We start from the raw sequence: 72089 nt of genomic DNA on the forward strand, positions 1-72089 counted from the left end.
TGGGGGACCTGTCCTCATCAATTCTACAGAAAATGAATGAATTTCAGACAATTATAATCAATAAGAACACAGCAACTGTCTCTTCCTCACCGTGTTCTTGCTTATATAATGGATTAGCTGTTATAACTAACTCATGACAATCAACATTAGCAGAATCAGATAAGGAAATACCATTTTTCAACCTCTTCCTCCTCTTTCCAGCAACAGAGGGGCAAGCAGTTGAAAGGGGTGAGTGTATGCAGAGATGCAGCAGAAACTCTACATTCCTGCCCCTCCAGCGACAGGAGCTGTGCATTCAGCAGGACAGTGCTGGGAAGAACAGAGGGTCATTTTAATGGACTATGAGATTAACATATTGGCCAGATTGTTTTAATAGTTAAAAGTGACTGAAAAGTAGAGAATCATACTGAAACCCCAACAAAAGAGCTAATTGGAGAGAAAGGGGGAACTTGATGGAATAAATTAATGTAAGAACAGTTTCTGGAAAAATATCATCTATATATGTATTTCAATGGGATTCCTCAATCAAACCAATTACTTGTTTTATCTATCTATCATCTATCTATCTATTATCTATCTATCATCTATCTATCATCTATCTATCTATCTATCTATCTATCTATCTATCTATCTATCATCTATCTATCATCTATCTATTATCTATCTATCATCTATCTATCATCTATCTATCTATCTATCTATCTATCTATCTATCTATCTATCTATATCTATCTATCATCTATCTATCTATCATCTATTCAATGTTCTTCATAGTAGATTGTAAGCATCCTGAGATTAAAGAACAAGTCTGTTTTATTCACTAAACTATATCTAAAGCTCAGCCAAGACTGGTACTAGGTGAAGCCTGATATATATTTGCTACATAAATGCTATGAAATTCTACTCTGAATCTTTCCTGTCCCATCTATTGATTATTACAAATTATGAAAATGAGTAAATAATTTTGCTAACTTCACTGGAAACAACAGAAATAGAAACTAGAATGTATTGAACTCTGAGGTGCTGGGCACTGTGATAGGGCCTTTATGTGAACCGGCCCATCCGTATCCCACAGAACGCAGAGGCAGGTGTGAGTCTTACTTTACAGATGAGAGAAGTAGAGCTAAGAGAGGTAAGTCACAAGGGCAAAGTCAGCATTTAACCTCAAGTCCCTATGTTCTTAACCCCCTCTTTATATCTGGAGTATTCATCAATCACTTTCTCATTCTTTTTGTTTTAATGAGACTCATTACATTTTCTGTGGAAAACATTATGTTTATAGACTTTTGGATTATTTTAGATGAAAAAAAATTAAATATACTCCCCTTACTCTTAAAAGTAGAGTTGGAGTTCTGCTTCTGCCTCTGAAATGTTGATTACTGTGGTAATTGACTTTTATATTAATTACCTATTGCTGTGCAATAATATTACCACAAGCTCAGCAGGTTGAAATAAGACACTTATTACATCTCAGTTTCTGTGGGTCAGGCATCTGGGCACGGATTAGGTGGGCCTTCTGTTTTAGAGTTTTACAAAGTTGCAATTGGATATTGGCCAAGGCAGTTGTGTCATATGAAGTTTGCCCAGGGAAGTATCCATTTTCAAACTTACCTGAGTTTTGGAAAAGTCCAGTTCCTTGCATGCTGCTGACTTGAGTGCTTCAATTTCTTTCTGGCTTTTGGCCAGAGGCCATCCTCAGCTCCTTGACATGTGGTCCTCTCCAACTTTTAGCTCACAGTATAGCAACTTGTTTTGGCAAAGCCATCAAGGTTTCCTCGGGAGATGAGCATTACAATCTTATGTAACACAGTCACATACATGTGATCACATACAGCCTGTCAGCTTTGCTACATTCTGTTCATTAGAAGGAAGTCACAGGTGCTATCTACACTCATGGGCATGAACACCAGGATGTGGGAGTCACGGAGGCCACCCAAGAGTCCTACTGCCACACTGTCCCGCCATAGACAACTAGAAAATCAGACAAAATATAAGAAACAGCTCTTTCAGACAAGAGCTAGTGCAGGGAGTGTGATCCCTGGGACAAAGAAATGAGGTACACCCTGTGGTAGTCTTGGCCGACTGCCTGGAGGTAGTTGCCAGGACAGTGGATAGACAAGGTCATTCTACTCAGCTGAAGAGAAAGATGAGCATTCGTAGGGACCAAAGCTGCTAGGATTTGTGGGCAAAATACCAAAGAGGAGGGACTTACACAGAGCAAACTCTGAGGATCTATAGAGGAATTCCTTCAAGTCTTAGGCTGAATACTGGTTTGTGCAGGCACAAGGTACCTCTCCATAGGGCTGAAAAGCAGTCAGCCAAACAATTCCCAGAGCTCACAGAGGGCTGGGAAGAGTCTGTATTCCCTCTTGCAGGAGGGAGAGAGCTCATAATACACGGAAAATCAGACAGAGGCCTCAGCAGTGTCACACCTTAGTTGACTGAACTAAGCTGGTTGACTAAACTTGGCTCTTGACTAAACGCTGCTCCAGATTGCCCTACAAAGGCTTAAAAGCAAGCTTTGAAGTTTCCTAGGTAACCTGTGTGCCTACTTCCTTTGAAAGAATGCAGTGAAATTCAGTAAACGGCAACATAAAAGTCACAACATCTGGCGTCCAATGAAGAAAAACTCACAAAACGTGCAAAGACAAAAAACATGACCCACAAGCAGGGAAAAATCCATTTAATGAAAAAAGCCTAGAAATGATAAAATGAGAGTATTAGTGGACAAGGATGTTAAAGCAGCTATTATAATATGCTCTAATGTGCAGACTGTAGATGAAAACACGGATGTGATAAGGAGAGAAATCAAAGATATTAAGAAAGACCCAAGTGGAACTTCTGGAGATTAAAAAAATAACAATATTGGAAATGGAATACACACTTGATTGGATTAACAACACACTAGACAGTTCAGAAGAAAATAATAGGGATCCCGAGTACACAGCAATAGAAACTATGCAAAATGAAGCACACACAGAGAGAGAAAAATGGAAAAAAGTCTCAGGGCGTTGTGGGATAATATCAAATGCTCTAACATATGGGCAATTAAAATATGAGAAGGAGAAAGACTATCAAATAAGAAACAATGACTACACACTTTTCACACTTGATGAAAACAATGAGACCATAGATCCAAGAAACTCAATGAACCTCAACAGAAAAAAACATAAAAAACCACAAATAGCCCTAAACCTACTAAAGAAATTGAATTTATAGATGAAAACATTCCAATAGAGAACAGAAAACTCTGCATCTAAGAGGCTTCACTGGTGAAATATACCAAAATTTAAGGGCAAAAAAATATCAAGGTTTACCAATTCCTCCAGACAAATGAAGAGGAGGGGATACTTCCCAACTAATTTTCAGCGGCCTGAATTACCATGACACCACAACCAGAAAAAGTATTATGAGAAAAAAAAAAAAAGAAAAGAAAACTATAGCCCAATGTCCTTCATATACATGGATGTTAAAATTTTAACAAAATTTTAGTAAACTGAATCTAACAATATATAAGAAGGATAATCTATCGCATCCACGTGGGGTTTATTGCAGAAATTCAAAGTGGTTTTAACATTCAAAAATCAGTGGAATTCACCACATTTTCAGACCAAAAGACTAAAAGAGGAAACATATGAATGAAAAAACATATTTTCATTATATGTGGAAAATATAATTTCAATATATGCAAAGAAAGAATTTGACAAAACCCAATGTTTAGTCGCATAAAAATTCCTGGCAAACTAGGCATAGATGGAAACTTCCTCAGTTTGTTAAAGGATACTTATTAAAAGCTTGCCATGGACATTATACTGAATTATGACAAACTAAATGCCTTTCCCCTAAGATAGGGAAGAAAGCACTGATGTCTGTTCTATTCAACATTGTAACGGAGTCCCAGTCCACACACTATGGCAAGAAAAAAGAAAGTATGTAGGTTGGAAAGCACAATGTAAAATTTTAGTTATTCACAAATGACATCATCATCTCATGTAGAAATCTGAAGAAATGTATAAAAACCCCTAGAATTAATAAATGAGATTGATAAGATTGCAGAATACAAGGTCAGTATAAAAATGCATTTCTCTATGCTAACAACCAACAACTGAAAAATGAAATTTAAAATAGTGTAAAAATACTTTAAAATATCAACAAAATATGTGTAAGACTGTATACAGAAACAAAAAACACTGCAAAGACAAATGAAAGAAGACAAAATTAATGAAGAGATGTATCATGATCATGGAAAGGGAGATTCAGATGTCAATTCTGCCCAGTTGATTCATAAATTCAGTAGAATCACAATAGAAACACCATCAAGCTTTGTTGTAGAAATTGACAAACTGATATTTATTTATTTATTTATTTATTTATTTATTTATTTATTTATTTAGAGAGGAGGAGTGAGGAGGGGCAGAGGCAGAGGGAGAAAGAGAAGCCTTAAGCAGGCTCCATGCCCCACACAGGGTTGGATTCCACGACCCTGAGATCATGACCTGAGCCAAAGTCAAGAGTTGGACACTTAAATGACTTAGCCACCCTGGTGCCCCTACAAGCCGGTTTTAAAATGAGCACTGGGTATTATACACAGCTAATGAATCATTGAACATTACATCAAAAACTAATGATGCATTATACGTTGGCTAATTGAATTTAAATAAAAAAAAATACATGTAAAGGATCTAGGAAGAACTGAAACAATTTTGAAAGAATGAACCAAGTTGGAGGACTTAACAGTACTTGGTTTAAAAACAATAACCAAGCCAGTGTTGTACTGGCATGAAAATCACCGGACAAACCGGGAGGACAGAATGGAGTCCAGAAACAGAGCTTGGCTGAAAAGACTGTGTGAATTAATAAAGGCCAACTTCACTAAAATGGAGTTGGAAGGGCGGAGAGGGGAGGCCAGCAGAGGGAACCATATCACCTAATGTCAATGATAAGACATCCTGTCAGTTACAGACTCCAACAGAATAATCAACAGGAGCCAAGGAAACAATCAAAAAAACTAAGAGGCAGCCCACAGAATGGGAGAATATATTTGCAAATGATGCTACAGATAAAGGACTGGTATCCAATATCTACAAAGAACTTCTCAAACTCAATACGCGAGAAACAAATAAACAAATCATAAAATGGGCAGAAGATATGAACAGACACTTTTCCAATGAGGACATACAAATGGCCAACAGACACATGAAAAAATGTTCAAAATCATTAACCAACAGGGAAATTCAAATCAAAACCACACTAAGATACCACCTTACGCCAGTTAGAATGGCAAAAATTAACAAGGCAGGAAACAGCAATTGCTGGAGAGGATGTGGAGAAAGGGGATCCCTCCTACATTGTTGGTGGGAATGCAAGTTGGTACAGCCACTCTGGAAAACAGTGTGGAGGTTCCTTAAAAAGTTAAAAATTGAGCTACCCTATGACCCAGCCATTGCACTACTGGGTATTTACCCCAAAGATACAGACGTAGTGAAGAGAAGGGCCATATGCACCCCAATGTTCATAGCAGCATTGTCCACAATAGCTAAATCGTGGAAGGAGCCGAGATGCCCTTCAACAGATGACTGGATTAAGAAGCTGTGGTCCATATATACAATGGAATATTACTCAGCCATCAGAAAGAACGAGTTCTCAACATTTGCTGCAACATGGATGGCACTGGAGGAGATAATGCTAAGTGAAATAAGTCAAGCAGAGAAAGACAATTATCATATGATTTCTCTCATCTATGGAACATAAGAAGTAGGAAGATCAGTAGGGGAAGAAAGGGATAAAGAAAGGTGGGGTAGGGGCGCCTGGGTGGCACAGCGGTTAAGCGTCTGCCTTCGGCTCAGGGCGTGATCCCGGCATTATGGGATCGAGCCCCACATCAGGCTCCTCCACTATGAGCCTGCTTCTTCCTCTCCCACTCCCCCTGCTTGTGTTCCCTCTCTCGCTGGCTGTCTCTATCTCTGTCGAATAAATAAATAAAATCTTAAAAAAAAAAAAAGAAAGGTGGGGTAATCAGAAGGGGGGAATGAAGCATGAGAGACTATGGACTCTGGGAAAAAAACTGAGGGCTTCAGAGGGGAGGGGGGTGAGGTAATGGGATAGACTGGTGATGGGTAGTAAGGAGGGCACGTATTGCATGGTGCACTGGGTGTTATACGCAACTAATGAATCATCGAAATTTGCATCAGAAACCAGGGATGTACTGTATGGTGACTAACATAATATAATAAAAAAACATTTAAAAAAAAGGAATAATCAACAGGAAAGAATCACCAATTACAGGTCCCAACAGGAAAAGATGTACACTGACTCTCTTACCCCAGCAACTCAGCCAGTGAGAAACCATCATCACTCTGAACTCTTGCTTTTCTCTAAGGGATTTCCTTTCAGAACAACCCTCCCCAACTTCCTCCTTCTTCTCCATAAAATGTTCCTCTCCTTTGTTTGTTGGATTTGTCTGTGGTTTTGCTGTAGCTTCCATGACCTGAATTGCAATTCACTGCTATTCCTGAGTAAACTAATTTTTGCTGGTAAAATAACAGACTGTTTTATTGTGAAGGTTAACAAAATTAAACAAACGATGCCTACATTGGGAGATTAAAATAAAAGCAAGACACAAAGAAAATATCAGATGTGGTAGAGTGTGGTTTGTGTGGATTGTGAAGTGAGTCTGTGTTCTAAGGTCCTTGCTTTACTTGGGAGGTGAAGAAAGATACTCATTAACATTTGAGTTTTGTAAGTTAAGTATTCCTGGTGAAATATTTATCGTAACTCTTTTTTTGTTGTTGTTGAAGATTTTATTTATTTATTTGACAGAGAGAGAGAGAGAGCACAAGCAGAAGGAGCAGCAGGCAGAGGGAGAGGGGAAGCACAGGGAGCCCGATGTGCGACTCCATCCCAGGACCCCAGGATCATGACCTGAGCTGAAGGCAGACGCTTAACTGACTGAGCCACCCAGGTGCCCCTAGGGTAACTCTTTTTTTTTTTATAATAATTTTTTATTATGTTATGTTAGTCACCATACAGTACATCCTTAGTTTTTGATGTAGTGTTCCATGATTCATTGTTTGCGTATAACACCCAGTGCACCATGCAATACATGCCCTCCTTAATACCCATCACCGGCCTATCCCAATCCCCCAGCCCCCTCCCCTCTGAAGCCCTAAGTTTGTTTCCCAGAGTCCACAGTCTCTCATGGTTAATTCTTAAGAATGAAACCAAGCCATGGCCGTAGAGGTGAGAGGGAAGTAAGCTGAAACCCCACGTCTGCCACGCGTGAGTGTTGTGACTTAGTGTCTGCATGCCTATTGATGCCTATTTCATAGGTTGTTGGAAGAGTTCAGTGACAGCAGCTGAGAGGGAGGGTTCAGCTCAGAACCTGGCTCATGCTCGGTGCCCAGTACATGCTGATCCTCTGGCCAGTTTCCTAGTGTTAGCTGTGGCTGTCTTTGCGCCGGCCCAAGGCTGCTTTCTGAATCGCCAAGGTCCTTCCAGGATTCTTTGGTAGATGAAAGCAGAGCGCTGGTTCTCCCAGCCTTGCCAAATTTACTGTCCAGTGTGTGTGTGTGTGTGTGTGTGTGTGTGTGTGTGCACATTCCTGTCCCTCCAGGCATGACTGATGAATCTGGCAGGCACCAAACTGCACTCATTCCCCACAGAGCACACAGAAGAACCATTGATGGGTTCTAGTCCCAGTGCCTAACACTGTCTCCTACATAGAGTAGTGGCTTGATAAATACTGCTGCTTATGCTTATCTGTCAATCAGTCCTCTCTAAGAATTTTAGAGGATTTCAAAATAAGAGAAAGAAAATGAAGTGCACAAAGAAGTTGGATTTCTATTTAAATCGGTTTTAAAAAGGAAAAACTGACTTAGTCTTTAAATAGAGGCAGTGAAAGGTGCCTTGAGTTGCTTAGTAACCTCACGCCGTCCTATTTATACAGCACATGGCCTGGGAATCTGTGGTTCTGTGCAGTTTGTTTAGGATACAGAGAAGTCCCAGGGAGTCTGAGTTTACAAAGTGAAGAGTCTAATGCAAAAGATTGTTAAAAATCAATATACAATTAAAACCTTTTTCTTTAATATTTGTTTGGAAAAAATTTCATGTTTGCAAGATGTTGCAGAAACAAAACGCATGCAAAGAACTTTATAGATAGATTCACCTTTAGCTAATATTTTATCCCCTTTGCTTTATCATTATTTGCTTGTGCCTTTTCTCTCTGTGTCTCTCTTCACAAACAGATACACACACAAACATACACATTTATTTTTCTGAACCATTTGATGGTAAGTTACATACATGTCTCCTTGGCCATAAATATTAAAATGTGTATTTCCTAAAGGGGACTTTTTTTTTTCTTATAAAACCACAGTACAATTATCAACTCAGTAAACGTACATTTACTTTTATCTGATTTACTGTCTATATTCCAATATTTTTGGTTGATTTAATGTCTTTTATTGCAACTTTTCCCCTTCAGTACTGGATCTAGGTTAGGGCCAGGAATTGCTTTTCCTTGACATGTCAATGTGTAATTTTAAAAGAACAAACTATGGAGGGAACCAGATGACTATTTTTTAAAATTAAAAATTAAATCCATGATTATCCAAGATTTGGGGCATAGAATTCTGTCTAAAATTTGCTATCTTAGCATAAAAAGGGCTTAGAATACAAGAAAACAAGTTTGTAGGTGATGGAGAAACAGTGACAGAATTATTCCCTCTGGTGATTAGCACAGTCATTCCTAAAGGGCTTGATGAACTTTAAAAACAGGGTCTTAGACACTATCCTCCAAAACTCAGATTTAATAGATTTGGTCTCAGGCCCAGGAAACTGGGTTTCTGTTTTTTGCTTTTTGTTTTGTTGTTGTTGTCGTAGTTGTTTAGACTTGTGAGGTGATTACAACCTTCTAGTAGGGTCTGGAACACAAGGTGAGATATGCACGGCCACAGAGGGCAAGCCTGACTCTCTCTGTGGAGCGTGAAGACTACTGCTGAAAGCCAATCACTGGCTCTGAACAACTTCGATTCCACTCTTCAAAGTCCCCTTGAAGGGGGTCGTTGGAGCCAGCTCTGCACCAACACAGACAGACTATAGCCTGTTTGGCATAACCTTGGAGCAAGCAATGCCATCAACGCTAGCTGCTCACGGTTATTTTGCGCTTCAGAGGAGATGAAAGAAGCAAAATGCCCGGGTTGAACAGACACTCAACACATACTAGGTGACTTGGATTTTGAACACAGGACACTTAAAAGAAATACTGTGTGTACAGCATCTTGGATGGTGGCACATGGCCTCAGCGTTTGTCAACTCCTTGATATCACTCATGTCAACATCTTAGCACTTAATGAAACTGCTATGAAAGACAGGGCTCAGAAACGAAATATGTTAAGTTAGGAAAAAAATTTAAACTAAACTCATGATTATCTGATTCTAAAGCATATATGAAAATGCAAAGGCCCTAGAGCAGCCAAAATAATTTTGAAAAGGAAAACAAATGTGGAGACTGACAGTCCCTGAACTAAAGACTTCCTGTAGAATAACCATGTCAGGGTGGTCCGGGCATAAGAATAAACAGAAATCAAGGGGATTAGAAATCCCTATTCTTAGAGGTAGTACAGAAACAGACCCCAAATACAGGACAATTGCTTTGTCAAAGTACAAGGCAATCCAGTAGAGGAGGGATAGACTTTCAACAAATGTTACTGAAGAAATTGAATATCCATATGCAAAAAAACAAAAAACAAAAAACCCCCCTGAAAGTCCATCTATACCTTGTACCATATAAAAAGATGGACCCAAACTGGATCATATACCTAAATAATAAAACCTAAACCCAACACATTTCTAAACAAATGTTTAAAATCTGGTTTGCTTTTCACTTCATTTGCATTCCTAACAGTATTTCAGAGGTAGACTCAGAGCTTATGTCCCTGAATTCGTTCCCCCTGGAGCCCTAGAAGGTGGTAAATAAGAGAAAACAAAGGACGCTTGACATCCAGAATCTTGGCACAGGAAGGAGAGATGGCTGAGAAGCACTTTGATACGTATGGCCTCTGGATGTAGTCTTGGCCCCAAATAGTGTCATAAGCAATATTTTTTTCATCTTTTAATGCAGAGCATTGCAAAAGAAATTTGTTAATGTCATCATTAAATATTGAGGTCAATTCATCATTCTAAAATTCTGTGCTAATTTAACATAATCTAATTTGTTAAAAATTTCCCCATTTCTGGAAATACTGTTTTATCTTTCCCTTTTCAGCATATTTAAGCTTTAATATAAAAAAGCTTCTCTTGAACTCATGGTTCTGTCTCTCACATAGCTTTGTTATCTTTTTTTAACTTTTTAACAACATTTTATTTATTTTTTAAAATAATTTTTTATGTTATGTCAGTCACCATACAGTACATCTCAAGTTTTTGATGTAAAGTTCCATGATTCATTACTTGCGAACACACCCAGTGGACCCTCCTTAATACCGATCACCAACCTATCCTGATCCCCCACCCCCTTCCCCTCTGAAGCCCTCAGTTTGTTTCCCAGAGTCCATAGTCTCTCATGGTTCATTCCCCCTTCTTTTTACCCCCCCTTCCTTCTTCCCTTTCTTCCCCTACCGAATTCCTACTTCTTATGTTCCATAAATGATTGAAACCACTACCAAACTCATTCTATGAGGCCAGTATTACCTTGATCCCCAAACCAGGCAAAGACCCCATCAAAAAGAGGAATTACAGACCGATATCCCTGATGAAGATGGAAGCCAAAATTCTCAACAAGATCCTAGCTAATAGGATCCAACAGTACATCAAAAGGATTATCCATCATGACCAAGCGAGATTCATCCCTGGGATGCAAAGGTGGTTCACCATTCGCAAATCGATCAGTGTGATAGATCATATCAACAAGAAAAGAGTCAAGAACCACATGATCCTCTCAATTAATGCAGAAAAAGCATTTGACAAAATACAGCATTCTTTCCTGATTAAAACATTTCAGAGTGTAGGGATAGAGGGTACATTCCTCAATTTCATAAAAACCATCCATGAAAAGCCTACAGTGAATATCATTCTCAATGGGGAAAACCTGGACGCCTTTCCCTTAAGATCAGGAACACGACAAGGATGCCCACTCTTGCCATTATTATCCAACATGGCACTAGAAGTCCTTGCAACAGCAATCAGACAACAAAAAGGGATAAAATGTATCCAAATCGGCAAAGAAAAAGTTGAACTGTCTCTCTTCGCAGATGACATGATACTCTATATGGAAAACCCAAAAGACTCCACCCCCAAACTACTAGAACTTATAGAGCAATTCAGTAATATGGCGGGATACAAAATCAATGCTCAGAAATCAGTTGCATTTCTATACACGAACAATGAGATTGAAGAAAGAGAAATTAGGGAATCCATTCTATTTACAATAGCACCAAAAATCATACGTTATCTCTGAGTTACCTTAACCAGAGACGTAAAGGATCTATATTCTAGAAACTACAAATCACTCTTGAAAGACATTGAAGAAAACACAAAAGATGGAAAAATATTCCATGCTCATGGATCGGAAGAATAAACATAATTAAAATGTCCATGCTACCCAAAGCAATCTACACTTTCAATGCCATCCCGATCAAAATACCAAAAACATTTCTCACATAGCTTTGTTATCTTATTCCAACTGTAAGAGGAAATCTCATTTCTCCCTTGATTTGGAACACAATGAACACATTTACAGAGGTTGCATTAAATGGTGTTTTATTTTTCAGCAGAGTGGATTAAAGTAAGTAGTATCTCAATGGCTACTGGTATTTTCATGTGTATAGAATCCCACCTTGACATTATTTGTTGACCCTACAATTGTGATTAATGTTGTCTGTCACCAGATGTTTTTACTTTCACTATTATATATAAATATCTACTTATTTTTTTTACATTTTTCAGAGAAACAGCAGACACAATCCCCTCCAAGAGGGGATCTGTTAGGCCAATGAGCTTCCTTCCTTGTGGGGTGGGCTCACCCAGGGGCCCCGGTCAGTCAGTATCTGTTGAGTTGAGACATGGAGACCAATCTCAAGGGGGTGAATCTAGGCTTGTTAAGCTCAGGATATCTTTCCTGAGCAACTGCCCTATGTGTGTCCCACTCTAGACAATGGGTACCCTGTCTTTAAGTAGCTTATAGTTCAGTGAGATGAGAACTAGCATTAGGTGAAGCTTACCCATTTTGCTCAGTGCTAGAGGAGAGTGAAGCCAGGCCACCCCTCCACATTTCTCCTGTATCTTGATATGCTCTTGTGTGTAAAGAGAACTCTGGCAGTGTAACCCATCTGACCCAGATCCCTCACTCACTTTATCCAGGAGAGGCAGTGATTTAGCTAATGGTGAATTTGGGAGGAGAAACTTGGCCTGTGGATCTCAGATCCTTCCTCCCCATTTAAGCTACCTGTAGAAAATCCTGTCTCTGTTGGTGCCCACCACTGCCATGAATGTTCGGCGAGTCTGCCAAGATTTGCGGTTTGGCATTGCGAAACTTGCTTGTCGTGCCTTCCAATAGCAGCTGTATTAGTAATAAAGATGCCACTTAGTCTTTTTCTCAGTGGGTTCAGGATTGGGTGGAAAAAGGGGTATCATTGATCAGAGTCCTCAAAGATAATCTACAATAAGAACAGATAGAATGGAAGCACAGAGACGAGGGTCCCTAACCTAGCCTAGGGGGCCCAGGGAAGACCTTTCAAAGAAAGTGACCCCCGCCCCCTGGAACTGAATGTTGAAGGATGAGTTCATCAGCCAACTAGAGAGGACAGTGTGTGAAGACTGTTGTCTGAGAGAGCATTATTGGGTAGAGGCCTGGGGTCAAGAAGCAGCACTGTTTGTGTGAGGAACAAACAATGCAAGATTTCTAGAGTGAGGTGGAACAGGGAGGTATGTGAAATGATGTCGGAGAGGCAAACATGTGGAATGGGATTTGTTTTCCAATGCAACCACTGCTACCATTTGAGACTCATAGTCCCCCAAATCTCAATGGCTTCAATAACCGGATAGATATTGACAGTTGACAGTAAGATGTGTGAAACAGGCTTGGAGACTCTCACAAACATTTCCACTGTGGGTCAATAGGCCACGTGGCTTTCAACTATTGTGACTTCTGAGTTACATTCATGCTGCGGAGAAAGGTGAGGTAGCCAGCCTTTGGGATACTGGCACAGCAATATTGAGAGCTCATGAGAAACAATGGAAAAGTGGAGAACATCTAGTGATGTGTGAACAGCCCCTAAAAGTAGGTCATAGGAAAAGATATCAAAGAAACTGGGGTAAATTGGACCCATGCTGTGTTGTTAAGTGATAGATTTTTGGCTCTTTATAAAGAAAGAATTTTTCTATTAGAGTTATATAGAATAAAATGTAGCTGAGAATTAGAAATTCTAAAATTAGCTATAATGTAATGAGTCCTATGTTGCAGAAGGCATGTGCTAAGTGCTTTAAATGCTTCATTCATCTAAAGCTTAGAATAGCCCTATTGTGAGGATACGGTTGTTACCGTCCTTTCAGAGATGACAAATGGGACTGAGAGCAGTTAAGTGACTTACCCAAGCTAATGGGATTTGAACTCAGCTTTAATAACTACTTGGTTGAGACGAGGAAAATCAGGGATAAACACATCTCAAAGATGTTCTAAAGTCAAAACAAGCCTTAAATTTTACAAGATGAGCAACTTGAAAATACTATGATGCAGTGGAACCCTATGTTTTTTTAATAAAATGATTAAATAACTAATTCTTTTTTTCTCTCATTTTTAAATATTTATTTTGTTGTATTAGTCACCATACAGTACATCCCCAGTTCTTGATGCAATGTTCCATGATTCATTACTTGCATATAACACCCAGTGCACCATGCAGTATGTGCTCTCCTTAATACCCATCACCAGCCTATCCCAATCCTCCACCCCTCTCCCCTCTGAAGCCCTCAGTTTGTTTCCCAGAGTCCGCAGTGGAACCCTATTTAAAATTAATGGAATCTCAGTATTTATCACAGGCAGAAGTGGATTTGCTCTATTAAAGTGGAGATATATCAGTATCCCTTCTTCCCTGGATCACCCAAGCTGAACCTTCTGCAACTTCAAAATTTCTTGGGACTCAATGAAGCAGAGTTTGAAAAGCTTTGGGATGAGATGATTTTGAATGATCCTGTGGTCAGGGAATGAGAAGTGGTACAGTGGGGCTCAGGCATGAGAAAGCTGGAAGGCAGCTGCCTTGGTCAGAAACCAACGGCCCATGCTGGGGAAGGCTGCTGTTTTAAATTAAACTTTCAATTTTTAGGTAATTGTGATTTCATATGCAATTGTAAGAAATAATACAGAGAGATACTGTGTCTTTTTCACTCAGTTCTTCCCAAGGCCAACATCTTCCAAATTTAGAGTACAATATCAAAACCAGGAGACTGACATTGATCAAGAACATTTCCATCATGAAAGAGTCTCCTGTGTTGCCTTTTAATAGCCACACCCATTTTTATCCACGCCCTCCTTACCTGCTGGCAATAACGAATCCCTCCTCCATTCCTATTATTTTGCATTTAGAGAATGTTGTATAAATGGAATCATATAGTATGTACTCTGTCAAGCTTGGCTTTTTCCACTCAGCACGATTCTCCATACATCTAGTCAGTCAATCCCCAAACAGCAAGCTAACTCTGGATTTTATACATATTTCTTTGTTCCTTCTTACCCCAAACAAGGTTGACTCTGTGGCCCCAGCCAATTGAACTTTCCTATTTTCTTCTTTCTTGTTCTTTAATCAATTTTTTAAAAAAAGACGTATTAGCTTATTTTTAGAGAGAGCAAGTGAGAGAGAGAGTGTAAGTGAGGGGAGAGGGGCAGAAAGAGAGGGAGAGAGACTCTCAAGGAGACTCTGTCCTGAGCGCAGAGCCCACCATGGGGCTCAATCTCATGACCCCTGAGATTATGACCTGAGGCAAAACCAAGAGTTGGACACTTAACTGACTGAGCCACTCAGGCATCCCCCTTTTCCTTCATCTTTATCCTATAAAAGCTCTCTGCCTTCTGCCCCATTTTGCAGTTCTCCAAAAGGACACTGCTCACTTCATAAAGGGTTGCAGTTTTTTTGGTATCACCTCACTTGTCTTTGATAATTTTTTAAAGAATCATTTGATACAAAATAGTTTTTAATTTTAGTGAAGTCCAATTTATCTATTTTGTCATTTGTTGCTTGCACTTTTGGTATTATATCTAAAAAACCATTGCCAAATCCAAGGTCACGAAGATTTCTCCTAAGAGCGTCATGGTTTTAACTCTTATATTTATTATCATTGGTCCATTTTGAGTTGATTTTTATGTATGAGGTGACATAAATTCCCACTTTATTCTTTGGTGTGTGGATATCCAGTTATCTCAGCACCATTTGTGGAAGAAACTATTCTTTACTCACTGAATACTGTTTGCACACGTGTTGAAAATTAATTGATAATAGATGTATGGTCTTATTTTTGGACTCTCAATTCTATTCTATTGATCTATATGTTTATTCATGTGTCAGTTCCACACTGTCGTGATTATTATTATGATATAGTAAGTTTTGAAAATGGGAAGTGTGAGAACTCCAATGGTTATTCTTTTCTCATGATTCTTTTGGTTATTTGGGTTCCTTATAATCTTACATGAATTTTAAGATCAGCTTTACCATTTCTACAGAAAAGGTCATTGGGATTTTAATGGGGATTGCATTGGATCTACAGGTCTGCTTCGGGGAATATTGCCATTTTAACAATATTTATTCTTCCAATTCATGAAAATGGGCTGTCTTTCCATTTACTTATGTTTTCTTTCATTTCTTTCAGCAATGTAGTATAGTTTTCAGTGTGTTAGTCTTGCATCTTTGCAGCAGCCCCTGGCTGAGAGCTTATGCTAAGGATATATTGGGAAAACATGTTTGTGACCTTGCAGGCTTTAGCATAAACATCGGAGCACAGAGTCGGGAATGCCCGTCTCGCCCAGCGGCCAGGAATGCCCGGCTCGCTCAGGGTGGAACACCGCCCTCAGATAACAAGCAGCCAGGAACGCCTGGTCCGCTAAAGGGCAGAATGTTGCCCCAACCCAAACTTGATTGCTCTTGACAATAGCCTGCAGGGTCCATAGAAACATGTTTAAGAATAGGCCTCACTTGCTGAACGTTACATCATCTAATCCCGTGACTTTCCCCAGGATGTACTACTATTCACTAGGATGTAATATGGATCATCCCCTTGATTGTCTTTGATTGTTTATTGCCAATAAATATGCGAGGTTGCAGCTGTTCGGGGCAATTGCACTCTTGGCGGTGGCATGCTTTGCGGTTGTCCCCTGCACCCACTCTCTCTCAAGCTAACCTGTCTGGGCCTCGTCCTTCTCCCGAATCAACGCTGTGGCTCCACGGGCGGTGTTGCAGCAATCTTTTTGTTTAAATTTATTCCTAGTTATTTCCTTCTTTTTGATGATACTGTAAATGCAATTACTTTCTTAATTTTCTTTTTAGATTGTTCACTGCACATGTGTAGAAACACAACTTATTTTCATGTGTTAATCTTGTAGTCTGTAACTTTGCTGAATTCATTTATTAGCTCTAATAATTTTTTTTGTGGATTCTAAAGGATTTTTTATATATAGGATCATGTCAGCTGTGACTAGAGATGGTTTTACTTCTTTCTTCCCAGTCTGAATACCTTTTATTTCTTTTTCTTCCCTCATTGCTCTGGCTAGAACTTCTTTTTTTTTTTTTTTTTAAGATTTTTTATTTTTATTTATGTGACAGAGAGACAGCCGGCGAGAGGGAACACAAGCAGGGGGAGCGGGAGAGGAAGAAGCAGGCTCCCAGTGGAGGAGCCTCATGCGGGACTCGATTCCGGAACGCCGGGATCACGCCCTGAGCCTAAGGCAGCCGCCCAACGACTGCGCTACCCAGGCGCCCCCTGGCTAGAACTTCTATTACAATTTTGAATAGAAGTGGTGAAGGGGAACATCCTTGTCTTATCCCTGACCTTAGGAGGAAAGCTTTCAGTCTTTACCATTGAGTATGATGTTAACTATGGATTTGTTTTAAATGATCTTATCATGATAAAGAAATTATTTTCTATTCTTAGATTTCTGAGTGCTTTTATTAGGAAAGTCTAATTAAATGTCTTTTGTGTATCTATTGAGAAGATCATGTGTTTTTTTTCTCTTTCATTCCATTAATGTGGTGTATTACATTTATTGATTTTCATGTGTTGAACCACCCTTGAATTCTGGGGAGAAATCTCACTTAGTCATGTTCCTTTTAATATAATGATTCTTTTAATATAGTGTATATATGATCCTTTTAATATAGTGCCAGATTTAGTTTGCTAGTATTTTGTTGTGAATAATTACATCCATATTCATAAGGGGTATTGGTCTTTAATTTTCTTTTCTTATGGTATCTTTGCCTTTGATATAAAGGTAATCCTGGCCTCATAGGGTAAGTTAAGACACATTCCTTTCTATTCTATTTTTTTTAGAAGCGTTTGAGGGTTAGTGAGAATTATTCCTTAAAGGTTTTGCAGAATTTATAAGTGAATCCATCTGGTCCTATAATTTTTTGGGAAGTTTTTGACTGATTCAGCCTCTTTACTTGTTATAGGTTCGTTGAGAGCTTTTATTTCTTCTTGTGTCAGTTTCGGTAATTTATGTATTTCTGGAATTTGTTCCTTTCATGTAGGTTATCCCATTTGTTGGTGTACCATTATTCATACTATTCTTTATTAATCTTTTAAATATCTGTCTTGCTGGTAGTAGTGCCTTTAATTTCTGATGTTAGTAATTTGTATCTTCTCTTTTTTCTTAGTCAGTTTAGCTAAAGGGTTGTCAATTTTGTTGGTCCTTGCAAGGAACCAACTTTTGGTCTCATCAATTCTCTATTTCGTTTATTACTACCCTCATCTTAATATTTTCTTCTTTTTTCTGGCTCTGCTCTTAGTTTGCTCTGTTTTTCTAGTTGCCTTAATGTGTGAAGTTAGGTTATGGTCTCAGATCTTTCTTCTTTTTAATGTATATGTTTACAGCTATAATGTTCCCTCTGAGCACTGCTTTTGCTGCATCCCATAAATTTAGTGTTTATGTTGTGCTTTTATTTTCATTAATCTCTAAGTATTTTCTAATTTTCTTTGTGATTTCTTTGACTCATTGATTATTTAGGATTATGTTGTTAAATTTCTACGTATTTGTGAAATTTCTGGTATTTCTGCAGTTATTGATTTCCAGGTTGATTCTATTGTGGTTATAGAACATACTTTGTATGATTGCAATCTTTAAAAAATTATTGAGACTTGTTTTGTGGACTAACATATGGTTTATCCTGGAGATTGGTCCATGTGCCCTGGAAAAGAATGTTTATTCTGCTGATTTGGGGTAGACTGCTTTATAACTGTTACATCTCATTAGTTTATTGTGTTGTTCAAGTACTCAATATCCTTTTTGACCTTTTATTTAGATGTTCTTTACATATATTGACAGTGGGGTATTAAAGTCTTCAACTATTATTTTAGAACTATTTCTTCCATTAATTCTGGCAATGTTTGCTTCATGTATTTTGGGGCTAAACTATTTGAGGTATATATTTATAATTATCAATATATAATGTATTTTTTTACATTTTCTATTAAAAGTCTATTTTGTCTGATATAAGTACAGCTCCCCTAGCTCTCTTTTGCTTTCTGTTTGCATGGTAAAAAATAGTACTGGAACACATGGGTGGCTCAGTCAGTTACGTGTCTGACTTCAGCTCAGGTCATGATCTCGGGGTCCTGGGATGGATTCCTGCATTGGGCTCTGTGCTCAGCAGGGTGTCTGCTTCTTCCTCTCTCTCTGCCTGTCTCCCATTCATGCTCTCTCTCTCTCTCTAAAATAAGTCTTAAAAGCATAGTACTGCTTGCATGGAAAAGTTTTCCCTATCTTTAGACTTTCAACCTGTTTGCTTCTTTGGATCTAAGGTGAATCTCTTGTAGATGGCATATATTTGAATCATGGTTTTCATCCATTCTGCCAATGTCTGTCTTCTAACTGCAGAGTCTAAATCATTTATACTTAAAGGAATTATTGATAAGGAAGGACTTGATTCTGACATTTTTATATCTTTTATGTTCCTCAACTTCTTCATATAGCCTTTTGTGTTTGATTGATTTTTTTTATAGTATACCATTTTTGATTCCCTCATTTCCTTTTTTATATATTTTAAGTTTGTTTTTCAGTGTTTACTCTGGGGATTACAATTAATATCTTAAATTTATAGCAATGTAGTTTGCCTTGATACCAACTTATCTTCAATAGTAAAAAAAAAAAATCTGCTCCTCTACGGCTTCATCCACCTCCCCTTATGTTGTTATCACAAATTCTATCTTTATACATTGTATGCTAATTAACATACAGTTTATGATTATTCTTTCATGAATTTGTTTTTTAAAATCATAGGAAACAAAAAGAGGAACAAAGAGCCTCACATTTTGAAAATAACGCGTAGCTGGTCCTGGTTCAAGCTGTAGTCTTGGCTGACGGGGTTGTTCTCTGCATAGCGCTTGTCTGAATGCACCTACAGAGAGAATAAATGAACAGACTTCATGAACAGGGATGTCTTACTCAGCAATGTCAAGAGGAGAGTGGCTTCACCAGCTGACCGGACACTAGACTAACTTTTCAGTCTGCTGATAAGGATTCCGCACACTCCTAACTTCAGGGAGTGCTTGCTGCTAGGTTTTCCTTACTCCCTCCCAGTCCCGTGCAAGGAAAAAGAGAAATTTTGTTGTAGGTCATGGAAAAACTATTGAGTTACACTATAGTGTGAAGACAAAAGTGTGCTGGTCCAATATTATGGGTGTCTGAGTCCTGGACACTCAGCTTTCTAAATTGGTGAATTGGCATTTTGCTTATGCCCTACTCTCTGTTGAGCCAAGCATCCAAAAGGCTGATTGGCTTTCAGTGTTTTGGTAAAATCATGATCTGAAAAGTTGAGGAGCGGATCTTGGAACATTGGTACCCAAGAGAGGTGTACTTAAGAGAAGCCCATCTGCCTTAATAAGCATCACTTGAAACTGAGACATGTGTGACAAATTTTCACATTATATCCAGAACACTTATTTGCCAAGCATATTAAAATTCATTTGACATTCCAAGTGAAAACTAACCCAAGCATTGAGCTCTAAAAGTCATGTCATGCATATCCAAGTCCCAGAGGTATATTTAATAAGCATATGATTAATGTCTGGTGCAGATTTACTCAATTTAAGTTTTATTTAGAGGTGAAAACATGACATTGGGATAGAAATAAATCAAATGATTAAGAGCACAGTTTCTGTTATCACCACATAATCTGACAATAAATCAGTGGAATAGAATATTTATTTTAAAAAAAATGTTAGTAAGATTTTTGAGGTGAATTACATTAATTAAATTCAAGTCAACTAACAGTTATTAAAAAACTACTATGTGCAAGGCTGGTCTAAGCAGTTATTGTACATATGTGTGTGTATGTGTGTGTGTGGTGGGCAAATAAGAGAATGTATGAGAGATACCACTTTCTGTCTTCGAAGAGTTTATGATATAGGAAGAGAGATGAGTCATGCTTTAATCTAAGGCAAATGTAATGAATACTACAAGAAAAACTTTAAATGTTTCATGTGGGTGCCAGGAATGCTGTATTGCTTTGGTTTGGAGAAACTGGGAAAAGCATTATGGAGAAAATGATGAGATTTGAGGTCTGTAGCTTTTCCATGAGACTTTTTCTAAGACCTCAACTTGTTGTCACCTGGCTTCCTACTGCCCTCCTGTCAACGTAACTGCTGTCAGTTACTTTACTAATGACACCCTTGTTGCTAAATGGGATAGGTACTTGTCCATCACTATCTAAACAGAATTCATAGCACTTGTCATTCTTACCTACCCTGCTTTCTTTGAAGATGATCCATGTTCAGCTTTAACTCTGATCCCAGAAGGATGAGACCTTGCCCACCCACTTGGGAGCAAGAGCTAGTATTGTCACCCTACACAACCACTCTTGGGATCATCTAGCCAAAATGCAACTATTAAAAAATGGTGCCTTGAAAAGAATGCATCACTTAGAAATGGGCATTCCAGACAAGAGCAGGCCAAACTGTCTGGGTGGGGCACCATGGAACCCACAGAAGAGAATCCAGACCAGGACAGCACAGCAACAGATGAAAGGTCATCATCAGTTTGTGGTAAGGAGGAAGCAAACGGTGGTCTCAGCATCCACTTTCATCTGTATACAGCACCCTTCACATGGGCCATACCTTGGAAGTCATGACTGTTCTTTCCCACAACCCCTTTCAACCCCGTCATGAAACACAGGGGCAATCTGAGATGCTGGTGTTGGTGAAGCTTTTCTCATCAAAGTTCCAGAAACCCATGTAGGGGTTTCTGACATTCCCTGTCTTACATATATTTCCATGAAGAGTGAAGATGACATAAGAAACAGAACTTTGGTCAATACTGGGATGCTCTGAATTCAGATATATCGCAGAGTGAGGCAGAAAAATCAGCTGATTTGGAAATTAGTCAGTTTGTAGTGTAGACTGACACTCAGATATCAGGGCTGTGTATGGAATAAAGGTCTGAAAAGAGGAAAAGTTACAGATACTTTGTATGAAATTCATTCACTCGTTCCTTAACACAGTCATTAAATGTCTGCTAAATGTCAGACTTTGACAGACAATCGAATCACAATCTGAAGAGTGAACTCCATTGTTAGGTTTTGGTTTTGTTCACAGTGCTGAGAGAAGCATGGTATGAGGTACATCTCTGAACTAGGAGGTAGGCTATGTTTTGTGTGCTCTGGGGAGGGAATGAATTGTCTTGCAGATACCATGCATTAGACAGTTATGTTTTGAATGATAGGCTCTTGCTGTGTCATTAAAAGTACCTTGGGCAAATCATTTGACATTCCTGGGACTCACATTTCTCTTGTGCAACGAGAATCTCTGATTCAGATTTAGATTGCTGAAAGTTAAGCTCTGTGAGGACTGGAAAAGGAGCAGGGTGAAGGTCTGCACCAATTCGGCCTCTTGAGGGCACAAATTCTGCATTTTTAAAAGAACTTGACTCCGTTCTGTTTTGAGACCTTCTACTGATGACAGAAAGTTGAATTTGGGTCAAATCAGTTAATTGATGCTTTTCTGGTCAGTTCAGAGTTTCCTCTTCTCTTTCTCCTGGAGTTGCTGTTGCTTGGACATCTCTTCCTATCTGTGATGCCATCTGCTGAAATGAGCCTGCAGTTTCCTGTCTCTGCCCAGCATCCCACACCATCACTCTGCGTCCCCTTTGTCTTGTTAAGAAGGCCACCTCGGCAGCCTCCCTTGCTAAGTCCCTGTGATAGAGTCTCATTTTGTGCTCATTTTTTCCTTCATTTGCTTGACACACAGCATGCTTCAAAAATTATTTGTTGAATAAGTGAACTTTCCCTCTAGAGGGTCAGAGAGGGGTTTGTGAGAAGCTTGGGTGCTTTCCTGTCACTCTGGGGCTGTAGCTGGAAGGATAGGGACCCCTCTGACGTCAGCTGTTCCATTCCCCTCTGATTCTTCTTTCCCACCTCGAGGAGACTTCACAACTGTCTCTTCATCTGTGCTGTGCACATCTGTTGTTTATATACACATCTATTGAAGGCAATCCAACCCATTTAGTAAAGACGTAGAATGTGTGTATCTAAGTCAGAGATTCTCAGTGTTTTGTGGTTTCATAGATCCCTTTAAGAATATGGTGAATTTCGGGATCCTTTTCCCAGAAAAGTGCAAAAAAGACACACACTCACAATCTTACCCACTATTTTGGGGGTTTTTATGGACTTTTGAAACTGAGCATTTCCATGTCCTTGATGGTAGCCGCTGGGCTTGATAATGCATCAGGCAGAAATTTTGTTACCCAAATCTCCCAAATCTCCTGAGCATTAGAACAGAAAGTAATAAGATAGACTTCTAGATGCCTTCATTTCGATGATAAAGAAACCGAGGCCCAAAGCAATAGATGACTGTCCCCGGGCATCAGCGAGGTGCAGGTGAAGGATGCTGTGTTCCAGCTCCTGTCACGAGTCCTGTGTGCTAATGGTGCTGTTGGGGCGGCATAGCAGTCTCCAGGCAGGGATGGCGCAGTCTCCCGCCAGACAGATGGGGCTTGCCTGCTTGAAACTAGGTCACTTGGACTGGTTACTTAAGTTATTGGTTACACTCTCTTATGAGAGAAATAAGACTAGAGCTAAGTAACTAACTAACTAATTTCCTCTCCTTCTACCCCTTCCCTTCCTTTCCTTTCCTCTCCTCTCGCCTTGTCTTTCTTCTTTCTTTCTCTCTTTTTCTTTCTTTCTTTCTTTCTTTCTTTCTTTCTTTCTTTCTTTCTTTCTTTCTTTCTTTCTTTCTTTCTTTCTCTTTCTCTTTTTTTCCTACTTTATCTTTCTCTTTTCCTTGCTTGCTCTTTTGTTTTCTTGATTTCTTTCTCTCATTCTGTTTCTTTTTTTTCTCTTTCTTTGCTTCTCTCCTTCCATCTCTTGCTTTCTTGTTTTCCTTTTCTCTTTCTTTCCTTTGTCCAGTTTTCCATAAGTAGATTATAATTCTTGTTTGGGTCATGTCTCACCACTGCAGGTCAGATTATCTGAGAGTAGTCACTGAGACAGAATTTGGGGTGAAAGGTATTTATTATGGAGCCACAGCTATGAAAGGAAGGGAGGGGGCCACTGCGGCAGTGGAGGAAGGTGGGACATGATGTAGGACCCTCACAGCCCTGCCTTCCCACCAGGGCAGCTAGAGCCAGCAGAGCCCAAATGCCTAGGCCCTTATACCTCTGCGTCACCCTGTGGGTCCTGGGGAGGACTGTGACACTGGCTCTTTGTGGCTAAGCCAGGCCCTGGCAGAGAGAATTGGATGCCATCTACTCACCCTACTCCCCAAAACTGCGCTGCATGCTATCCCTGGAGGAAAACCGGGTAGTTCATCTAGGTCTGCCACAGACCACCCTGTGCCAGTCAGATCCATGTTCCCATGTGTGTGTGGGGAACAGAATTCCCATGGGTCTCTCTTGCTGAGGGGAAACCACAGAGGTACATTAGTCAGAGAGATGAGAGCCTCTGCGGCTGCATTTGGCCTTGGAGCACAGTTGATAGTGATTAACTTCTTTCTCCATTACTAGTCCTAGATGCTCCCTACACTTAGGGGCCACCCTTGCTGCCTCAGTTGTGTGCCTGATTATATGACCCAGACATTCCTCCCCATGGGAACCGGGTCCTTGTCAGGTTGGGGATGTTTTTCCTGGCCATTTGTAGTCACAGCTAGGCAAGAGAACTCAGAACATCTCTGTGGGAAAAGCCTGGGTCCCTTCATGCCCCAGGATCAGCCACTGCCCCCAGTGGACAAGCATATATTTCCAGAAGTTGGTGAAGTTCCCTATATCTGCCACTGAGAATAATGTGAGGTGGGGGGTCTGAAGGGTTTTGGTGTCAGAATATCCAGAATATTTGTGGACAAGTCAAGGCCCACAGACCCATCAGCGTCAGAAACCTCACCTGTCCAGTTCTGTTCAGAAAATGACAACAGGAATGGAGTGGAGTGCTCCTGGGAAGGTGCTGGATTCTCCTGTGGTCAGGGTCAGTGCGGGACTGGGCCTGGTCTCCATGGGGTGACAATGTCATGTGCTAACTCCAGCAAGGAGTCTCTGTCTTGGGTTAAGGGACTCTAGCACCCCCAAAACGGCTGCAGTCCTGGAGAGGTGTGCTTCAGTAGCCTCAGAAACCATCCCTAATTCCTGCCTCAGGACACAGTAATTTATTCGAGAGAAGAATAGATGGTTGATGTCACCTCGGGAAAGATGCTGGAGAGGGTTGAAAAAAAGGCAGCTAGACTTTACATGTCTGAATGCAGGTGGCAGTGGGGGCCCCTGAGAAGGGGTGGCAGGTCTGTCTGCTGTTGGCATGAGAGTAACCGATGATGCTCAGGAGAGATGATGCCGTTCAGGACTCAGTGTGATTAAAACAATATTATAAGACACAGGCTGAAGAGCATGCTTCAGCCTTCTCAGGAATGGTTAGGAAGTACAGGCCCAGTGGAGGAAGGCAGAGAAGGCAGGAGAACAGGGAATTGACTCTGCCCGCTGTGGTGGGGTGGGGGTGATTAGTGACCCAATCTAGTAGTATGTTTCCAGATCTTTAAAAATGCTTACACCCTTTCATTGTCACTCCATTTATGGGAGTCCCTTTTAAGGAAATCGTAAGTGATGCTTACAGAGATTCATCATAGCTGTTCATGGAATAACTATCCTAATAGATTGAAAAAAATCCAAATAATTAATAGGAAAATTAATACATCATTTAAGAGACATCTGTATGCTAGGATACTACACAGCCACTGGAAATTTGTTGAAGAATTCTTAATGATATAAGGCAACTTTTGATGACATTTTAGGCAAAAAAAAGAATAAAAATATACATTGTAATTTCAATGATGTGAATTTATATATGCCTATATACATGTATTTATAGGAAAAACAAGTCCAGATTTCGCACTGTATTTGAAATTGAAACTGCTATTATTACAATTTAATTTTACTTATAGAACTGATGTTAGGGAGAAAGAAGCATTACAAATTATTTTTCATACCTCAAAGAAAATCTATACATTTTATTCTGTTATTTGGGCCAATTAAAACAAGGCCAATAATGTCAAAGTTGAATTATCTACCACATGTTTGATAAGTAACTGTAAGTGTTGACAATACCCGTACAATAAATAAACACAATTTCTCACAAGTACAACAGGTGTTATCATCTCAAGACCAAAGGTTTTATAATAATTAACCATTTTGGCTAGGCTATAAGCTCACAGGAGTATTTATTGTAAGTCAGTCACTCCGTTTTTTGGTGAAAAGTACAAATAAACGTGACTTCAAAGAATCATCACCTGTCTTGGTGAATCTGATAATTATCAGCCTGTTCTGTCTCCAGTTCTCTCTTCTTTCTTATTTTTTTGAAAAAAAATTTTTGTAATAATTTTTTATTATGTTATGTTAGTCACCATACAGTATACCTTAGTTTATGAGGTAGTGTTCCATGATTCATTATTTGCGTATAACACCCAGTGCACCATGCAATATGTGCCCTCCTTAATACCCATCACTGGCCTATCCCAGTGCCCCAGCTCCCTCCCCTCTGAAGCTCTCAGTTTGTTTCCCAGAGTCCACAGTCTCTCATGGTTCATTCCCCCTTCTGTTTACCCCCCCCTTCATTCTTCCCTTCCTTCTACCGATCTTCCTGCTATATCTTATGTTCCATAAATGAGTGAAACCATATGATAATTGTCTTTCTCTGCTTGACTTATTTCACTTAGCATAATCTCCTCCAGTCCCGTCCATGTTGCTGCAAATGATGGGTGATCATTCTTTCTGATGGCTGAGTAACATTCCATTGTATATACGGACCACAGCTTCTTAATCCAGTCATCTGTTGAAGGGCATCTCGGCTCCTTCCACAATTTAGCTATTGTGGACAATGCTGCTATGAACATTGGGGTGCATATGGCCCTTCTCTTCACTACGTCTGTATCTTTGGGGTAAATACCCAGTAGTGAAATTGCTGGATCATAGGGTAGCTCAATTTTTAACTTTTTAAGGGAACTCCACCATGTTTTCCAAAGTGACTGTACCAACTTGCATTCCCACCAACAATGTAAGAGGGATTCCCTTTCTCCACATCCTCTCCAACACTTGTTGTTTCTTGCCTTGTCAATTTTTGCCATTCTAAGTTGTGTAAGGTGGTATCTCAATGTGGTTTTGATTTGAATTTCCCTGATGAAATTTTTTCATGTGTCTGTTAGCCATTTGTATGTCTTCATTGGAAAAGTGTCTGTTCATATCTTCTGCCAATTTTTTGATTTGATTATTTGTTTCTTGTGTATTGAGTTTGAGAAGTTCTTTTTTACATATTGGATACCAGACTTTTATCTGTAGTGTCATTTGCAAATACCTTCTCCCATTCTGTGGGCTGCCTCTTAGTTTTTTTGACTGTTTACATGGCTGTGCAGAAGCTTTTTATCTTGATGAAGTCCCACAAGTTCATTTTTTCTCTTGTTTCCTTTGCTTTTGGAGATGTGTCATGAAAAAAGTTTCTGTGGCTGATGTCACAGAGGTTGCAGCCTATGTTCTCGTCAAGGATTTTGATGGATTCCTGTCTCACATCGAGGTCTTTCATCCATTTGGAGTTTATCTTTGTGTATGGTGTGAGAGAGTGGTCAAGTTTCATTCTTTTGCATATAGCTGTCCAATTTTCCCAGCACCATTTATTGAAGAGACTGTCTTTTTTCCACTGGATGTTTTTTCCTGCTTTGTCGAAGATTAGTTGCCCACGGAGCCGAGGGTCCATTTCTGGGTTCTCTATTCTGTTCCATTGGTCTATGTGTCTGTTTTTGTGCCAGTACCATGCTGTCTTTGTGATCACAGCTTTGTAGTACAGCTTGAAATCCGGCATTGTGATGCCCCCAGCTTTGTTTTTCCTTTTCAACAGTTCCTTGGCGATTCGGGGCCTTTTCTGGTTCCACACAAATTTAAGGGCTGTTTGTTCCAGCTCTTTGAAAAATGTCATTGGTATTTTGATTGGGATGGCATTGAAAGTGTAGATTGCTCTGGGTAGCATAGACATTTTAACTATGTTTATTCTTCCGATCCACAAGCATGCAATATTTTTCCATCTTTTTGTGTCTTCTTCAATGTCTTTCATGAGTGATCTGTAGTTTCTAGAATATAGTTCCTTTACGTCTCTGGTTAAGTTAATTCCAAGGTAACGTATGGTTTTTGGTGCTATTGTAAATGGAATGGATTCCCTAATTTCTCTTTCTTCAGTCTCATTGTCTGTGTATAGAAATGCAACTGATTTCTGAGCATTGATTTTGTATCCTGCATATTATTGAATTGCTCTATAAGTTCTAGTAGTTTGGGAGTGGAGTCTTTTGGGTTTTCCATTTAGAGTATCACGTCATCTGCGAAGAGAGACAGTTCAACTTCCTCTGCCGATTTGGATACCTTTTATCCCTTTTTGTTGTCTGATTGCTGTTGCAAGGACTTCTAGTGCCATGTTGAATAATAATGGCAAGAATGGGCATCCTTGTCGTGTTCCTGATCTTAAGGGAATGGTTTCCAGCTTTTCCCCATTGAGAATGATATTTGCTGTAGGCTTTTCATGGATGGTTTTAATGAAATTGAGGAATGTACCCTCTATGCCTACACTCTGAAGGGTTTTAATCAGGAAAGGATGCTGTATTTTGTCAAATGCTTTATCTGCATCAATTGAGAGGATCATATGGTTGTTGACTCTTTTCTTGTTGATATGATCTATCACACTGATCGATTTGCGAATGTTGAACCACCCTTGCATCCCAGGGATGAATCTCGCTTGGTCATGATGGATAATCATTTAATGTACTGTCGGATCCTATTAGCTAGGATCTTGTTGAGAATTTTGGCGTCCATTTTGGCGTCTGTAATTCTCCTTTTTGATAAGGTCTTTGCCTGGTTTGGAGATCAAGGTAATACTGGCCTCATAGAATGAGTTTGGTAGCTTTCCTTCTGTTTCTATTTTTTGAAACAGCTTCAGGAGAATAGGTATTTTTTCTTCTTTGAATGTTTGGTAGAATTCCCCGGGGAATCCGTCAGGCCCTGGACTCTTGTTTTTGGGGAGGTTTCTGATCACTGCTTCAATCTCTTCATAATTAATTGGTCTATTTAAATAATCAATTTCTTCCTGATTCAGTCTTGGTAGTTTATAGGTTTCCAAGAAGTCATCCATTTCTTCCAAGATGCTTAATTTATTGGCATAAAGCTGTTGATACAAGTTTCTAATGATCCTTCCTATTTCATTGGTGTTGGTCATGATCTCTCCCCTTTCATTCATAATTTTATTAATTTGGGTCATTTCTCTATTCTTTTGAATAAGTCTGGCCAGTGGCTGATCGATCATATTTATTCTTTCAAAGAACTAGCTTCTAGTTCTGTTGATCTGCTCTACTGTGCTCCTGGTTTCTAATTCATTGATCTCTGCTCTAATCTTGATCACCTGCCTTCTTGTGCATGGGTTAGGCCTGTTCTTCTGTTCCAGCTCCAGTTTCGTGAGGTAAGCATATAAAAACCGCATTTTAGATTTTTCTATTCTTTTGAGTGAGGCTTGGATGGTTATGTATTTTCCCCTTAGGACTGCCTTTGCAGTGTCCCATAGGTTTTGGACTGATGTGTTTTCATTTTCATTGGTCTCCAAAAATTGTTTAATCTCTTTCTTAATTCCCTGGTTTACCCAATCTTTCTTGAGCAGGCTGGTTCTTAGTTTCCAAGTGTTTGAGTTTCTTCCAAATTTTTCCTTGTGATTTAGTTCCAGTTTCAAAGCATTGTGGTCTGAGAATATGCAGGGAATAATCTCAGTCTTTTGGTATCAGTTGAGACCTGTTTTGTGACTCAGTATATGGTCTATTCTGGAGAAAGTTCCATGTGCAATCGAAAAGAATGAATATTTTGTTGTTCTGGGTGTAGTGTTCTGTATATATCTATGAGGTCCATGTGGTCTAGTATGTCATTCAAAGCACTTGTTTCTTTGTTGATTTTCTGCTTAGGTGATCTGTCTATTGCTGAGAGCAGAGTGTTGAGGTCCCCTACTATTAATGTATTATTATCTATATGTCTCTTTATTCTGGTTAAGAGTTGGGTTTTGTATCTCTCTGCTCCCCTATTGGGGGCATAGCTATTTATAATTGTCATATCCACTTGTTGGATACATCCTTTAAGAATAATATAGTGTCCTTCTGTATCTCTAACTACAGTCTTTAGTTTAAAATTTAATCTGTCTGATATGAGAATTGCTACCCCAGCTTTCTTTTGAGGTCCATTGGCATGAAAAATGGTTTTCCATTCCTTCACTTTCAGTCTGGATGTATCTTTAGGTTCAAGATGAGTCTCTTGTAGACAGCAAATGGATGGGTCATGTCTTTTTATCCAATCTGCCACCCTGTGGCATTTTATGGGGACATTTAGGCCATTCACATTGAGAGTGATTATTGAGAGATATGTTTTAATGATGTCATGTTGCCTGTGAAGTCTTTGTTTCTATAGATTGTAAATTTCTGTTCTGTATTACTCTTGGGGACTTTTTACTTTTATAGAACCCCCCCTTAATATCTCATGTAGGTCTGGCTTGGTGGTGGTCACAAATTCCTTCAGTTTCTGCCAATCTTGGAAGGTCCTTATCTCTCCATCAATTCTGAATGACATCCTAGCTGGATAAATGATCCTTGGCTGCATGTTCTTCTCAGATAGAGCTTTGAAAATACCCTGCCAACCCTTCCTGGCCTGCCAGGTCTCTGTAGACAGGTCTGACGTTTTTCTGATATTGTCCCCTCTGTACTTAAAAATTTTCTTCCCCCTGGCTGCTTTCAATACTGTATCCTTGGATCTAAGATTTGCAAATTACACTATTATGTGATGTGGTGTAGGTCTTTTGTCATTGATCTTGGGAGGTGTCCTCTCTGCTTTTTGGACACTAATGGTTGTTTCCTTTGCCAGATTAGGGAAGTTCTCAGCTACAATTTGTTCTAATATCTCTCTAGACCTCTCTCTTTTTCCACCCCTTTGGGGATGCTGATGATTCTGACATTGGAACATTTCATTGAGTCAGTAATCTCCCATAATCTACATTCTTGAGATTGGATATTTTTGAGCCAAGTTTCCATTTTAACTTCCTCTTCTACCATCCCATCTTCCAATTCACTAATTCGTTCTTTGCCTCATTTACCCTGGCCGTCAGAGCGTCTAGTTTAGACTGCATTTGATTCATCGCATTTCTAATTTCTTCCAGATTTGCTCTCATTTCTGACCTTAGAGATTCTATATTCTCATTAATATTTTTGTTAATATTTTTTTTGAGTCTATACATCATCTTGACCATTGTTACTCTGAACTCAATTTCTGACAATATGGTTATATCCATATCCATCAGTTCTGTGGCAGAGGCCACAGACTCTATATCTTTTCTTTGTTGTGGGGGATTTCTCCTCCTCGTCATTCTGATGAGGAGAGGTTGCGGGGATGCCCAGAGCCCAAATTATTGACCAGGACCCAGGTCAATAGTAGTGTGCACTTGTTTTATAGGGACCTTAGGGATGTGGGCTTCTTGATTTTTCAGCCTGCCTTCTGCAGGAGGGGCCTGCTGCGCTGATACTTAGGCAACCCTGTTTGTGTAGAGTTGCCCCATCCCCTGTGAGAAGGGATGGGGATGGGCACAATGTGAACTGGTATTTCCGTACTTTTGTTCTCTGGCAGCTTGCCCTGGCGGTTTTCTGTGACTCTTCTGAGAGTCAGAGCAGCAGTGGGCGTATCCTAGCCTCTGTCTCAGAACAGAGAGATCACAGTCCGCTCTCCACTGAGCTCTCCTGGCCACTTTAACTCTGTTTCTGTTGGTGCTGCTAAAAACCCTGCAGCGTCTGGGGTTGTGTGCCCCACAGCCACTCTCCCCAGCCCTCGCTTCCAGGGCCAGCATGTCTCTGTCCTTTGTGCTTCTAACACCACCAGCTGCCCCCCGTTCCCACTTGCATTCCCGAGCTCCCTGTTTCAGTGTTGCTCACATGCACTCTGGAGCACTGGTTTTCCGTCTGGTCGCATGTACGCTCCCGAGCTCCCGGTTTCAGTCTGGTTCCAGTGAGCACTCCGGAGCTCCGGTTTTCAGTCTGGTCACGCGCGCATCCCCAGGCTCATGGTCTCAGTCTGCTTTCTCGTTGGTGCCAGTCTGGGAGTCCAGCCGGTCCCCAGTGCAGGTGGCTACTGCTTCCCAGGCCTGAGCGTGGTGGTTCTCTTCCCCTTCCGTTTATCTTCTGATATCTGTGCGTGTATTCATGGCTCCCCGCTTTGTACCTCAATACTTAGCGCTGGAGATGTTCGTTTGTAGAGATCCAGATGCGCCTCAGGCTGATTTCGTGAGTGTTCAGGATGGTCTGGTAGATAACCAGCTCGATTCAGGGGACCAGCTGAAAAAGGGGTCTCTTACGTCTCCACCATCTTTTTCCCCTCCTTTCTCTCTTCTCTTTAAAACATGCCGAAATGCCAGGTCAGTGCATCCTCAAGGTTATAGATGTCCACCTTAATTATTTTTGGAACTTGCAGCCTTTGGTTTGTTAAAAGATAAACTGAGGCATATTAAACATATTAAGAATTTATTTGAGCAAAAATCCATTGGAATCAGGCAGCACCAAATCAAAAGTGGTTAGGAGGGCTCCACCAGCAGTTGCTGCGGACGGACTTTTACAGAGAAGGAGCAAAGCAAAGAAAGGAAATTATTGGCTAGCTATAGCTGAAAGCCAAGCTGGCTGCTTATGATTGGTTTCCTTAGGTTTTGATTTTGTAACCTTGAAGCATTTATAGGCTTGCTTGTGGTTTGCTTCCCATAGGCTGCTAAGACACCTCAATCTAATGACCTCCTTCTTTAACCAATATTACAGGTTTTAATGATGATTTCAACTAAGGCTGAGTAAGAGTATCACACAATCTCCTCTTTCTATGTTTCTACTTTCCTCCCAATTTTACCTACAAAGCATATTTTGGATCAGTTGCTTTTCTTGATCTCCATGCCCACTCCTTTGCCCTGCTTGGCTCCCTCTCCAGTTTACTTCTGAGTGGGTGGGTCTGGGCATGTCACTCCTGCCTTAGGCTCTCCTGTGTCCCTGCTCCACTAGGGCCCAGGCCCAAAGCTGACCTGGTGAGAGATTGGCCTCCTCTCCCAATCTGCCCCCCAGAGCTTCCTTCCAGGTGCCTCCTGCTGCTCTCCTGTTGACAACTGCTCATTATCTTATCTTAGTATTAGATTCCTCAGCGCCAACTGATTTCCCCACAGATGACTGCCCGGTCCCCAGTTTAATTAGTGCATTCCCCTGTATTTTCACAGTAGTCTCAGTGACTTGATGACAATTTGTAATTATGTTTTTGTTTTGGGCATTTTGGTTGCCCAAGGCTGGGAGCTCACAGGATGTCTGACTCACTACCCCTGCACCCAGCCCCTTGGTAAACAGTAGATGCTCAATTTGTGTGTGAATGATGTATACGAGAAGCAGAATAATGAACATAAAAAAGCCTATCAAGGAAGAGATGATCTTGGTGTTCAGCAGCATCTTTATCCAACAGGTTGGATTATGAATGATTTTAATTTCCTATCTAAACATTGATGTTCTATCCAATTTTTCTGTAATGAAAATTAATTACTTTTGTATTCAGAGAAAATCCTTAAAAAAGGAAAGCCACATCACTGAGGCACCAATAGAGAGGGGAGGGATCCCCTCCCTAGGGCCCAGATCCAGGGCCCAGATCTTTGCAGAAGCTCAGGGAGATCTTGGTGGGGCTGGTCCCTGAAGAGGGGCTTCAGGGTGCCCATGAGATGTGGAAGGGGCAGGCTGGGCTGGGCTGCTGCTGTGGTCCCAAGGACTCCTGGGCTTGAGCAGAAGAGATGGTGCTCACCTACACAACGGTGGGCAGAGAGGTTGAGCCATGGAAAAGAAGGCACACTGTGGAATTAAAGTCGGCCTCTTTTTTTTGTTTTGAAGATTTTATTTATTTATTTGAGAGAGAGAGAGTGAGCACATGAGTGAGCACAAACACGAGCAGGGGTAGAGAGAGGGAGAGAATCTCAAGCAGACTCTGCACCCAGTGTGGAGCCTAATAGGGGCTCGATTACATGATTCTGAGATCATGACCAGAGCTGAAATCAAGAGTCAGCCAGCTTAACTGACTGAGTCACCCAGGTGCCTCTTGGCCTCTTTTTTAAGTGGTCAAGAGGTAGGGAATGAGTTGCTTTCTTCCTTCTACAGGCAGGTGGTGGTCCAGGAGGTGTGAGCTGGGTTAGTATGATGCCTCCTATAAAGGATGGTAATCTGCATTGTGGTTCCTGGGGCAAAACACTTTCTCCAGCGGAGTTTTCCAAATATAAAATGGTGTGAATAATGCATATTTGATGGCATTGCTATGAAGACAAATCGTGAATTTGAATGAAGGGCTTATAACAGGTTCTGACATGGCTGGCGCTCAATTGCTTACTCTAGTAACCAGCAACAAGTTTGTGGGGCCAGCTCCTTATGAGAGAGGCTTTCAATATTGCATGGTGTTCTGCCACTACCACGCATAATTCAGTTTCTCATGACCTAAATTTTCAAGCTGAATGGTTGTTTTCCAGTTACCTGCCAATATCCACTTTCTCAATACCACTCAGCAATTACATTGCTTCGCTCACTAATTTAGGTGGATAAAACACAGATGGATTCTTTAACAAATTTCCATGAACGAAAATGGGTTTCTGGAGTTGAATATCATGGCCTTGTTTGGGTCACTGATTTGAGGGTGAACATTGTGAAATGTCATTTCCAATCGCAGGTTTGTTTTTTTCTAGAACCTTGACCCACAGTGAAGCCTCTGCTCTTGCTTTCAGGGAAGGAGATGGCATGAAAACGACACTTTGTACTCTCACTTGCTTGCTTTTATGTGCACATCTGGACAAATTGAAAGCAGAGTGGAAAGCAGCACTTTCGTACACTTTCAGAGGTGCTTTGAAGATTGCCATCATCTGAATTGTCGAGTCAATCTTCACGATAGAGGAAGAAAAGCTGGCAGCAGCACAGAAGGAAAAATGGGGCAAACAGACAGAAGAGTGTGGGGTGGCTGGGTTGTGTCCCTGCCTCCTTCCAATTTTCAGCCGAAAGACCCAAGGACGGACAAAAGTGGAGTGAAGACGACAGGGTCTTGGCCGAAGCCTTTCATTCTGGCTTGAGATTCTTGGAAATGCTCTGACAGCTCCTTGTTCGTCAGTTTCACACATAAGCAAACAACTCGTAAAGACCAATTATTTATGCTGGTAAATAATACAGACAAATTAAGGTGAGTTAGGAAGTACACATTATATTCTAGTAATAATTTCTAGCATAAACATAAAATAGAGCCCATCATGCCCAGACTTGGGACCTGGAGCATCTTCAAGAACATCACAGCTGTCTCCTCTGCTTCCTTAAATGTGCTTTGGGGGCCCCTGGCCAGCAGTGGGGAGGGGTGGAGGTGTTCTGCAGATGCAGTGTCATTAAGAGGTTAGGTAGAGCTGGGAAAGATGGGGCACCGGGGACAGATCACAAAAGCTAGGCAATGCAGTCTAAATGGATCTTCAAAGAACCAGGGAGACATGTATAGGAAATTCAGCTCTCGAAGCCCAGAGACTGAAAATCAGGAAGGAGATACAGGGTACCTGGGAACAGGCATCGCCTGTGGGGTTTGCTTTGGGCTCCCAGCAGGGGTGAGTGAGTGGGATGACTGTGCTCAAAAGGCCAGGGTGGAAGTCCTGGGTCCTTACCAGGTCACAGCAGCTGGAAGGCAAAGAGTCTGCATGTTCATGATTAGGGTCTTTGTGTCCAGCCGAGTGAAGCTTGTCAGATATGCTCCGCTTGCTTCATGCAGGAAGTTCCTCACTGTTTACCATCTGGGGGCACAGTCAGAAGCATTTGTGGGCATCAAACAGGCATCCTAACACCCAGGGACTTGTGCCCTGTACAAGTCTGATGTCTGATGTCGCACCAGGGAACCGCTTGCCCACCCCCACCCTCACTGCACATCATCACACTTTCTTTCCATCCTTTGCCAAAGTGGTATGGTAAGAGCCTGGGCTGTGGAGCCTGGGCTCAAGTCCTGGCTTTGCTGCTCCTTAGCTCTGTGACCTAGGGTAAACAACTTAACCTCTCTGTGCTGCAGTTTCTGCTTTCATAAAAGGGTTATAATTAAGAGTACCCACCTCACAGTGCTGTTATTAGGAATACATGCAATAATATTTATACGACCTTCAAATAGAGGTTGTAGAAGTGTTAAATAAATCCCATCCCTTAGTGCTTGAAACCCTGCCAGTTTTTGGATTCCTTGAAGTGTGACCAGACACACAGCATCAATAACAGCTGAGGCTTCCAGCATGCATGATGTGTGAGAAAGTCCCAGCTGAAAATCTGAGGAGTTTAACCAGGAGATAAAGTTTTGCTCCTTTTTTTATATAGAATTTCCATCACTCATTTTATTCTGTCCCCTGCTTTCAAGCCTGTCTGCCTCTAGCCCATCTGAGATCGGTAATTTGTCCCCATGATCTCGGGGAATGATCCTTTCCATGATAATCTATTCTAATCACACTGGCTTGTTTGGATTCTCTGCTGCTAAGCAACACTTACTAACTTTCTTGTCCTTTTTTGTTCTTTTGACTATCCAGCTCAAAACAAGGAGCTCCTTTGCAACCAGGCAGGGCACAGTTCACAAAGGCACATGATAACAGAGCATGAGACAGCAGTGAGGCGGGTAAAATGGGCCCAGCCCTGCACTCTGGGAAGCTCTGAGATTCTGAGCGTCCAGATGGGAGCCAGCTGAGTGGGGATTGGGAAGGCAATGTTGTTTCCATGGAAAGGAGGCTTGACAGGTGCTCCAACACACTGGCCCAGCCCAGGACATGCTGCACGGTCACCTTGGCAATGCTGAAGACTGCCTTAGCCTCTCACTCCATCTCTGCACATCTCCTCTCCTGTCCCTGGCCTTAGTGTGAGTAGGAGGGAGCGGGAGGGTAGCACCTTGTTGACGTGGCTCCTGGCCTGGAAGTCTCTGGAATGTGCCTGGTAGAATGTGAGGTAAAGCTCATTTGATGAGTTCATAGAAAAGCTTTTCAGCCCAGGAACTAACTGTTTTGGCCTCAACTCAAACAAATGCTGCAGGCAATAAGGTTCTTGGATCTGTCCAAACTGTGAGTAAGCCACCGGCGAGGGGGGGTGGGGTGGCGGGGTTCTGCTCACCACACAGTACTCCAGCCTGCAGGTGAGCCCAGCGGGGCTTGCCCGGTACTGCACCTCCTTCCACAACACTGAAGGGACCGCTTTCTCTGTGGAAAGAGGCTGCTTTGAGGTCATAATTGTTCTACTGTTTATTTTCTCTAAACCACAGGGGTGGCCAATATTAGGAGCCACCAAAGGGTGCTTATTCCACGTGTTCTCAGTGACTGGTCACATGGGTTTGCTTCTGTTACCCAGGGCTACCCTTGTTCCTGGAGCATCACCTGACCTAGCTCACTTGTCTGTACAACAAGGGCCTGAAAATGCCACCGTCTGGGCAGCCGAGCAGAAGGCATTAGCGTTTCTGCCTTCCTAATAATGTAGCTAAAGTGCTGGGAACAAACATAACCCCTTGGCCTGCATGGGGTCTGATGTCTCTTTGTCTCTGAGCCATAACATTTTTGTTTATCGAAATTGGGTATATACAACATTTATTACATAGATTTTTTAAAAAATAAATAATATAACAATAATAAGAACAACACTTGGGCACCTCCCCTCTGTACCCATTAGCTTAAGAAGCCCTGGGCCTCTGGGTAACCCCTCCTCCTCCCTAGTCTTCAAGGTAACCACCACCTTGAATTTTGTGTTTAGCAGTTCCACTTTTCTTTATGGTTTACTCCAGAAGTTTCCCTAATCAATATATTCAGTTTTGCCTGATTCTTCATTTATATAAATGGAATCACATTGTAAGTATTCATCTGCAACATATTTTTCAGATATAAATCATTTTCCAAGGATTGATCCACATGGATGGTTTTAGCTGAGTTCCTGCTTTTTTAACCTTTACTACATAATGATCCATTGGACCCACGGGCAAGTATACCGTAATGTACTTATCTTTTCTCTGGTTGATGGTTATTGGGTTTGGTTCCATTTTCTTGCTTCTACACCCAGTGGAGCCGTGGACACACTTCTAGAACTCCTGTGCACAGGGCGACAATTTCTGCAGGGTGGCAGCTCTTCAACGTTTTGTTCTAGGACCATTTTACGCTCTTGAAAGGACTTCTGTTTATGTAGGTTGCATCTATTGATATTTACCATACCAAAAATGAACGGGAATGATTTAGAAATATTGAAGTCATTTAAAGTAACTATCCTACATCTGTTACATATTAACCTGAATAACATTTTAATGAAAATAACTTTTTAAAATCTTTAAAAAAGATTTCATTTATTTATTTGAGAGAGAGAGAGAGAGAGCACGCACATGCACACGGGGGGCGGGGCAGAAGGAGAGGGACGAGCAGACTCCTCGCTGAGAGGGAGCCCAACATGGGGCTCAATCCCAGGACCCTGAGATCATGACCTGAGCTGAAGTCAGATGCCTAACCAATGGAGCCACCCAGGTGCCCTGAAAATAACTATTTTTCAAAACAAAAAAATAGTGAGAGGAGTGGCATTGTTTTACATTTTTACAGATCTCTTTCATATCTGTCTGAACAGAAGGAAGCTGGATTCTCTTATCAATTTCTGTATTCAGTCAGTTGCAATTTGTTGTTTTGGTTGAAGTATAATGGAGAAAATCCAGCTTTACATGGTAAAAGGAAAAAATCTTAAAAAACTTTTTTGAGAATTGTGGATATTTTGATATGACACCAAAACTAAAGGGGAGGTTCTTTTTTAAAAGAACCCTTTTACATTCTATTACATCAAAGTACATTGCATTTTGAGTGGATCTTATACCCAAACATTATCTTCATCCACCAGTCATTTTGAAAATATTTGTTCACTGAGGTATGCAGATCTTCCAGATGTTGACATGCTTCATTAACAATACGAAAAAAATTATATTAATTTATATCATGCCTAATCTCACTTGAAAAGGCTTTAAATATTGGGGAGCTGTAGGGCACATGGTAGCAGAAGCAAAATTTCTACAGTTTTAATTTTTGCTTGAAAGGTCCAATTTGATTATTTGCAACAAATATTATCAGTTACTTTTATTTTTAAGTGACAGGCTCACCGGGTGATTTTTGAAAATGTGTCAACATGCTTTCAAATGAAATCAGTGTTTCATGAGAAAACAGCTAGTTCAGTTTTGAAAGGAATTTTGATTAATGAAACCATTGCATGCAGCGTAAGTGCTTTATGCTTCCCAGTTAGGCACATAGACGATTAAAAAGACATGCACTGAAGGGCTGAGATTTAGTAAAATGAATAACTTTTACCCCTTCATCAATGAGGTGAAATGCTTATGTGAAACTGACCTTTTATTTGTTAGCTGCAAGCGCTTGGCCATGATGAACATCATGCCTGCTAGTGTGGTTCGTGCCATTGCTTCGATTTGCGCTAAGCACCGTGATTACCCCACCATCGATCCAGCGCAAATGTCAATGCAGTGAAAAAAGCAAATTTGTCTTAAAATTATTATGAAGATAATTTTGCCTGGAGGACCACTCGAACATGTCTTTAGGGACCCCAGTGTCTGCCAGAGCACACGGTGAGAACCATGGCTCTAGGGCACAAACTTGGAATTGGTGGACTCTACAGCATGTTTACGTTCAACTTCAAAACTATAGCTAAAGTGTGTTCCAGAACGGCTCTGGCAATGTGTATGACATCCACCAGCAATGTATGGATCCTGGTTTGCTTAAGTCCTCTCTAAACTTGATACAGCCATATTTCTCCTCTTAACTTTGCGCCATTCTAGTGAGTATACTGAGGATTGATTTACCCTTTAGTGATAACATTTTAAAACTTTATTGAAATATATTAAGGAAGACTTCAAGTAATGGAGATAACATGTTGTTTGCCCACTTGTGTTCTTGAATAGGAATACACTTTTTAAAGTGCCAGAAGTTTATACAAATTCCATTATTTAATCTTTCCAACAGTTTTATGGTTATTACCTTTGCTTTCATTTCATACCCCAAAACTGAAGCTTAGTAAAGAAGCTCGCTCAAGATCTCATGGTGTGAAATAATAAGAAATATATATAATGTCTCTGTCCTGGTTCCTGCTAATACTTAGTCTTGGACTCCGGTTCCTGACAGAGAGCTCCTAAAACTTCTTTAATCTCCTGAGTGATGGAAGTGATAGGAGCATCTTCCACAGAGTTCCTAAATCTGTCAGAATTTCTTGGATGATAGAAACATCCTTTGTTCTAATGAGGCAACTCTTGGTGGGCTCCTGATGGGGGCTGGCCACCAAAAAGACCAAGCCATGATTAGAAGCTTTGACATTTCAGCATGAGCCCCCACCCTGTAGGGAGGAGAGACGAGCTAGAGAATGAGTTAATAACCATTTACACATGCATGATGGAGCCGCTGTAAACGCTACAGCTCAGGTTTCAGAGAACTTCTGGGTTGTTGAACACATCCATATGCTGGGAGGGTGGTGCACCCCAACTCCATGGGGCAGAAGCTCCTGTGCTCAGAACCCTTCCAGACTGAGCTCTCCCTATCTCTTCATCTGGTTGTTCATTTGTGTCCTTTATTGTATCCTTTATTATATAATGTCCCAGTGAATATAAGTAAGGCTTTCCCTGAGTTCTGTGAATTATTCTAGCAAATTATTAAAAGTTAAAGAGGGGGTCTTGGGAACCTCTGATTTGCAGCCAAGTTGGACTGAAGTGTGGTTAACCTGGCGACTCATCACCTGTGATTGGCATCTGAAGCTGGGGGGCAGTCTCGTGGGGCCGAGCCCTTAGCCCGTGGGATCTGATGTTAAGGTAAATAGTATCAGAATTGAATTGTAGGACACCCAGCTGATGTCAGAGAATAAGTAGGTGTGGGAAAAAAAACCCATACATTTGGCGTCAGAAGTGTTGAGTGAGTACAAAAACAGTTTTTCCTTTCACAAAGCTTGCTGGGAAAGTGAGTCCATACAGTTTTCCATCCCCATGCACTCAATCACTATGCCATATAGATGCTGGTAGGTGGGGGTTTAGGAAAAAGAGAGAAGGGGAGAAGAAACTACAAAATTTGCTTTTTACAGGGACTCCTGGGTGGCTCAGTCAGTTAAGTGTCTGCCTTTGGCTCAGGTCATGATCCCAGGGTCCTGGGATCTAGCCCTGCATCCAGCTCCCTGCTCAGCAGAGAGCCTGCTTCTACCTCTGCTGTTCCCCCTGCTTGTTCTCTCTCTCTGTCAAATAAATAAACAAATCTTTTTAAAAAATCTGTTTTTTTACATAAGGCTGTCATCAATTTCTAATTGAATGTTGGCTGGAATTTATTTGTATATGGGCTTCCAAATTCTTATAAATCTTTCTGGCTCATTTAATGCTCACAGTATTTTATCAGCTGCACTTCATGAAGAAGTGGTGTTGCACACCCACTTCCTGTATTGGCTGAGGAAGCGTTGTTTGTGGTATGTGGAAAATCACTCAAATGCCCTTCCAGGCAAGCTGGTCCAGAGGTCACAGAACAAAAGTGCTCATAGACCAAATTAAAATGTCTCAATCACATGGTTTATTCTATCAATTTAAATCACAGTGAGAAGCATAGGAAATAAAAAGGCAAGTTAGCACACTTAGGATAGGGCATACTCTCGGAATACTTATCACCTGGGGCCAGGATAGGCTGCCAATGAGCTGCCAGATGAAGACCTCATGATTATTAAGAACTCATGTGTATTTAGTATATCCTGTTCGCTGGGGTTTTTGGTAGTGCCTCTTGTATATTTATTGTATTATGAATATTTAGTACCGAAGTGCCTCATGAATATTAGATAAATCTTGGAACTTTCACCTATCTAGATATAACACACAAGATCTATTTATTAACTACTTATCTTACGTGTAACACACATTGTGATTTCTGTTTATGTTCTATGAACTTGTTGCTTACTAGCTTCTTATCAATTTAAACCATCTTAAAAGTTGTACCTGTTTGACCAACTATAAATTTCTTTATCTGATGGAATTGAATATTCTCAAAGCAAATGTACTTTATAGCTTGCAAAATGGCAATGTCAGGAATCATTATTTCTGTTCATTTTAAACAAAAGCAACACATTTGTGTAATTAATGTAGTTAACAGTTGCATCTAAGATTTGAACACTAGTGAAGTCTATGTTATTTTACGGATTGCTTTAGTCATCTGGGCTGCACTGTCTAAAAGGGTAGCCACTGGCCAGTGGCTACTGAGTACAACAGCTGTGGCTGGTCCAAATTGAGATGTGCTGTAAGTGTAATGGATGCACCAAATTCAAAGACTTAGTTTGGAAGAAAGAGCATAAAATATCTTATTAATAATTTGTATATTGATTACACCTTGAAATGATATTTTTATTATATTAAATTAATTAAACTATATTATTAAAAATAATTTCAGCTGTTTTATTTTTCCTTTTCTAATGTGGGTTCTAGAATATTTTAAATTAAATTAATTTAAAATCTAAAAAATAGCACGCTTTAATTGCCTATTAGATTTTGAAATACACCCATTAAAATGGATTAAAAACTTTTGCTGTTTATTTATTTATTTTTTAAAAAAGATTTTATTTATTTATTTGAGAGGGAGAGCGACCCAGAGAGAAGGAGCATGGGGAGGGGCGGAAGCAGGCTCCCCACTGAGCAGGGAGCCTGGTCTCAGTCTGGGGGCTCCACCCCAAGACTCTGGGGATCATGACCTAAGCCGAAGGCAGATGCTTAACCAACTGAGCTATCCAGGTGCCCCCAAAAAACTTTTGCTGTTCATTTTTCCAGTCTTTTTTAGCTTACTGAGATGTTCAAGTGAAGTTGTTCGCTCAAGGATGGCCATTCTCATGTAAAAAAATCAGTTATGGAGATCTGGTTCAAATGGCTGTTTTGGAAGATCCTGAACTCACCTCCTTCCATGGACACAGTCAATCTGCAGATACACATAAAACAATTTCCTCTGAAAAAAATCCTAAAGCTAGCTGAGTGACTCCCACACATTCAGCACATGAAAAAAAAAATCCATATCCACACTTATCATGAGGACAATTTATAATGTATAGAATTATTGAATCACTATGGGTACTCCTGAAACTAATGTTATTAGTTTCGAAGCAAGTAGGGGAGGCTAACAGACAATTTTACCATAAACTGCACCCCTGGCAGTGTGACCCATAGTTGAGAGAAAACTCAAAACCTGAGCTTCTCCCTGAAGAGAATAGAATTTGAACCCCTCATGGGGCACCCTAACTTATAAGGCCCGCACCTGAGAGACAAGCTCCCAGAACACCAGGTTTAAAAGCCTATGTGTCCACAAGCCCCACAGGGCCATAGAGAGCTGAGAAATGCCTTCCAAAGGGCTCATGTGCAGGCGCTCACCTGCTCCAGGGTCCAGTACAGAACAGCTGATGGAGAGGCGCCCGGACTTTATGTGCAGGAGGCTCATTTGCTTATCTTAAAATTAAGTTCTCATCATAGGAACAGGAATTTATAAGTACGTATGGTGACAGATGTTAACTAGACTTATTGTGGTGATTATTTTGTAATATATACAAATATCAAATCATTATGTTGTATACTGGAAACAGATAGAATGTTATATGACAGTTATACCTCAATAAAATAAAACACAATGTGTGAGGAAAAAAGTCAGGTATGCATTTTCATATTACGAGCTAGTGAGACCTCTTTTTAAGGTTAAAAGCTCTGTGTTCTCAATTATTTCACATTCATCTACATTTTTTTGCCTTCCCTCTAACGTTGCCAGTGTGTGCTTGCTCGATATAGAAAAAACATAAATGTTTCCTTTAATGAAGTTTGTACGAATGATTTATCTAATTCTCCTTTTAGTGTACCTTCCTTATGCTCTGACAATGAGGAAAAGCGTCGTGGCTTCAACCCCAGCTAAAATGATGGTCTGTTATACTTTATGTACCTGTATGTTCGGCATCCAGTGAGGCTAATTCAGGCTTCCTTTGATTTGTGTTCAAATGTCTTTTTCCCCCCTTGCCTGGAACCTATCTTGAGGAAGGCAAAAAGAGAATTTAAAACCTCCCAAGTGTTGGGTAAATTTGGGAACCATATAACCAAGAACGGAAGAGGCTGCTCATAAGATTCTTGCTGATATAATCTGGTATTAGAATTTCATTTTTGTCTGCGTCTCAGAAGGCACAACGAACATCACCCGCTGAATCTATGAACCTGTTCCCGGCTTGGAAAGGAAGGCACACTCTGGATGAGATGGGCATTTAAAACATGACCCTCTTTGCCCTTTTACCTTACTGTGCAAGTGATTGCCTTCACAGTTCCCTTGCAGAAGGGCTGGCAGGAGAATGAGACCTGCCTGTTCTGAGAGGTGGTGGGATGCAGTTAAACGTCTCCTAAGTTATTGCTTTATTTCACTACTTGTAGCTTAAAGCTGGTGCTGACAGGCCCCCTGAGAGCTCTCAGCAAGTGGTAGCAGCGGAAGTTAAATCATTACCTATGGGCCTGGTCAATGCATGTGTCCAGGGCAGATCAGGTGGTCCCTAATGGAAACCGTCTAGGTGCTCCTGAGACACGACATGGTATGAGAACCCTTCCTCTCCCATCTCAAATCTTGGCTGTCACATCGAGGAAGCGTGCTATTAGAAAATTCCAATTTGCAGGACTGTTTTCAGCAAGGAGGGGTCCGGACTGTGTTTGCCTTAAACGGAGCAGACACGGAACCAGAGAAAGTAGAGCAGTAGGAACCTTGGAGACAACGTGGCAAAGTGTTCAACAGCAAATGGGCAAAACTGTGTAGCTGTCTTCTTACATCTGAAACCTGGCACCCTCCAACACCTTGTCCTATCCTCATTTCAAAGACCTTTCCAAATGACGATTTGTCACTTTTCTAAAAACTATATGAAGTGTTCCAAGCAATTATGCAGGAACAGTAAAGGGAACATTTGTCTCTTTACTCAGTCTTTCACATTGCTCTCTGAAAACAAATGGTTTTGTTTCTAATTGTTTCTCTTTTTCTCTCTCCTTTTTTTTTTTTTTGATGTGCTTTCTCACTCTCAGCCTCCACTGTAAAAGGACATTGGGTGAACTGTCTATTATTTAAATCATCCTTCCAACAGCAAAACCCTGTGCCTTGAGTGATTCCAGTTTGGGAGGAATTAAGACAAAAAGTCAATTCCTTATTTGCACATAGTGTCTTGACACATTAATAAAACAATCCAGAATGACTAATCATAATATTTTTGAGTTATAAATTATCTATCTCATAGTTGTAGTCATTAATGCCAAATGAAAATGAGAGCTAAATGGCGATGTTAGCCATAATGCCATTGTAGAGTTCCTCAGGGATATACATTATACTTTAATAAAGCAATAACTTAGGAGAATTTTGTTATTGCAGTGAATTCTGGAGTAGTATTATTGCTTTAGAGGAAACTCAATTCTAAAAATCTTATTTCCAGTCACACATCTGAAAATATATTGAAACTTATTGCTTTTAATCTCAAATTTGGTTATCAACTCTTAATTATTATCATTATTAGGCTTCTCTCCCAAAACTTGTGCTTTATATGTACCTCTGAATACCTCTCCAGCCCTTGGGAGTCACCTTCCCTGTTAATTTCTTTTTTTTTTAAGATTTTATTTATTCATTTGAGAGACAGTGAGAAAGAGAGAGAGAGAGCACAAGCAGGGGGAGGGGAGTGGCAGAGGGAGAGGGAGAATCAGACTCCTCTCTGAGCAGGGAACCTGATGTGGGGCTCAATCCCTGGACTCTAGGATCATAACCAGAGCAGAAGGCAGATGCTTAACTGACTGAGCTACCTTGATGCCCCTTCGCTATTAATTTCTAAACAAAATAATTGAGTCCTCATCTTACATGACTGCAGCAAGTTCAGTCCCATTCCAAAGAGTGTCTCTGAAGGTCCTGGGCTGTGGTGAGAGTTTTTTCCTGGTTGTTACTTGTTCCTTCTTGCTTCCGGTGACTTCTAGTTGGTTGCCTTCCATCTCTGGTCACTCATGATGTCACTATCTCTGTGAATCTCTCCATCCATTGTATCCCCATCCCAGGTACTGAACTGGTCCCATCCCCTATAGTCCATAAGACAGAGCAAGTGAGCACAGGGCTGGTGTGGAGGCTAGGAGACGACACAGTGGGAGTATAACCCAGAGCAGGAGATGGTTCACACCTCTCTGTCCTCATAGTCACAGCCTGCACTCTCAGAATCCTTCTCTACCCACCCCACCCCCCTTTCTCCTGAATGCCTCCTCCAGGTGGCAGGGATGGGGGTATGTGTCTTCTAATCATGCTTTTCTTCCCCATGGAACACATGGGAGCCAACTCCCTGACAACACGTCTGTCAGTGGGAAATCCAAATCTTCTTAACTCATATTCATCCCTATAGAGAAGAATTCCACCACTACAGTGGTTTTTCCATATTTAAGCATAATGAAATAAACATAGTCGGAAGCATGTACATTTGTTTTATTTCACCAAACTTCAGGATCGGCTTGTACCTGTATGAGCAAAATTGATAATAAAATTACTCCTCCCAGGATAAAGATAAAGTCTCCCCATGGATACTAGCTACTAGCTTAGATGCATAAATGACTGAAGTTTTAAAATAGCACAGTTTAGGTGGCTATTTATCAAATCTTAAACAGTTAACACTGAAGTTAAATTGGTATCATTGACATAAAATATTAATCATTAATTGTAATGATTTTGATTTGATTTGATTTTTTTAACTGAAGCATAGTTGACATACACGGTTACATTAGTTTCGGGTGTATAACACGGTGATTCAACATCTCTATATGCTAGGCTATGCTCACCACAAGTGTAGTTACCGTCTCTCACCATACAAGGCTATTACAATACCTTTGACTATATTCCCTATGCTGCGCCTTTCATCCTGGTGACTTATTCCTTCCATAACTGGAAAACTGTACCTCCCACTTTCCTTTACCCATTTTGCCTATCCTTTTGATCCCCTTCCTTCTGACAACCAACAGTTTATTCTCTCTACTTATGGGTCTGTTTCTGTTTTTTTCCTTTTGTTAGTTTTAGATTCCACATAATAAGTAAATCATATGGTATTTGTCTTTCTCTGCCTGAGAAAGTCTATCCAGGTTGTCACAAATGGCAAGATCTCATTCTCTTTTATGGCTGAGTAATATTCTGTTGTATATATGTACATCACATCTTCTTTATCCATTCATTTTTTTGAATAAATAAAAGGTTTTATTTGTCTCACATAATGTTCAGAGGTGGGCAGTCCAGAGCAGGAACAGAACTCAACACTTGCCCCCCACCAATGCCCACTCCTGCATCCCCAGTGTATCGTCTTGTGGTTGCAAGGTGTCTGGAAATCTCTAACCAGAGCCACAGGGGGAGAAACCAAAAATGGAAAGGGAGGAGGGAAGGAGGTGGCACCAGCAGAGTTCTTATTTTTGAGCCTGTTTCAATAGTTCTGATTATATTTCTATATCACAATATCTACTGTTGTGTGACAAATCACTCTGAAATTAAGTGTCTGAAAAAACAACCACATATCAATGCTCATGGGTCTCTGGGTCAACTTGGAAATTCTGCTGATCTGAGCCAGGCCTGGCTGATCTCAGTTGGGTGCACTCATGTGCCTGCATCGCCCAGTGGGTCAGAATGATGGCCAACCTTGGATGACTTCGGATGGCCCCACTTACATGTCTGGTGTTGTCAGGCTGTCAGCTGGCAAGGTGGAGGATATGTCCCATCATCTAGCAGGCTAGCTGGGTTTGTTCACATGATAGCTACAGCAGGCTTCCAAGAGAGTGGGTAGAAATATGCAAGGACTCTTAAGACTTAGTCCCAGACCTGGTACAATGTCACTCCTTCTATTGCCCCAAAGTCATGAGGTCAACTCAGAGTCAATGTGGAGAAACAGGCTTCATCACTTTTTTTCCTTAATGTTTTGGATTTTTCTTTTATTAAGGTATAATCGACATAGGATATATTAGTTTCAGGTATAAGATAGTAACGATTTAACAATTACAACAAAAACACTAGATGTGAACCAGAAAGCTAGCTACAGTTGACATTGCTTAGAAATACTTGAAGATGTGTGAAAAGAGGTAGTACAGTGTGGTCAGAGTATAGACTGGCTGGGTTTAAATTCAGCCTCTACCAATGAATAACTTCAGAAGCTTGGAAATTTGACCTAATTTCTCTGAGCTTCAGATCCTTCATCAGAAATGATGATGATGTTGATGATGATGCTAATAGTAACAAACTGACTCATGTCTCTTGGGAGGTTTAATGAGATTGGCCAAGGAAAGCCCATAGCACAGTGCCAGGTATGTAGCTTCTAAAATAATGCATCTGGAGACTTGTTAATCCCACATTTCAGAACACTTGGTCCTTGACTTCGTTTGGGAATACATTTCAGTAGACAGTCATGCTCTTCTTTATAACACTGGTGGACAACTTTCCAAGTTTTGAAGTTTTAATCTTTCATTTAATGAGCAGATTTTTCCTTGGCTTGATGACAACTTTCAATACTCTGAGCTACTTCCAATAATTCTGTTTCCTTTTCTTTATAGGGCATGTAGTGAATTTTTTTAAATGTTTTTTTATTATATTATGTTAGTCACCATACAGTACATCCCTGGTTTCTGATGCAAAGTTCGATGATTCATTAGTTGCGTGTAACACCCAGTGCACCATGCAATATGTGCCCTCCTTACTACCTATCACCAGTCTATCCCATTCCCCCACCCCCCTCCCCTCTGAAGCCCTTAGTCTGTTCTCAGAGTCCAAAGTCTCTCATGCTTCATTCCCCCTTCTGATTACCCCCCTTTCTTTATCCCTTTCTTCCCCTACTGATCTTCCTAGTTCTTATGTTCCATAGATGAGAGAAACCATATAATTGTCTTTCTCTGCTTGACTTATTTCACTTAGCATTATCTCCTCCAGTGCCGTCCATGTTGCAGCAAATGTTGAGAACTCGTTCTTTCTGATAGCTGAGTAATATTCCATTGTATATATGGACCACAGCTTCTTAATCCAGTCATCTGTTGAAGGGCATCTCGGTTCCTTCCATGATTTAGCTATTGTGCACAATGCCACTATGAACATTGGGGTGCATATGGCCGTTCTCTTCACTACGTCTTTATCTCTGGTTTAAATACCCAGCGTTGCAATGGCTGGGTCATAAAGTAGCTCAATTTTTAACTTTTTAAGGAACCTCCACACTGTTTTCCAGAGTGGCTGCACCAACCTGCATTCCCACCAATAATGTAGGAGGGATCCCGTTTCTCCACATCCTCTCCAGCAATTGCTGTTTCCTGCCTTGTTGATTTTTGCCATTCTAACTGGCATAAGGTGGTATCTTAGTGTGGTTTTGATTTGAATTTCCCTGATGGATAATGATTTTGAACATTTTTTCATGTGTCTGCTGGCCATTTGTATATCCTCATTGGAAAAGTGTCTGTTCATATCTTCTGCCCATTTTATGATTTATTTGTTTCTCGCGTATTGAGTTTGAGAAGTTCTTTGTAGATCTTGGATACCAGTCTTTTATCTGTAGTATCATTTGCAAATATATTCTCCCATTCCGTGGGCTGCCTCTTAGTTTTTTTGACTGTTTCCTTGGCTGTGCAGAAGCTTTCTATTTTGATGAAGTCCCACATGTTCATTTTATCTTTTGTTTCTCTTGCCTTTGGAGATATGTCATGACAAAGGTTGCTTTGGCTAATGTCATAGAGGTTGTTGCCTATGTTATCCTCCAGGATTTTGATGGATTCCTGTCTCACATCGAGGTCTTTCATCCATTTAGAGTTTATCTTTGTGTGTGGTGTGAGAGAGTGGTCAAGTTTCATTCTTTTGCATGTAGCTGTCCAATTTTCCCAGCACCATTTATTGAAGAGACTGTCTTTTTTCCACTGGATGTTTTTTTCCTGCTTTATCAAAGATTAGTTGCCCAAAGAGCCGAGGGTCCATTTCTGGGTTCTCTATTCTGTTCCATTGGTCTATGTGCTGTTTTTGTGCCAGTACCATGCTGTCTTTGTGATCACAGCTTTGTAGTACAGCTCGAAATCTGGCATTGTGATGCCTCCAGCTTTGTTTTTCCTTTTCAACAGTTCCTTGGCGATTCGGGGCCTTTTCTGGTTCCACACAAGTTTAAGGACTATTTGTTCCAGTTCCTTGAAAAATGTCATCGGTATTTTGATTGGGATAGCATTGAAAGTGTAGATTGCTCTGGGTAGCATGGACATTTTAACTATGTTAATTCTTCCGATCCATGAGCATGGAATATTTTTCCATCTTTTTGTGTCTTCCTCAATGCCTTTCAAGACTGATTTATAGTTTCTAGAATATAGATCTTTTATAACTCTGGTTAATTCCAAGGTAACGTATGGTTTTTGGTGCTATTGTAAATGGGATGGATTCCCTAATTTCTCTTTCTTCAGTCTCATTATTCGTGTATAGAAATGCAACTGATTTCTGAGCATTGATTTTGTATCCCGCCACATTACTGAATTGCTCTGTAACTTCTAGTAGTTTGGGAGTGGCTTCTTTTGGGTTTTCCATATAGAGTATCATGTCATCTGCGAAGAGAGACAGTTTGACTTCTTCTTTGCCGATTTGGATACCTTTTATCCCTTTTTGCTGTGTGATCGCATTTGCAAGGACTTCTAGTACTATGTTGAATAATAGTGGCGAGAGTGGGCATCCTTGTCGTGTTCCTGATCTTAAGGGAAAGGCTTCCAGCTTTTCCCCGTTGAGAATAATATTTGCTGTTGACTTTTCATAGATGGCTTTTATGAGCTTGTGAAATGAACCCTCTATTCCTACACTCTAAAGGGTTATAATCAGAAATGGATGCTGTATTTTGTCAAATGCTTTTTCTGAATCTATTGAACGAATCATATGATTTCTGAATTTTTGTTTCTGAATAAAATCTAAGACACTGATAAATTTGCGAATGTTGTACCACCCCTGCATCTCAGGGATGAATCCCACTTGGTCATGATGGATAATCCTTTTAATGTACTGTTGGATTCTATTTGCCAGGATCTTGTTGAGGATTTTGGCATCCATATTCATTAGGGAAATTGGTCTGTAATTCTCCTTTTTGTTGGGGTCTTTGCCTGGTTTGGGGATCAATGTAATATTAGCCTCATAGAATGAGTTTGGTATGTTTCCTTCTGTTTCTATTTTTTGAAATAGCTTTAGGAGAATAGGTATTATTTCTTCTTTGAATGTTTGGTAGAATTCCCCAGGAAAACCATCCGGGCCTGGAGTTTTATTTTTTGGAAGATTGTTTATCACTGACTCAATCTCTTCATAATTAATTGGCCTGTTTAAAAAATCAATTTCTTCCTGTTTCAGTCTTGGTAATTTGTGGGTTTCCAGGAAGACCTCCATCTCTTCCAGATTGCTTAATTTATTGGCATAAAGCTGTTGTTAAACGTTTCTATTAATCCTTCCAATTTCATTGTCATTGGTTGTGACCTCTCCTTTTTCATTCATAATTTTATTAATTTGGGTCCTTTCTCTATTCTTTTTGATAAGTCTTTCCAGAGGTCTGTCAATTTTATTAATTCTCTCAAAAAACTAGCTAGTTCTGTTGATCTGCTCTACTGTACTCCTGGTTTCTTATTCGTTGATTTCTGTTCTAATCTTGGTCAACTGCTTCCTCGTGTGTGGATTAGGCCTATCCCTCTCTTGCTGTTCCATCTTCTTGAGGTGAGAATATAAAAACTGCATTTTAGATTTTTCTATTATTTTGAGTGAGGCTTGGATGGCTATGTATTTCCCCCTTAGGACTGCCTTTGCAGTATCCCATAGGTTTTGGACTGTTGTATTTTCATTCTCATTGGTCTCCATAAATTGTTTAAGTTGATTTTTGATTTCCTGGTTTATCAAATCATTCCTGAGCAGGATGGTTCTTAGTCTCCAAGTGTTTGAGTTTCTTCCAAAATTTTCCTTGCGGGTGAGTTCCACTTTCAAAGCACTGTGGTCCGAGAATATGCAGGGAATAATTTCAGTCTTTTGGTATCGATTGAGACCTGTTTTGTGTCCCAGAACATGGTCTATTCTTGAGAATGTTCCATGGGCATTAGAATAGAATGAGTATTCTTTGGTTCTGGGGTGTAGTGTTCTATATATATCTATGAAGTCCAACTCGTCGAGTATGGCATTCAAAGCCTTTGATTCTTTGCTTAGTTTTTGCCAGGGTGTTCTGTCTATTTCTGATAGTGGGGTGTTGAGGTCCCCTACTATTAATGTATTTTTATCTATATGTCTCTTTATTCTGGTTAAGAGTTGGCTTGTGTATCTTGCTGCTCCCCCAGTGGGGGCATATATATTTATAATTGTCATATCCACTTGTTGGATACATCCTTTAAGAATAATATAGCGCACTTCTGTGTCTCTAACTATAGTCTTCAGTTTAAAATCCAATCTATCTGATATGAGAATTGCTACCCCAGCTTTCTTTTGAGGTCCATTTGTGTGAAAGATGGTACTCCATCCCTTTACTTTGAGTCTGAATGTATCTTTGGGTTCAAAATGAGTCTCTTGTAGACAGCAAATGGATGGGTCATTTCTTTTTATCCAATCTGCAACCCTGTGGTATTTTATGGGAGAATTTAAGCCATTCACATTAAGACTGAATACTGAGAGATATGATTTTAATGATGCCATGTTGCCGGTAAAGTCTTTGTTTGTATCGGTTTTGACTTTCTGTTTTGTATCACTCTTGGGGCCTTTTTACCTTTATAGAACCCCCCTTAATATCTCCTGTAGGGCTGGTTTCATGGTTATGAAATTGGTTAATGACTGGCGATTCTGGAAGGTCTTTATTTCTCCATCAATTCTGAATGACAGCCTTGCCGGATAAAGGATCCTTGGCTGCATGTTTTTCTCTGAAAGAGTTTTAAAAATGCCCCCCCAACCCTTTCTCTCATTCCAGGTCTGTGTAGACAGGTCTGCCATAATTCTGATACCTTTGCCTTGGTACGTGAGAAATTTCTTTGCCCTGGCCGCTTTCAATACTGTATCATTGGATCTAATATTTGCGAATGCACTATGACGTGACGTGGCGTAGGTTTGTCATGGTTGAGCTTGGGAGGGGTCCTCTCTGCCTCTTGGACACAAATGTTTGTTTCCCTTCCTAGATTAGGGAAGTTTTCAGCTACAATTTGTTCAAATATCTCTTCTAGTCCTCTGTTTTTCTCCACCCCCTCGGGGATGCCGATGATTCTGACATTGGATCGTTTCATTGAGTCAGTAATCTCCCATAACCTACATTCATGGGCATGGATATTTTAAGTCCAGCTTCTATTTTTGTTTTTTCTTCTACTAACCCGTCCTCCAATTCGCTAATACGTTCCTATGCCTCATTTACCCTGGCCGTCAGAGCCTCTAGTTTTGCCTGCATTTGGCTCATAGAATTTTTAATTTCTGCCAGATTCGCTCTCATTTCCGCCCTTAGAGATTCTATATTCTCATTACCATTTTCGTTAATACTTTTTCAAGTCTACACATCATCTTGACCATTGTTACTCTGAATTCCATTTCTGATAATTTGGTTACATCCATATCCATTATTTCTGTGGCAGAGGCCACAGACTCATTGTCTTTTCTTTGCTGGGGGGGATTTCTCCTTCTCGTCATTCTGATGAGGAGAGGTTGCGGGGTTGTCCAGAGCCCAGATTGTTGACCGGGACCCAGGCCGTGGGCCCTTTTGGATCTTAGGGATGTGGGCTTCTTGATTTTTCAGGCTGCCTTCTGGGGGAGGGGCCTGCCCTGTGGATACTCAGGCAACCCTGTTTGGGTAGAGTCTCCTTGTCCCCTGCGAGGGGGGATGGGGATGGGCACCCTGTGAGCCGGTGTTTCCAGGCTTTTGTTCTCTGGCGTCTTTCCCTGGCGGTTTGCTGTGCCTCTTCTGAGAGACAGAGCAGCAGTGGCCGAATCTCAGCCTCTGTCACAGAACAGAGGGGATCGCGGGCCATTCTCCACTTATGATCTGGCCACTTTAACTCTGTTTCTGTTGGTGCTGCTCAACCCCGCAATGTCCCAGGATGTGCCCCACACCCGGCAACCCAGCCCTCACTTCCAGGGCTGGCGCGTCTCTGTCCTTTGTGTTTCTAACACCGCCAGCCACCAGCCACCAGCCGCCCCTGTGGTCCCGGAGCTCCTGGTCTCAGTCTGTATCCAGTGAGCACACCGGAGTTCCGTGAGAAGTCTGGTGGCATGTGCTCCCAGCTCACGGTCACAGTCTGTTTTCTCACGGGTGCTGTCCGCGAGTCCACCCGCTCCCCCGTGCAGGTGGCTACCGCTTCCTGGCGCCCGAATGCGCAGCTCTCTCCCCCTTCCTGTATCGTCCGATATCTGTGCGTGGTTTCATGGCTCCCCGCTATGTACCTCAATACTTAGAGCTGGAGATGTTCATTTGGAGAGATCCAGATGTATCTTTTTGCGTCTCAGGTTGATTCCGTGGATGTTCAGGATGGTCTCTTACCTATCCAACTCGACTCAGGTGAGCAGCTGAAAAATGGGTCCCCTACTCCTCTGCCATCTTAACCCTCTAAAAAACTATTTATTTATTTATTTATTTATTTATTTGATGTATAGTTCGATGATTCATTAGTTGCGTATAACCCCCAGTGCACCATGCAATACGTGCCCTCCTTACTACCCATTACCAGCCTATCCCATTCCCCTACCCTCCTCCCTTCTGAAGCCCTCAGTTTGTTTCTCAGAGTCCAAAGTCTCTCATGCTTCATTCCCCCTTCTGATTACTCCCCCTTTCTTTATCCCTTTCTTCTCCTACCGATCTTCCTAGTTCTTACATTCCATAGATGAGAGAAACCATATAATTGTCTTTCTCTGCTTGACTTATTTCACTTAGCATTATCTCCTCCAGTGCCGTTCATGTTGCAGCAAATGTTGAGAAATTGTTCTTTTTGATAGCTGAGTAATATTCCATTGTATATATGGAACACATCTTCTTAATCCAGCTATCTGTTGAAGGGCATCTCGGCTCCTTCCATGATTTAGCTATTGTGGACAATGTCACTATGAACATTGGGGTGCATATGGCCCTTCTCTTCAGTACGTCTGTATATTTGGTTTAAATACCCAGTAGTGCAATGGCTGGATCATAGGGTAGCTCAATTTTTAACATTTAAGGGCCTTCCACACTGTTTTCCAGAGTGGCTGTACCAACTTGCATTCCCACCAACAATGTAGGAGGAATTCCCTTTCTCTACATCCTCTCCAACAATTGTTGTTTTTTGCCTTGTTGATTTTTGCCATTCTAACTGGCATAAGGTGGTATCTCAATGTGGTTTTGACATGAATTTCCCTGATGGCTAATGATGTTGAACATTTTTTCATGTGTCTGTTAGCCATTTATATATCTTCATTGGAAAAGTGTCTGTCCATATCTTCTGCCCATTTTTGATTTGATTATTTGTTTCTCGTGTATTGAGTTTGAGAAGTTCTTTGTAGATCTTGGATATCAGTCTCTTATCTGTAGCATCTTTTGCAAATATATTCTCCCATTCCGTTGGCTGCCTCTTAGTTTTTTTGACTGTTTCCTTGGCTGTGCAGAAGCTTTTTATCTTGATGAAGTCTCACATAGTTCATTTTTTCTTTTGTTTCTTTAGCCTTTGGAGATGTGTCATGAAAAAAGTTGCTGTGGCTGATGTCACAGACTTTGCTGCCTATGCTCTCCTCTAGGATTTTGATGGATTCCTGTCTCACATTGAGGTCTTTCATCCATTTAGAGTTTATCTTTGTGTATGGTGTGAGAGAGTGGTCAAGTTTCATTCTTTTGCATATAGCTGTCCAATTTTCCCAGCACCATTTATTGAAGAGACTGTCTTTTTTCCACTGGATGTTTTTTCCTGCTTTGTCAAAGATTAGTTGCCCAAAGAGCCGAGGGTCCATTTCTGGGTTCTCTATTCTGTTCCATTGGTCTATGTGCTGTTTTTGTGCCAGTACCATGCTGTCTTTGTGATCACAGCTTTGTAGTACAGCTTGAAATCCGGCATTGTGATGCCTCTAGCTTTGTTTTTCCTTTTCAACAACTCCTTGGCAATTCGGGCCTTTTCTGGTTCCACACAAATTTAAGGGCTGTTTGTTCCAGTTCCTTGAAAAATGTCCTCGGTATTTTGATTGGGATAGCATTGAAAGTGTAGATTGCTCTGGGTAGCATGGACATTTTAACTATGTTAATTCTTCCGATCCATGAGCATGGAATATTTTTCCATCTTTTTGTGTCTTCCTCAATGCCTTTCAAGACTGATTTGTAGTTTCTAGAATATAGATCCTTTATAACTCTGGTTAAGTTAATTCCAAGTTAATGTATGGTTTTTGGTGCTATTGTAAATGGGATGGATTCCCTAATTTCTCTTTCTTCAGTCTCATTGTTCATGTATAGAAATGCAACTGATTTCTGAGCATTGATTTTGTATCCCGCCACATTACTGAATTGCTCTGTAACTTCTAGTAGTTTGGGAGTGGATTCTTTTGGGTTTTCCATATAGAGTATCATGTCATCTGCGAAGAGAGACAGTTTGACTTCTTCTTTGCCGATTTGGATACCTTTTATCCCTTTTTGTTGTCTGATTGCTGTTGCAAAGACTTCTAGTGCCATGTTGGATAATAATGGCGAGAGTGGGCATCCTTGTCGTGTTCCTGATCTTAAGGGAAAGGCTTCCATTTTTCCCCATTGCTAATGATATTTGCTGTAGGCTTTTTATAGATGGTTTTTATGAGATTGAGGAATGTACCCTCTATCCCTATACTCTGAAGTGTTAATCAGGAAAGGATGCTGTATTTTGTCAAATGCTTTTTCTGCATCTATTGAGAGGATCATATGATTTTTGGCTTTTTTCTTGTTGATAAAATCTATCACACTGATCGATTTGTGAATGTTGAACCACCCTTGCATCCCAGGGATGAATCCCACTTGATCATGATGGACAATCCTTCTAATGTACTGTTGGATTCTATTTGCCAGGATCTTGTTGAGAATTTTGGCGTCCATATCCATTAGGGAAATCGGTCTGTAATTCTCCTTTTTGATGGGGTCTTTGCCTGGTTTGGGGATCAAGGTAATATTGGCCTCATAGAATGAGTTTGGTAGCTTTCCTTCTGTTTCTATTTTTTGAAATAGCTTTAGGAGAATAGGTATTATTTCTTCTTTGAATGTTTGGTAGAATTCCCTGGGAAAACCATCAGGCCCTGGCGTTTTGTTTTTTTTTGGAAGGTTTTAATCACTGCTTCAATCTCTTCATAATTAATTGACCTGTTTAAGAAATCAATTTCTTGGGGCGCCTGGGTGGCACAGCGGTTAGGCGTCTGCCTTCGGCTCAGGGCGTGATCCCAGCGTTATGGGATCGAGCCCCACATCAGGCTCCTCCACTATGAGCCTGCTTCTTCCTCTCCCACTCCCCCTGCTTGTGTTCCCTCTCTCGCTGGCTGTCTCTCTCTCTGTCAAGTAAATAAATAAAATCTTTAAAAAAAAAAAAAAGAAATCAATTTCTTCCTGTTTCAGTCTTGGTAGTTTATAGGTTTCCAGGAAGACCTCCATCTCTTCCAGATTGCTTAATTTATTGGCATAAAACTGTTGTTAAAAGTTTCTAATAATCCTTCCAATTTCATTGGTGTTGGTTGTGACCTCTCCCTTTTCATTCGTGATTTTATTAATTTGGGTCCTTTCTCTATTCTTTTGGATAAGTTTTGCCAGTGGTTTTCAATTTTATTTATTCTTTCAAAGAACCAGCTTCTAGTTCTGTTGATCTACTCTACAGTGCTCCTGGTTTCTAATTCATTGATCTCTGCTTGTCTATGGCCGTACCACCCTGAACTCTCCCAATCTCGTGTTTTGGAAAGTCTTAAGGAGTCTGTCAACTTCCAAGATGGTGGAGGAGCAGGAGACCTAATATTCGTCTGGTCCCAGGAATTCAGCTAGAGAGCTACCAAACCATTCTGAATACCTATGAATGCAACTGGAGGACGAAGAAAGGAGTAGCAGAAACTCTATGAAATGAAAAGCAACCACTTTCTGCAAGGAGGAGAAAAGATGGTGGAGGAGTAGGAGACCCTTTCTCAGCTGGTACTGAGTCGAGCTGGTTATTTACCAGACCATCCTGAAAACCCACGGAATCAGCCTGAGATGCAGGAAGATACATCTGGATCTCTAGAAATGAACATCTCCAGTGCTGGAAAGTCTTAAGGAAACCAAATCTCTCTTCACAAGAGTTGCTTAATCTGTGATTTGTAAAGAGCAATGGGCCAAGTGTACTTATCAGTCAGGTCTATGCTCCCCACTAGCTGAGTGAATCCTGTAGCCTCATGGCAATTTAAATCCATGCTTGGAAAGATGCTTCAAGAAAGACGACAATTCTGTTTTTGGATACACAAGAAACTTTGTTAGTAGTTACAGCTGCAAACCTTGTAAAGTGAAAGATTGTTAGGGTTTTTTTTTTTTGCGTTTAAAATTTATATGAGAATACAAGTAGTATAATTTGCCATTTTCTCTGGCCACTTAACATGTTCTCAGAATCTTTGTGGGATACACACACACACACACACACACACACACACACACACACACACGGGGTGGGGGTGAGAGAGAGAGAGAGTTATTATTTTAAGGAATTGGCTTGTACCATTGTGGGGGCTGACAAGCTCTAAACCTAAAGGCTGGCTACAGATTCAGGTAACAGCCAGTGTTAATCTTGAGTCCAAAGGCTAGAAACTTAGATGGAATTTTTATGCTGCAGTCTGGAGATAGAATTTCTTTTTCTTTGGGGGAACCCCAGTCTTTTCTCTTAAAACCTTCAACTGATTAGATGAGGCCCACCCATATTATGTAGGATAATCTGCTTTTCTCAACATCTAGTGATTTAAATGTTAATCACATTTAAAAAATACCTTTAGAACAACAACTAGGTTGGTTTTTGACAAAACAACTGGGCACTGTGGCCTAGCTAAGTTGACACTTCAAGATAACCATCACGATGACCATCATGCTTTCTATCACAAGCACTTGGGTCAGGCTTTCACTCGGGATCTGGTGTTCCAAAGAAGCAAGGGCTATTGGGATTTCTTCTTGGTGAGCGCAGTAGCATAGGCAATGCCCACTCTCAAGGAAGATAGTGGGGAATTCCAGCAGAGGTCCAGAGCCTGGTGTTGGGGATGGCAACTGGGAAGGTAGTGGCAGTTGGGAGGTCTCTGCAGGGACAGTTTGCGGCATAAATTTTGGGCTGTTTGCTTGGCTATGTAACTTCAGCCACTGGTTTGCCAGCCTCTGAGAGATACTTCGAACAACTCAATATCATTTATTAAATTCCTTCTGGATTACTCAAAGTTCATTTCTATAATTTCCAACTTATTCAGGAGGTCTTAAGAAAGCAAGCCTGGAAATTATTCATGATATATTGAACTTGTTTCTTTGAGAATCTGGTGCATGGGAAAAGGGAGGCATTTCAGGGGTGGGGAAGAACTCGTACATGGAGACGGAAGAGTGGGCTGATAGAAGTACAGCTGGGGAGCCATGGAGACAGGGTGAATGAGGTCATGAGGCAGACAGCCCAGGGCACTAGGAGTGATTTATGAGTGAAACGTGAAGGCAGGAGCCTAGTATCTGCTTAGCCTAATGCATGAGAATTGTAATCCTCTTGGTATTCTCTTGATTCAGGACAGACTACCACCTACACTGAGTGTAAGTTTTGCACCCATGTCAACAGAAAGAATGGAAAGGAAATTCCAGCATGTGATAGCTCATGTGGTGTAAGCTTATGCACAAGGCAGATGCCATTTTTGGCTGAAAATCCAGTAAGAGAGAACTCTCTTAAAATAGGTTAACTGAGTATTTTCAATATCCTTGAGGCAAATAAGATAATTCTTTCTCTCTACAGGTATATATTTTTCTTTTGATTGCTCTAGTTACAACAGTCCTATAGCTACTTATCTTCATGTGGCCTTGATGTACTATGAACTTTTCCTTCTTTTGTGAGTTTATCAGAGTTCACAAGGTTAATTATTTCTTCAGATGCCACTGAGAAGACAATAGGAAGCAAGAACAGTAGAACAATTGTAATGCTTTCAATGGCTTAGTGCTTTATATTTATTTGCATGTAACTTTGCAAAACATTTTACCTGCTTTTTCTCTCAATTTCTGCAGTAGACTTTATTTTTCACCTGTTGAGTCATCAACCAGAGACAGTGCTAGATGTCCAAGCCTACATGGTAATACATTAAATAATAATGCATTAAAATGAAAACTTGTTGACCCTGTTTGACAGATGTTCTTCATCTCTCACACAGAACTGATATTGACTTAAGAAGAATTTAGCTTGTTTCTGTTGGACACACTAAGTCTCAAGAAACAAGAAACAGTAGTGACCAGATAAATCAAACATTTTTAAAGTGAGAAAAATAGCACTTATAAACAGTATCTCAACAAGGAATCTTTGCAAATGGATAATGGGGCCAGAGGAAAGCATTTGAACCTATTACTATGAAAACAGGGGCAACATAACAGCCTTACAAGGCAGTGTTTTGGGTCCAGGTGAGGTGACGGGGTGTCACTTGGTGGCCCCATCTCTTCAGGTGAAGGCAGACAGGCAGCAGCAGTTCTATTAAGAAGTGCTAGGGAAAGGACCAGGAAGGAGGCAGTGTGATGCATTCTAGCAGAAGGGTTGTGATATGGACATAGCTGGACAAAGAAGGAGGCTAAGTTGGGCAGGGATTCATAGCCTGGATTAAGTCAAAGGGCTTGCGGCCTTGAAGTTATAATGAGTAATAAAGCAGGTATAGTAGAAATAATGGAGAAATAACACTGCAGATGAAGTCAACATGGTCAGAGGGAGGTATGTGTCAATTTACAGCCTCAAAGATGAAACAGTTCTAAGTGGTAGCAATTGTTAGGCATCTGTATGGGCATGAAGAGGAAAGAGCAAAGGGCATGGAAGTAGGATATTAGGGTACTGAGAAGCCAGTTTGTTGGGTGGTCGGCCTCATGCATGCTCAAAACACCCAGGATGATGGATGGGGTTGGGGTGGAGAGAAGGTTCTGAGCTGTGTGTCTCAGTCTGAGTGGAACCAGAAGGTGATATAGATGGATGGCAGGAATCTAAAAGGAACGAGGCCTTTCACTTGGGGTTGGGGAGGTGTAACTGAGATAGGAATGGGGGCAGGAAGGGCCCAAGCATGCCCCTGGCCCCGAGGCTTATGGGGCATTGAAGCATTAGCAAGAATGATTCAAAAAGCTCCTAGCAGGTGTAGGAGGAAGGAGTTAAGATGGCAGAGGAGTACGGGGACCTAAGCTTGCCTTGTCCCTCAATCATGGCTAGATAAATATGAAATCATTCTGAACACCCAAGAAATTGATCGGAGGACCAAGAGAACAAAACTCCACATCTACAGGTAGAAAAATGACCATCTTGTGGAAGGTAGGACCTGTGGAGAGTTGATTTGGGAGAAAGAAGAGCTGTAGGTGCTGGCAGAGGGGAGGGAGCCCTGATCATGGAGAGAGGAGTGAGAAAGAGAGAGAGACAGAGAAGCAGCAGGCAGGGGATTACAGGGAAAAACTCTTCCCCAAAACCATTGATTGGAAAAGGATAAGGGCTGACTACTCCAAGTTTTTATAAGCAGTGGAGCACAAACTCTGAAGTTTTGAAGGTCTGTGCCATCACCAGGGTCACACCTGGCAGGCTTGACAGTGTTCCAATGGGGAAGGAAGGTGGAGACTCTTGAGCGGGCAGCATAGTCTGAGGATCCCCTAGGTCACATGGGGAGAAACAGTTCCCCTGCTTGGAGCACATTCAGAGTGGTGGCATGTTCTCTTCTGGGACAGAAAAACTGGCAGTGCCAACGTGCTCTTCTCTTCCCTAGCATAGGAACTAAGACACTGTCTGAGGGCAACAAATCTTGGTGCTGGCTTTTTTATTTTAATTTAAATTCAATTAGCCAACATATAATACATCATTAGTTTCAGACATAGAGTTCAATAATTCATCATTTGCATATAACAGTGCTCATCAGGTCACATACCCTCCTTAATGTCCATCACCCAGTTACCCTGTTCTTCCACGCACCTCTGCTCCAGCAACCCTCACTTTGTTTCCTATAGTTAAGAGTCTCCCATGGTTTGTCTCCCTCTCTGATTTCTTCCCATTCAGTTTTCCCTTGCTTCTCTGATCATTTGTGCTGTTTCTTATATTCTTCATGAGTGAAACCATATGCTAATTCTCTTTCTCTGATGGGCTTATTTCACTCAGCATAATACCATTCAGTTCCATCCATGTTGGTGCTGGCTTTTTGTTGCGCTTTGCCATAAACTCTGAACTGCTGCTTGGTAGGGCAACTGCTTTTCTGGGACAAACTGGCAAACCGCAAAAGTGTGGTGAGATCCTCCCCCAGGCTATCAGCATGGGTTAACACCATGTGGGTCCCTAAAATTTGGAGTTTTGAAACCTAGCCACGCACCTGAGGTAAAACACAGGAGCACTGTGCTGCCTGGCATGCAGACAGCTCTGACACAGAAAAGGTGAAGGTAAGGATCTGGCAGAAGTTGGGGGCACAAGAGGGGTGATTGCTTGCTCTTCTGTGAGAGCTTCCTGAAGAGCAGCAGGCAGGAACTCCCTGCTTTGGGGGAGAGTGGGGTGATACTATCAGGCAAATGGCATCTGCCCACCCATCAGCACCGATCAACTTCAGTGAGCAACACTGCAGCCCCCATACCACCCCAACAGAGACTGGAGCTGTCTACACCCCTCCCCGCTGTGCCCTGCACTGCAGGTACATTTCCACTAAGGCAAGTCCACCAGCGAATCAGCACAGCAGGTCCCTCCCCCAGAAGACCAGCATAAACCCCTCAAATGCACCAAGTTGACCGATCAGAGTGCTACAAAGCTTCAGCTTTATTTATTTTATTTTTTAAAAATATTTTATTTATTTACTTGACAGAGAGAGCACAAGCAGGGGGAGCAGCAGAGGGAGAGGGAGAAGCAGACTCCCTGCTGACCATGACCTTGAGATCATAACCTGAGCTGAAGGTAGATGCTTAACCGACTGAACCAGCCAGACACCCCAAAGCTTTAACTTTAGGATAAGTAGGACTTATCTCCTCCTCCCTTCCCCCTCCTTCCCCTCCCCCTCTCCTCCTCCTCCTCCTCCTCCTCCTCCTCCTCCTCCTTCTTCTTCTTCTTCTTCTTCTTCTTCTTCTTCTTCTTCTTCTTCTTCTTCTTCTTCATCTAGTTTCTTTCAACAACCAGATCAAAACGCACCTAGTTAAAACTTGCCACACAGTGGTCAAGGTCCAAACACCCTCCCCAACACTGCAGGCAAAAAGAAACTCTTCAGAGGACTGACCTGAGGGTAGGAGCAGCCAAAACACAACATCAGGGTTCTTATAGGATCCCCCCGCTTTTTTTTGTACCTCTCCTTAATACAGCCATTGATCTCAGGAGCAGGAATATAACAAGATTTCCTAACAATCACACACAAAAACAGTGACCTAGATCAAATGACAAGATGGAGGAATTCACCCCAAAAGAAAGAACAGGAAGAAATAATGGCAAGGTATTCAATCAATATAGATATAAGTAAAATGTCTGAACTAGATTTTAAAACAAGTAAGGATACTAGCTGGGCTTGAAAAAAGCATAGAAGACTCTAGAGAATCCCTTACTGCAGAGATAAAAGAACTAAAAGTTAGTCAGGCTAAAATTAAAAATGCTCTAACTGAGATGCAAACCTGACTAGATGCCATGACAATGAGGATGGATGAAATGGAGGAATGAATTAGTGATATAGAAGATAAAATTATGGAAAATAATTAAGCTGAAAAGAAAAGGGAAATAAAGGTATTGGATCACAAATGTAGACTTAGGGAATTCAGTGATACCTAAAGCATAATAGCATTCATATCATAGGAGTCCCAGAAGAAGAAGAAGAGAGAAAAAGGGGCAGAAAGTTTATTTGAGCAAATTATAGATGAAAATTTCCCTAAACTGGGGAAGGAAAAGACATTGAAATCCAAGAAGCACAGAGAACTCCCATTAAATTCAACAAAAGCCAGCCACTGCCAAGGTTTATCATAGTCAAATTCACAAAATACACAGACAAGGAAAGAATCCTGAAAGCAGTAAGGGAAAAAAGTCCTTACCATATAAAGGAAGTCAGATCAGGTTCACAAATCTGTCCACAGAAACTTTACAGACCAGAAGACGGTTGCAGGATATATTCAATATGCTAAATGGGAAAAATATGCAGCCAAGAATACTTTATCCAGCAAGGTTGTCATTCAGAATAGAAGGAGAGATAAAGAGTTTCCAAGACAAACAAAAACTAAAGGAGTTTGTGACCATTAAACCAGCCCTACAAGAAATATTAAAGGGGACTCTTTGAGTGGGGAAAAAAAGACCAAATGCAACAAAGACTAGAATGGAACAGAAATACCAACTTTACAGGTAACACAATGGCATTAAATTCATAAATAGCAATAATCACTCTGAATGTAAGGGACTAAATGATCCAATCAAAAGACATAGTGTATAAAAATGGATAAAAAAACAAGACCCATCTATATGCTGTCCGCAAGAGACTCATTTTAGACCTAAAGACACCTGCCGACTGAAAGTGAGGGGATGAACAACGATCTATCATGTTAAGCAGCATCAAAAGAAAGATGGAGTAGCCATACTTATATCAGACAAACTAGATTTTAAACCAAAGACTGTACCAAGAGATGAAGACATTATATCATAATAAAGGGGTCTATCTACCAGGAAGATCTAACAGTTGTAAATATTTATGCCCCCAACATGGGAGGAGCCAAATATATAAATCAATTAATAAAAAACATAAAGAAACTCATTGACAACAATATAATAATAGTAGGGGATTTTAACACTCCACTCACAGCGATAGACAAATCATCTAAGCAGAAAATCAACAAGGAATCAATGGCTTTCAATGACACACTGGACCTGATGGACCTAACAGATATATTCAGAGCATTTCAGCAGCAGAATACACATTCTTCTAGAGTGCACATGGAACACTCTCCAGGATAGATCATGTACTGAGTCCCAAATCAGCAATCAAAAAGTACAAGAGATTGAGATCATACCATGCATGTTTTCAGACCACAACACTATGAAACTTGGAAGTCAACCACAAGAAAAAATTTGGAAAGACCACAAATACATGGAGGTTAAAGAGCATCCTACTAAAGAATGAATGGGTTAACCAGAAAATTATGGAAGAATCAAAACAATACATGGAAGCAAATGAAAATGAAAACAATACAGTCCAAAACCTTTGGGATGCAGCAAAGGCAGTCCTAAGAGGGAAGTACATAGCAATACAGGCCTACCTTAAGAAGCAAGAAAAGTCTCAAATACACAACCTAAACTTATGCCTAAAGGAGCTAGAAAAGGAATAACAAATAAAGCTTAAAGCCAGAAAAAGAAGGGAAATGGTGAAGATTAGAGCAGAAATAAATGATATAGAACCCTCCCTCCCCAAAAAACAACCCAACAGTAGTAGACCAGATCAATGAAACTAAGAGCTGGGTCTTGGAAAGAATTAATAATATTGATAAATCCTTACCCAGACTTATCAAAAGAAAAGAGAAAGGACCCAAATAAATAAAATCACAAATGAAAGAGGAGAGATCTCAACCAATACCACAGAAATACAAACAATTTTAAGAGAATATTATGAAAAATTATACGCCAACAAACTAGGCAATCTGGAAGAAATGGACAAATTCCTAGAAACTACAAACTACCAAATTGAAACAGGAAGAAATAGAAAATTTGAATAGACCCATATCCAGCAAAGAAATGGAATCAGTAATCAAAAATCTCCAAAGAAAAAAAGTCTAGGGCCAAATGGCTTCCCAGGGGAATTTTACCAGACATTTAAAGAAGAGTTAATACGTATTCTCAAACTGTTCCAAAAAATAGAAATGGAAGGAACTTCCAAACTCCTTCTATGAGGCTAGCCTTGCCTTGATTCCAAAACCAGAGACCCCACTAAAAAGGAGAATTACAGATCAATATCCCTGATGAACATGGATGCAAAAATTGTCAACAAGATACTAGTAAATTGAATCCAACAGTACATTAAAAGAATTATTCACCAGGATTAAGTGGGATTTATTCCTGGGTTGCAGGGGTGGTTCAATATTCACATATCAATCAATGTGATTCACCACATTAATAAAAGAAAGGATAAGAACCATATGATTCTCTCGATAGATGCAGAAAAAACATTTGACAAAATACAGCATCTATTCTTGATAAAAACCCTCAGCAAAGTAGGTATAGATGGAACATACCTCAACATCATAGAGGCCATTTATGAACGGCCCTCAGCTAATATCATCCTTAATGGGGAAAAACTGAGAACTTTTTCTCTAAGGTCAGGAACAAGACGGGGATGTCCACTCTCACCACTGTTGTTCAACATAGTACTGGAAGCCTTATCCTCAGCAATCAGACAGCAAAAAGAAATAAAAGACATTCAAATCATCAAGGATGAAGTCAAACTTTCATTCTTCACAGAGGACATGATACTCTATTTAGAAAACCCAAAAGACCACCAAAAAGTTGGTAGAACTAATACATGAGTTTGGTGAAGTCACAGGATATAAAATCAATGCACAGAAATTTGTTGCATTTCTATACAGCAATAATGAAGCAGCAGAAAAAGAAATCAAGGAATGGATCCCATTTACAATTGCACCAAAAACTGTAAGTTACCTAGGAATAAACCTATCTAAACAGGTAAGAGATCTGTACTCTAAGAACTATAGAACTCCTATGAAAGAAATTGAAGAGGACCCAAAGAAATGGGAAAACATCCCATGCTCATGGGTTGGAATAACAAATAATTATGTAAAAATGTTTTCATTACTGAAAACATTCTCCACATTTAATGTAATCCCCATCAAAATACCACCAACGTTCTTTCCACAGAGCTAGAACATACAATCCTAAGGTGTGTATGGAGCCACAAAAGACCCCAAATAGCCAAAGTCATCCTGAAAAAGAAAAGCAAAGCTGGAGGCATAACAATTCCAACTTCAAGCTGTATTACAAAGCTGTGGCCATCAAAACAGTATGTCACTGGCACAAAAATGACACATAGATCAACGGAACAGAAGAGACAACCCAGAAATGGACCCACAACTATATGGTCGATTAATCTTCAACAAAGCAGGAAAGAATGTCCAATGGAAAAAAGGCAGTCTTTTCACAAATGGCGATGGGAAAACTGGACAGTGACATGTAGAAGATGAAACTGGGCCACTCTATTACACCGTACACAAAAATAAATTCAAAATGATGAAAGGCCTAAATGTGAGACAGGATACCAGCAAAATCCTAGAGGAGAACACAGGCAGTAACAACTTCTCACTAGACATGTCACAGGAGGCAAGGGAAACAAAAGCAAACATGAACTATTGGGACTTCAAGAAGATTAAAAGCTTCTGCACAGCAAAAGGAAACAATAAGCCAAACTAAAAGGCAGACTACAGAATGGAAGAAGATATTTGCAGATGACATATCTGATAAAGGGTTAGTACCCAAGATCTATAAAGAACTTATGAAACTCAACATCCCCCAAAACAAATAATCCAATTAAGAAATGGGCAGAAGACATGAATAGACATTTTTCCAAAGAAGACATCCAGATGGCTAACAGACACATGAAACGATGCTCTACATCACTCACCATCAGGGAAATACAAATCAAAACCACCTCACACCTGTCAGAATGGCTAAAACTAATAGCACAGGAAACAACAGATGTTCTTGAGATTGTGGATAAAGGGGAACCCTCTTGCAGTGTTGGTGGGAATGCAAACTGGTGCAGCCACTTTGGTAAACAGTATGGAGGTTCCTCAAAAAGTTAAAAATAGAATTATCCATAATCCAGCAATTGCACTACTAGGTATTTACACAAAGGATAAAAAAAATACAGATTCAAAGGGGTACATGCACCCTAATGTTTATAGTAGCATTATCAACAATAGTCAAACTATGGAAAAAAATTCAAAACATCCATCAACTGATGAATGGATAAAGATGATGTGGTATGTGTATTTATATACAATGGAATATTATTCAGCCTTGAAAAAGAATGAAGTCTTCCCATTTGCAACAATGCGGATGAAACTAGAGGGTACAAATACCATATGATTTTACTCATGTGGAATTTAAGAAACAAAACAAATGAATATATGATAAGGGGGAGAAAAGAGAGAGGGAAACAAACCACAAGAGAGTCTTAACAACAGATGATAGAAAAGAAACTGAGGGTTGATTGAGGGAGGTGGGTGGGGGATGGGCTAAATGGGTGATGGGTATTAAGGAGGGCACTTGTGATGAGCACTGGTGTTACATGTAAATGATGAATCACTAAATTCCACTCCTGAAACCAATATTACACTGTATGTTAACTAATAGAATTTAAATAAAAATTTGGAAGAAAAAAAAAATAAAAATAAACACTACCTTTAAAACTGAAAAAAAAAAAAGGAAGCCCCTAGTGGGTCTGAAGCTTAGGAAGGCTCTCCTGTAGAGACAAGGGGTGGATGGGAGAATTTGGAGGACAGATTTACTGGAGTTTATTTGCATGGAGCAGGGGCCCAGTGAAAAGATCTTGGAGAAGGGTAGCAGGGTGAGTTGGAGATAGGAGTATAAAATTCAGGACTTCTAAGACCTGCAGCAAATCCTATGCTCAGTGAATCCCACCTATATCATGAAGTGATGGTTAATTTTATGTTAACTTAGCTAGGCTACGGCATCCGGTTTTGGTCATAAAGCCTAGAAGTCACTGTGAAGGTGCTTTTTGAATGAGTTAACATTTAAATCAGTAGATTTTGTGTATAAGAGATTGCCCTCCATAATGTGGGTGGGCCTCACCCAAGCATTTGAGGGCCCTAGGTGGAAAGACTGAGATCCCCGAGGAAGAGAAAATTCTGCCCCCAGGCTGCCTTTGGACTCAAGCTGTAGCGTCAACTCTTGCCTGGTCTCCAGCTTGCTGACCGGTCCTACAGATTTCAGACTTAGACTCCATGGTTGCCTGTGCAAATTCTTTAAAACCTCTCTCTCTCTCTCTCTCTCTCTCTCTCTCTCTCTCTCACACACACACACACACACACCCACATACACACACACACAGACACACACCCCGTTGGTTTTGTTTCTCTGGACAGGGAACCCTAGTGTACATGTTGACTATTTTCCATTTTTCTAAGTGCTTTTCATTTATTAACTCATCTTGTTTTCACAAGGATATGAAATCTTCTGGAATCAGTAGTGAATGGGAGGACACAGGCCTCCTTGGAAGGAATTAGCAGCATCCAGGTCTGATTCTTGCCTTACATGAATTCCTGGACTGGGGTTTAGGCACTCAGATTAATTCTAAGTGTCCAAGGCCCTGGTCAGGAATTATATCATGCATTCAATTATATGCATCTCCTCCCCCTCGCCCATCAAACTGTGATCTGTCACTGTGATTAACATTTTATACATGAAGAAACAAGGGTTCAAAGTTTTCACATGGTTAAATTCTGGTTTAGGCAAAAGATAGATTTAACTAATGCTGACCGTTCATTCTACTCATTTCTCCTGCCCAGCTTCTACTTTCCTTTTCTTGTGGCAAATATATATAATATAAAATTTACCCATTTTAACCATTTTAAAGTATACATCTCTCCATTTCTAGGGTGATAGTGAATTCTTTCCTTTGGAAATATGACATGTCTCCTACCATTAAAAGAAGTTTAATAACACAAAATAGGATTTGGAATTCCAGGAAACAACTGTGTTAGAAATGATTCATTCTAGAGACTATTATTAAGCTATTAAGCCAGGTTGTTAGGTAGGGCATGTGTGTGGAGATTTAAGTTTTGCAAGTGAACATGTGAATATATTTACTCTGTCTCTGCACCCATACTCTAATAAAGAGTTGGTTTCCTCATGGGAAGCAAAATGAGGCAGCCAATAAGCCATTTGCTCTTTTGGAAGAAATTATTAATTCAGCAGCACATATATTATCTGGAAATACTTATAAGACACAAATTCATGTCCAACCACTGTGGGCGAGTGTTGCCTTCTCATTGACTTAGGCTTACTAATTGCCTGGTGGTAAAGAGATTTTTAATTCCTGTGTCACCTTTAATTGGTTCTTAAAGGCTGCCTGGAATACTGTATTGAATGGGCATTTGAGGTTGGGACTACCCATTCAACCACCAATAATTGAATTGAGCACCTACTATGTGCAGGCAGTGTTAGATATTGGGGATAGGATGGCAGACGAGACCATCGCAGTTCTTGCCCTCTGAGAACTGATAGCTTGGTAAAGAAGACAATTAATCTAGCAATTCCAATAGAGGTGGCAATGCTGTGGGAGGACAGCTCTGGATACAATTGAAGCATCCCACCCAAATGTTTTCAAGATGTGTAACATGGTTTGGAAGTGACTTGTAACTAGATCTATCAGTTGCTCAAAATGGGAATCTGGGGTTATAAAAAATCAATAGCAGGAGAAACTGGATCACTCACACATTGCTGGTAAGAATGCAAAATGGTAGAGTCACCCTGGGAAACAATTTTCCAGCTTCCTAACAAACTGAGCATACACCTACCATTTGACCCAGCAACTTATTCCAGAGAAATAAAAGCTGTTTTACACAAAAGCCAGCACACAAATGTTTATAGTTGCTTTGTCTATAAGTGCCCAAACTGGAATCAGCCCAGATGTCCTTCAACAGGTGAATGGATAAATAAACTGTGAAACAGCCATACCATGGAACACTACTCAGCAATGAAAACAAAGTACAGATATGCACCATAACCTGGATGAATCTCCAGGGAATAGTGACGAGTGAAAAAAAAACCAATCCCCAAAGGTTACCTACTGTATGAGTACATTTATATAACATTTGCAACGGCAGAGTTTTAGAAGTGGAGAACAGATTAGTGGTTTTCAGGAGAAAAAGAGGTTGGATGTGGATATGAAGGACATCATGAGGGGTCCTTGTGTGGCTGGAACTGTTCAGTATCTTGACTGAGGTTGTGGGTACATTAACCTTAACTGATGATACAACTGTATAGAACTTAATACACTCACAATGTACAAATAAAACTGGGGAAGTCTGAATGAGATAGGTGGGTTCTAACAGCGTGCAGATACTGATTGTGATACTGTACTGAAGGTATGTAAAATGTTACAATGGAGGAAGCTGGATAACAGGTACAAGGGTCTCTTCTGTGTTCTCTTACAACTGCATGCAAATATATTCTCTAAAAAAGATGTTCAGAGGAGTGAGACAAATGGAACAAAGGAAACACGAGGGGAAGACATTGAGGAAACACCCTCATTGCTGAACGGAGGATCAGAGGTAGGCCTTCAGAGATCTGGGAAACAGCCTGACCAGGAAAACCCCATCAGAATCACAGGTTAAGCCTGCTAGAAAGGTAATTTTTATTCAGTATGACAAAAACTTGATGCTGGTTAATGTTGTTGTTGTTGTTGTTTTTCAAAAAAACCCTATTGTTTAGAAAGGAAGGCCCTGGCAAATGTATTGGACCTTAATATTCACGGGATGAAGAGGTGAGCTGTGTCGGGGGGTCCTGAAGACGACTCCCAATTTCACCGATTTGGTAGGAGGAATCATGGAGTATACAGTGATACTCATGGCTGTGATTTATTACAATGAAAGGATACAAAGCAAGATCAACAAAGGTAAAGGCTCATGGGGCAAAGTCCCGGGGAACCAGGTGCAAGCCTGCAAAGGGACCTTTCCCAGTGGAGTACCACAGGACACACTTAATTTCTGCAGGAATGAGATGTGACAGCCAATGTGAAATATTTTCTGAAAGGGAAATTCATTAGAGGCTCAATGCCCAGAGTTTTTATTGGGGACTGCTTAGCAAGTGCCCAAATTCTAGACTCCCCAGAGGAAAGCAGGTGTTCAACATAAACCACATTATTTGTACAAACAATTCGGGCACAGTGAGCAATTCTTATTAGGGTGATGGGAAATCCAAGTTTCCAGAAAGCAGCTGAAGGTCTTTCAGCCTTGTAAGCATGTCTTTCAAAGGATAGCAGTCAGGCCTTCACGATTTACTGCACAAAGGCCAACATAATCTCTATTTCTGTCTCTGCCTCTATTTTTCTCTCTAGCTCTACTTCTATATGTCCTTACATATCTACATCTATATATCTCTATCTCTATATTATTTCTCAAGCCATAACAAGGGGTAGAATATTGAAATACTATTCAAAGCTAGCATGCCCTTAAAGGCCTCA

At 40.6% G+C, this 72089-nt stretch overlaps 1 long non-coding RNA gene across 1 annotated transcript; it reads left to right on the forward strand.

The window, feature by feature from the left end:
* Positions 1 to 6821: 6821 nt before the first annotated feature.
* Positions 6822 to 42113, forward strand: LOC148109497 (uncharacterized). The gene is made up of 3 exons (XR_015725845.1): positions 6822 to 6972; positions 34494 to 34939; positions 37623 to 42113. It is a non-coding gene; the product is annotated as an uncharacterized LOC148109497 (long non-coding RNA).
* The last annotated feature ends 29976 nt before the right edge of the window (positions 42114 to 72089 follow it).

The sequence above is a fragment of the Ursus americanus genome, chromosome 9 (genome assembly GCF_024610735.1).
Source record: "Ursus americanus isolate L20-20 chromosome 9, mUrsAme1.1.p, whole genome shotgun sequence".
NCBI lineage: Eukaryota > Metazoa > Chordata > Mammalia > Carnivora > Ursidae > Ursus > Ursus americanus.